The sequence below is a fragment of the Phragmites australis genome, chromosome 13 (assembly GCF_958298935.1).
Source record: "Phragmites australis chromosome 13, lpPhrAust1.1, whole genome shotgun sequence".
NCBI classification, from domain to species: domain Eukaryota; kingdom Viridiplantae; phylum Streptophyta; class Magnoliopsida; order Poales; family Poaceae; genus Phragmites; species Phragmites australis.
The window spans coordinates 9647290-9719378 of record NC_084933.1 but is presented as its reverse complement, the minus strand read 5'-3'; the positions used below and the strand labels follow the sequence as shown (position 1 = coordinate 9719378).

The following is a 72089-nucleotide window of genomic DNA, read 5'->3' as shown; positions in this document are numbered from 1 at the left end:
GTGTTATGAAAGAAGGTCATGTAGTAGCGTATGTGTCCAGGCATTTCAGGAAACATGAGAAAAATTACCTGACCCACGATTTAGAGTTAGCTGTTGTGGTTCATGCCTAAAAAATTTGGAGGCACTACCTCGTCGGCAATAGGTGTGAAATATATACAAATCATAAAAGTTTAATATATATTTTCACCCAACCAGATCTTAATCTTCGGGAACGTAGATGGCTAGAACTGATCAAGGACTACAATGTGGGAATATATTACCACCCTGGTAAACAAATGTAGTAGCAGATACCCTGAGCAGAAAGGGTTATTGCAATATGGCTATGTTGGGAGGAAGCCAACCAGAATTATGTAAGGAGTTCGAAAGGTTAAATTTGGGTTTTGTCGCTAACATGGATGCAACAACAATAGAAATGAAGTCAACATTGGAGCAAGACATCCGAAAAGGACAATGGGATGATGAAAAAAATAAAAGAGATCAAAGAACTCGTGAAAATAAATAAAGCTCTGGGATTCTCAAAAGGAAGATAGTCAAGGAACAGTGTGGTTTAGGAAAAGAATTTGTGTACCAGACCAGAAAGCTTTGAGGGATTTGATTTTGCGAGAAGCACATGATTCTGCATATTTCATTCTCCCCGGAAGGATTAAGATGTATCAGGATCTGAAAGAATACTATTGGTGGTATGGTATGAGGACAGATGTCACCGAATACATAGCCTTGTGTGACACCTACTATAGAGTAAAGGCTCATCAAAGGCTAGCAAGATTATTGCAACCCTTGAAGGTTCCCGAGTGGAAGTGGAAAGAAATTAGGATGGATTTCATTGTTGGGCTACCCCGTACTCAAGCAGGTTACGATTCCATCTGGGTAGTGGTGGATCGTCTAACAAAAGTTGCGCATTTTATCCTAGTTCAGACAGCATATTCAAGTGCAACACTTGCTGAGCTGTATATGTCAAGAATTGTGTGCCTACATAGTGTACCCAAAAAGATCGTGTTAGATCGATGTACCCAATTTACTTCTCGTTTTTGGCAGAAGCTGCATGAATCCTTGGACACTAAGCTGAACTAATGGGCAGACAGAAGGACCAACCAAATTGTAGAAGATATGTTGAGAGCCTGTACCGTGAAGTACAAGCAGAGTTGGGATAAAAGCTTATCATATGCAGAGTTTTCTTACAATAACAGTTACCAAGCTAGCCTTAAAATATCTCCATTAGAAGCTTTGTATGGAAGAAAGTGCAGAACTCCATTATACTGGAACGAGACTGGAGAAAGCCAAGTGTTTGGACCAGAAGTTCTTAGAAGAGTAGAAGAGCAGGTTCAGACCATACGAGAAAATTTGAAGATTGCACAGTCTCGACAGAAGAGTTATGCGGATAATCGACGAAGAGAATTAACCTTTGAAGTTGGCAATATGGTGTATTTGAAAGTCTCGCCTGTTAGAGGTCTCAACAGGTTCGAGGTTAAAGAAAAGTTAGCACCCAGGTATATTGGACCATTCAAGATAATTGCTAGTAGTGGAGAGGTACCATATCAGTTGGAGCTACCATCTGCAGTGGCCGATGTTCATGATGTTTTCCATATATCTCAATTAAAGAAATGTTTAAGAGTGCCAGAGGAACAATTGTCTCTAGAAGAAGTGGACCCAAATGAAGATCTGACATATGCGGAATATCTTATTAGAATTTTGGACACTACAGAGCGAACAACAAGAAGAAAGGTTAATAGGATGTGCAAAGTTCACTGGAGTCACCACTCAGAAGATGATGCCAGCTGGGAGCAAGAAGATGATCTGACGATAGAGTTTCCCCACCTCTTCTCCGATCTCCCCGGATCTCGAGGGCGAGATTCATCCTAAGAGGGTAAGTTTGTAACACCCTAACTTTCAATTTTTCTCAATAGTTTAAAATTTTGCTAGAATTAAATAGGGGTAGTAGATTTTTGTTCAATTAGAAAGAAAATTAGTTTCTAAATTTAATTTGCCATAGGTTATAATCATGCTTGATGCATTCATGCTGTTGTAGTTTGCAATAGGTTTTTTATGTGTGGACAATGTTAGCAAAAATTCACTAGAAGACGCTCGTTTAAAATCTCTTTGCAAAAATAGTTCAAAAGTAGATAGAAAAGCAATTTCCTAATTGTAAAACACTCCCAAGCCATTTTTCCTCTCAAAGCCCAGCCCAAACCTCTCCTCTCTCCCTCCCCCTCTCTCCCAGGGCCGCTCTCCCTCCCTCTCCCAGATTTGGGCCGTGGCCCGGCCATCTCCTAGTGCGCTCGTTGGGCCGAGCTCACACGGTAGAGCCGGCCGCTCCCTGTGTGTGATCCCGCCATCTCTCTCTGTCATGCGAGCCCGGCTCAAGCCGAGCCACAGCCGCGCTGAGCTACCCAGACGCCGACTCGCCTTCTTCCACCTCCTCCCGGCTCCGATCCCCTCCGCCAACCGCCGTTCAAATCCACGCCTCCCCGCGCCCGTTCTCCTCCCTAAAACGGTTGAATCCGAGGCACTAAGTGCCATCAAAGAACACTCGCCTTTATTCCCTCTCTAGCGTCGAATCGATGCGAAAACCGTCAGCTTTTAAGGCCATGGCCACCGCCCCTTCACCTCTGAATTCCGGCCGCTCCGCTCACCCTCTCCCCTATTTAAGCCGCCCTATACCTCCACAACGAGGTTCCGCAACTCCACCATCTCACGCCCCTTTTCCCCACTCGAATTGCCGTCGCCGCCCGTGTCTTATTCGGCTCCAATGAGATGCGCCACTGCTGTGGTTCTTCGCGCATTCGCGCTATCTCAGACCAAGCTAAACCCCGCCATTCGGCACTGCAGGTTTCCTTAGAGTCGTTTCCGTGGGTCTTCATCGTTGTTCATCCACCGGAGCACCTCTCCCGGCACCGCACCGACCGCCGATGTCGCCCTCATCGTCGCCCAGCCTCCACAACCCCGCTCCGGCCTCGTATTCGCTCGGGGTGAGTTCACCGGCTCTCCCTCTCCGTTTTTCATCCCTCATCAAAGCTTCCCAGCCACCAAAGCATCTTTCCGGACACTCCAGCCTCCCTCTGCCGTGCTCAACCCCGCCGGTGGACGAACAACGATGAAGACCCGCCGAAGGGCTTTCCTTTCGGTTCACAGCTATGTGGACCCGGTCCACATGATTTTCAATAAGAAAAATAATTCAATTTTGTTTTATGATGTCAGCTTGTGTAATAATCAAGATTTTTAGTATAAAATAATCAGTTTATTCTATGTTAATAAGTAAAATTTGCAGAAACACCCCTAGAACTTCAATTGATTATAAGTTTTTGCTCGTAGCTCCGATTCAGGCGATCTTTGCACTAAATTCTTGTAGCGACGTGTAGAATCTTTTTATAGGGTTTCTGCTGAGTTTTAGTACTTTCTGGTGTACTGTTATTATATTTGATTGTGTGCTCAGGTAGACAATTCAGTCCAAGAGCAGTTTGGGAATTTCTAGGACGAAGAGTTTGAAGGAACTGTACATCACCTTGAAGAAGGCAAGTGTCTTGACCATGTTGTGAGCCCAGTATTAATATAATGGTAGTCTTTACTGAACATGCATGCTGTTTTTGTGATGAAATGGGCAGAATAGCAAACACTAGTTTTTTATGCAGGTTTTACTCTTGTAGATGTTTTATCCTCGAGGAATATCATGTTTACGCTTAGCCATGCTTCTTAGCCATACTTTTAGATGAACATGTAGTATATAGGTGATGAATCATGAGCTATGAACTTAAAAGTTGAGATAGAAAATATGTTATGATAATTGATGTTGTTAAGGGAGTTAGCAACAAGGAATCTAGGGGTTTGGGCAAGAAGGGTATGTTGGAATGCGCATGTTGGTGTGTTCCAGGCGTGGTTGCCTTGGATGGGTATGTTTGGTGATTTACCCTTGTGGGATTGTTACCGGTCTTGCCCAGAACGTATTAAGGACCGGTTCATGGAGTGACCACCCATGACAACAGTACAACCACGATACCAATATGGTACAGCCTGGTTTAGTAATTAGATGTTCTCCTAGTGGTGGTACTTCTCGATTCTGTCTGGCACAAGAGGGGGCTTCTGGGGTGCAGGGTTACTCCACTTATGTACGGCGGTGAAACCTCAGTGGGAGAGTACATACTGGGAGACTCTTTGGAAAGGCCTCATAGTGATCTCTTGGCGCACACCCTGAAAGTGTGTAAGGTGCCGATGGGTACCAGCAAAAGAGATGATCACGACTCGTGGGTAAAAGTGTACAACCTCTGCAGAGTGTCAAACTGAATATTCAACCGTGCTCACAGTTACAAGCAGCATGGACCCTCACATGATTAGTTGGTGGATGTTTTCCATGGTTGAGAAATGGTTGAATTCTCAGAGGTTAAAGAAGATCTTTTGTTCATCTTCCCCTTTTTAAAAAAAAATAAAACTGCTTTTTCCATAGTTTAAGGCTAAAATTGTCTTTATGCAAATAAAACCCAAGAGGATAGGAAATCTTTGTTTAAGCCGCCATGTCATACTTCCCTCCACTTGCTGAGTATTGGAAATACTCACGCTTGCTTTACAGATGGTGAAGCTTTTGAAGAATTTCCTGAAGATGGTGCTGAGTTCTAGGCTTGTGGAGCTTCCGGTCGATTGCCTGTGGTGTGGACTTGTGCTATGTTCTGTTCCGTTGTTGTGTAATTTTCTTTAGACCCGTATGGTCCTTTTGTAATAAATAATGTTGTAATAATGAGCATTGTGTCTGTTATCCACTAATGATGTTGCTATATATGTGTGTAAACTGATCTGGCATACATAAGGTTTTAATCTTAAAACCGGGTGTGACAAATGATGAGCGTGAATGAAGTGCAACAATGCCTACCACAATATGCATAAGATGAAATGCCTTAAAACTATGCTTTATAATGCATGAAAACATTTTCTCTAGATGGCACTAATCGTAAAATGAATTGTCCAAGTGGTTTCACAATTTTAGAACATGATATCAATTAATTGTGATTTCATTAAGCTGAAAACATTTATTTAACTAATTAATTCTCACAAATCAGTTAATGAGTTCCAACATTTTCAACATGTAGTTCAAAATCATACAAAGCTAACACAACTGGTTTCATAATTTTTGGAGCTTGTATGAATTAATTATGAATTTTACAAGCTATCAGCACAAAAGGAAAAGTCTGATAAACAGTAACTGCGGAGTCTCCGTGAATTTATGCGGACACTCCACATTTTTACAGAGTCTCCGGACTTCTGCAGGGAGCAGTACTTCATGGGGAAAAATTGCCAATTTGATTTGCGAGCTTCTCCAAAAGGGAGACATGATTGAGAGAGTTGAGAGAGTCTAGAACTTACTCACCAACCTAGCAACTCTATTCGTAACTTAAATCCCGTCTAAATTCTCTAAATTAGCTCCAAAGCTCAAGAACTCTAAAATTCACTCTAACTCGAAATCGACCAACCAAATCACGCATTCACGCTAGGGAAAGCCTAAGAGACTTACCTACGGTGCTTGTGGTGGTTGGTGACCATCGGGTGATGAAGGAAACAAAGGAATCCGCTCGGGAGATGAAGAAATCCAGTGTTCCTCGTGCTTCAACCAAAACACCAAGAATTGTCAAAACTGACTCGAATCCTTTGGCACTGAGCAAACAATTTGGAGGGATATGTAGCTTAGGAGCTAGTGATCGTGTGGATACCATATGTGTACCTTGGCTTTCCTTCTAGAGGGAGAAATCTGAGAGAGGAGTGAGAGAGCTTGAGAGGGGAGAGAGGAGCTGCTGCCCTGCAGCCTTGCTGCCATGAGGGAGAGGGAGCACAGGTGAGGGGGCAGGTGGGAGAGTGAGGGAGAGATAGAGGAGTGGTTGACCCACATGTGGGCTCCACATGTTACAGAAAGGAGTCCATTTTAACTGCAAATTATATTCCTTTCTCTCTCGAATTTCTTTCTCTCATCTGAGTGACTTTAAACGAATTGCACTAGTGTTCCAAAATAAATTGCCTCAAAACTAATCATGGCGCTAATGACCCAAAATTAGACTTAATAACATGATTACGGTTTCGAGACGTGATAAACCTCCCCCTTAAAAGAATCTCGTCCCAAGATTCGGTACGAGTCGGGGAAGAGTACAGTGACTCTAGCAACCTCGTGATTTGCGTAGTAATGAAAAGATTCGGGGAATATCAATAGGCCACCCTGTGAGGAATAATACTAAAGTACACTCACAGGTTGGAGAAGAACTCAGGATAGTCAGCACGAAGCTGATCTTCACGCTCTCACATGGATTCATCCTCGGAGTGATTACTCCATTGAACCTTGAGGAAGTTAATAGACTTGCACCGCGTTGTTTGGCTTAGATGCTCACGATAAGATAGATCATGTTGCAGTTCTTGAATCGCCACCTCAATGACTTCGATCAGGACTCGAAGACATCTCTTCAATTATGAGACATGGAAAACGTTGTGCATGGTGGCAAGGTATGGAGGTAGCTCTAGTTGGTAAGCCACCTTACCACATCGACCAATAATCTGAAAAGGGCCATCATAATGGGGTGCTAACTTTCCCTTCATCTGAAAATGCTACGTTCCTCTGAGAGGAGAGACCTTAAGATAGACAAAATCTCCAATTTTGAACTCCAGCTCACACCAACGACAGTCAGCATAGCTCTTCTGACGAGAGTGGCCTGTTAGTAGATGCTGGCGAATGGTTAAGAAATGTTCTTCTGCCTCTTTGACCAAATTCAGGCCTAGAAAAGCTCTTTTGCCGGACTCAGACCAATTCAACTGCGTTCGGCATCTTCGGCCGTAGAGAGCTTCGAACGGCGACATTTCAATGTTTGCTTGATAACTATTGTTGTAGGAGAATTCCGCAAATGGCAAGCAAACTTCCCACTTCTTGCCATATGTGAGAACACAAGCCCGTAACATATCTTATAGTATTTGATTTACTCTCTCAGTTTGACCGTCAGTTTGGGGGTGATATACGGTGCTGTGGAAGAGCTCAGTTCCCATAGCTTCATGAAGGCTCGTCCGGGAATGAGAAGTGAACCGAGTGCCTCGATCATAGATGATCTTCTTCGAAATCTCATAGAGGCAAACAATCCTAGTGAGGTACAACTCTGCATATTGCTTGACCGAATACGTGGAAATGAGCAGACTTTGTTAATTGGTCCACAATGACCCAAATCGAGTCATAACCTTGAGAAGTCCTCAACAATGTGGTAATGAAATCCATGCCGATCTCCTCCCACTTCTAGGAGAGAATGGGTAAGGACTGGAGCGTACCTGCTGGCTTGAGATGTTTGGCCTTGACTCTCCGGCAAACATCACACTCAGCAACATATCGAGCGATTTCACACTTCATGCGAGTTCACCAGAATCTGGGCTTGAGGTCCTGGTACATTTTAGTACCCCCAGGATGGATGGATAGCAACGAATCATGAGCTTCATCAAGAATCTTCTTCCTCAAAGAGTTAACTTTTAGGACCACTTGCCAGCTTCCAAACCACAGAACACCTTGCTCATCTTCAGAGAAACATGTAGCCTTGCCTACTTTCATCTTATGTCAGATTCAGGCCATGCCCCTATTATCCTTCTGAGCTGCCTTGATTTCATCTAGGAGGGTAGATTTAATCTCCAAATCTGCAAGAACCCCTCCGGAACAATCTCAAGTCCAAGCCTTCTGAAATCATTCACAAAGCATGGTATTTCTGGATGAAACCCTAAGGCAATTGCACTGAACCTTCCGACTCAAGGCATCGGTGCAACATTCGCCTTGCCAGGATGATAATACACTTCCAACTCATAGTCCTTGATCAATTCAAGCCATCTCCTTTGCCTCATGTTGAGGTCGTCTTGGGTGAAAATGTACTTGAGGCTCTTGTGGTCAGTATAGATGTTGCACACATTTTCGAGGAGATAGTGGCGCCAAATCTTCAGGGTGTGTACTACAGCTGCAAGTTCTAGATCACGTGTGGGATAATTTTCCTCATGTGGCTTCAATTGGCATGAAGCATAGGCGACCACACGTCCTTCTTGCATGAGAACACAACTGAGCCCGATATGAGAGGCATCACAATAGACATCAAAGTTCTTATGAACATCGGTTGTGCTAGAACTGGCGCTATGGTGAGACGAGAGTTCAAAGTCTGGAAAGCAATTTCACACTCCTCTGACCACTCAAACTTGAAATTCTTCTTTAACAATTCGGTCATGGGTTTGGTGGCCTTAGAGAAGTTCTCAATAAACTGGCAGTAATAACCCGCGAGTCCAAGAAAACTTTAGATGTGGGTAACACTCTTGGGCTGAGCCCAATTGAGAACTTCTTGCACTTTGCTTGGGTCAACTGCAATGCCGTTTCACGATAAGACATGACCCAGAAAAGTGACTTCCTTGAGCCAGAACTCGCATTTGCTGAACTTGGCAAAGAGATGGTGATCTTGAAGTCGGCCAAGAATAACACGGAGATGCTCATAATGTTCTTCTTCAGTCTTGGAGTAGATTAGAATATCGTCAATGAAAACCATGACAAACTGGTCGAGTTCCTCCATGAAGACCATGTTCATCAGATACATGAAGAATGTCGGTGTATTAGTCAAGCCGAAAGACATGACGGTGAGCTCATAAAGCCTGTAACAGGTCGAGAAAGCCGTTTTTGAAATATCCTTCAGTCGGATCTTGATTTGGTGGTAACCTAACCTCAAGTCAATCTTAGAGAAAACTCGGGCACTGGTCAATTGATCGAACAAAATATCAATCTGAGGGAGTGGATACTTGTTCTTAATCGTGATAGCATTGAACAGACGATAATCGACACACATCTACAAGGTGCCGTCCTTCTTCACAAAGAGTGCCGAGCATCCCCAAGGTGAGGAGCTCAGACGATGAAACCCTTAACAAGTAGTGTACCGACAAGCACGTTGTTGTCCTCTCGGGCACCCTCGGTGTACTTGGGGATGTGTGAAGCCTAAGAGGACTGTGGAGCGGGTTGAGCGGGTGACGGCTTTTGCAGTCACCACAGCTCCTAGCTTCAGGTAAGGGCAATCATGGGCGAAGTGCTCGACGCGCCCATAATTGTAACACGGGCCGTCGGGGCCACCCGTCACACTCACTTGAGAACCAGCGGGTCTTGGAGGCTGTCCTTGAGGAGTGGAGAAGGACAAGAGTCTCACTATCCACATCGGCCGTGGAGCAATCAAGGCCAATATGTGGGATGGAGGAGGTTGACTCTCCATTCGTGTGCGTTGAGAGCTCCTGCCCATGGAGGGCGACAGGACCTCTTGCGCTTCTTCTACTCTTGGTGTTTCTTCAACTTGAACTTGACCTTGAGGGAGGTGCTTACTAACTTATTGAAGTCGGCGAACTCATGCGCTGACAGCCGGTCTTGCATCTTGGAGTTTAGGCTGTTCATAAAGAGGTATTGCTTCATCTCATCGGTGTTGACCTCATCCTGAGCGTACTGTGCATTGTGGTTGAACATCTGCACATACTCCATCACCGGTTTGCCTCCTTACTTGAGGTCCATAAACTCCCGCCTCTTGATCTCCATAAGGCCCTTAGGAATGTGGAAGTCATGGAATGCCTGGCAGAACTCCGCCCAAGACACCCGGTGATTGGCGGGGTGCATGGCCAAGAAGTTGGACCACCACGCACCCGTCGCACCCTGAAGTTGATGGGCGGCGAAGAGCGCCTTCTCATGGTCCTCGCACTGAAGGAGGGTGAGTTTCTGCTCGATCGTCCTCAGCTAGTGACCGGCATCGAGAGGATCCTCAACCCACGTGAAGGTGGGTGGCTGAGTCCGTAGAAAATCCGAGAAGTCATCTCGACGTCTAACACCACCTCCACCTTGAGGATCCGTGTTACGCACGAGAGCTTCAAGAAGCGCCATTTGAGCCTGACGGTTCTGCTCAATTTGCATGAGCACATCCGCCATACTCGACCGTGGAGGCGGTGGAGGATTGTTCTCATTAGAACCCTTGGGAAGGTCTCGGGGGGTTCTCATCCTATTGTGGTTATAAGATGAAAGAAATGAAAGGTCAAATCCCGACATCGCATACTAGCATTAGCCAGATATCAATTGCAAGTGATGCACACTAAGACATCACACATCGACGAAAAGTCCATGTTCAAATGTGCAGAGAGTCCGCAAAAATCTCCAGAGTGTCCACAAAAATGTGGAGTATCCATAAAAATCTTCTGATTGTCTGCAAAAAAGCAGAGTATCCACAAAAATCTTTGGATTGTCCGCAAAAATGCGGGGTATCCGCAAAAAATCTTCGGATTGTCCACAAAAATGCCGAGTGTCCGCATACTTTTGCAGAGAATCCACAGTTGGGCAAAAATTTAGATTGGATCTTAACAAGGGAAAATGCATGCTCAAAAATATGGTGTGAAATGAACAACGGAATATGGAAGCATGCTCGATCCTTATCTTCACGTTTCTTTCCCGAATGCATCTCTCCTCAAACAATCATCACAAACACATACATCACCTTTCGCACAAAGAGAATAAGTATCCGCGTGAATGGTGCTTGTGAAACTCGCCGCAGAAACAACGTTTCATACGTGGTTGCCCACGTATTCATTTCCTGTACCATCGCCTTAAGGGGCACCCCATGTAATTGCCACATCGGTAGATGACCATAACTACCATCATATAATGAATGTTCATACGTTATTGCTAACGTATTCGCTTTCTGTACCATTGCTATACAGAACACATCGGGCCCCTACCTCACACCGGTTGAGCCCCCGATACTTGCCACTATTGAGATGCGTTGATGCAACATAATTAACAAATGCATCACAATGAGAAAACAACACAATGCATAAGCGCATCACTGAAGCATATATTAACAAGTTCATACATATTAATCATGAGAAGGCATAAAACAAAATGTAGTGTGTTTGACACACTTGCTAACCTACGTCCTAAGCATTTTTAGGCTACCTCATAAAACCAAGCTCTAGTGTCACGCTGTAAGGAACCATCGAGATAATATTCTAATTAATCATCAGGAGGATCATTATTCATAATCAAAACATTGATGATTAACCAGAATATCATCCTGATAGTCCCAGCACGTGTTTTGTGCCCAAGATTGGAACGCATGCCTCTCCAACATATACATCACAACAAAGCTTAAGAAAGAGCAAATAATTAACATTATATTACAAGTTTTTAAGCATTCAACAAGTTATTACAATTTACATCAAAAGAGAGTTAGGAGGAGACGAAGACCAGCTCAACTCCTAACCAACAAAAGAAACTAAGCAGCAGAAAACTAAAACTATACAACAAATGGAGGATGAAGCCATATACCCTTAGGCTCCATCAAAAAAACACACCAACATAGTAGGATGCACTACTCATGCCCGCCACCACACATTATATTACAAGTTTTTAAGCATTCAACAAGTTATTACAATTTACATCAAAAGAGAGTTAGGAGGAGACTAAGACCAGCTCAACTCCTAACCAACAAAAGAAACTAAGCAGCAGAAAACTAAAACTATACAACAAATGGAGGATGAAGCCATATACCCTTAGGCTCCATCAAAAAAACACACCAACATAGTAGGATGCACTACTCATGCCCGCCACCACCCTCGACAGGCATGAAGTAGCCAAAAACTAACTCCTCCTCACCGGTAGCACCTGAAATAGCAGCGTGAATACGAAGGTACTCGCAAGATTTAATCCATAAATGGGCAGTTATAAATAGCCCGACTCCAAGGATTATGCATTTGGATATTAGCAAGAAAAGGACATATGGTTAAGTAAACTTCATATGCAAAAGCAAATTTGACATAAACATGTGTGAGCATCTATACTAGATCAAAGTAACAAACTAGCCCATAAACATAAACTGAACATAACGTAAATAGAATCGTAGTAGTACATCTATAACGAACTATCTCAACATCTCAACCATATCAATCCACATTCGTAATTCTACAACTGCTACAAATGTACAAAAGTATGCTCATGACCAAGAACGCGGCATTTTGAAATGTTTTTACACCATGCAAGGGGTACTCCTTTACCTACACGACTTTGAGAACCATACGGCTTGCATGACGACACAGATCCATATAAGGGATACTCATGTCAACCTTTTTCAATAAGCCCTGACCATTTGAACATGCGCCGATAGGTGCAGGGGTCACCTAGAACTACTCTCAGAGCAAACTGGATACCCCAACTGGCCTCATACCCAACACCAGCGACTCGTATAACAAAAAACCATAGCTACAAAGGTAATCGACTTACCGTTCTCATATGCGACATGTAGTAAGCACGGAAAGTGCTAAAGCCAACTGCAACAACGATCGGTGCTTAAATGATGCAAACGGTCTACAGTGTTCGGGTTCCTCTCCCAACCTACCCAGGGGAACTCCACATCCGGGCAGGAGAAACAATCTTAACACCGTCCACATCACATCTCATCTGCACCACTCATCCAACCAACACCATCAACCCATCATTGTGATCATTGTGCAAGTAATTAAAGGCTATGCTCGTGAATGATGAAACATTTCATTGCTCGACTTCTATCGAGGACCTAAGCATTTGCTAAGCACCACGAGTAACATTTTAAGTTAGACAACACCATATTAAACCCAGGCTACAAAGATACGGATCAACAACTAATCAAGACTGGAGAATTAGTGCATCAACATAGGTTCTACCCATCATAAATCCGACATCAACTCGAACTCATGCATAATATGCATAAAGCGTAATTTATCACATTAGAATATATGAACCACAGTACCGGGAGAACTATGCTGAGATCTTGTCGTACTGCTCAAGTGACCGCCTAATGCTACCCACGCAACACTCGTAGAATTTTGGTAGATCAGCGTCACCTTCCACCATAGCCGGGTCACACGCTGGTTCTTCATTCACTAAACAAGAATGCGTGAAATGATGAGCGTGAATGAAGTGCAACGATGCATGCCACAATATGCATAAGATGAAATGTCATAAAGCTATGCTTTATAATACATGAAAACATTTTCCCTAGATGGAACTAATCATAATATGAATTGTCCAAGTGGTTTCACAATATTAGGACATGACATCAATTAACTGTGATTTCATTAAGCTAGAACTCACTTATTTAACTAATTAATTCTCATAAATAATTTAATGAGTTCCAACATTTTTAACATGTAGTTCGTACTCATACAAAGATAACGCAACTAGTTTCATAATTATTGGAGTTCATATGAATTAATTATGAATTTTACAAGCTATCAGCATAGAAGGAAAAGTCTGATGAACAGTAACTGTGGAGTCTCCGTGAATTTCTGCAGACACTTCGCAGTGCGGAGGCTCCATGAAATTTTGCGGAGTCTCTGAACTCCTACAGGGAGCAGTTCTTCACAGGGAAAAATTGCCGATTTGGTTTGTGAGCTTCTTCAAACCAAAGGGAGACATGATTGAGATAGGTTAGAGAGTCTAGAACTTACTCACCAACCTGGCAACTTGATTACTAACTCAAATCTCATCTAAATTCTCTAAATTAGCTCGAAAGCTCAAGAACCCTAGAACTTCACTCTAACTCGAAATCGATCAACCAAATCATGCATTCACGCTAGGGAAAGCCTAAGAGACTTAAACACGGTGCTTGTGGTGGTGGTGACCGTTAGGTGATGAAGGAAACAGAGGAATCTGCCCGGGAGATGGAGAAATCCGTGTTCCTCGTGCTTCAACCAAAACACCAAGAATTATCAAAACCGGCTCAAATCCTTCGGGAATGAACAAATAATTTGGAGGGATGTGTAGCTTAGGAGCTAGTGATCGTGTGGATACCACATGCGTACCTTAGCTTCGCTTCTAGAGGGAGAAATGTGAGAGAGGAGTGAGAGAGCTTGAGAGGGGAGAGAGAAGCTGCTGCCCTACTGCCTTGTTGTCGTGAGGGAGAAGGAGCATGGGTGAGGGGGTAGGTGGGAGAGTGAGGGAGAGATAGAGGAGTAGTTGGCCCACATGTGGGTCCCACATGATAGAGAAAGGAGTCCATTTTAACTGCGAATTATATTCTTTTCTCTCTCGAATTTCTTTCTCTCATTTGAGTGACTTCAAACGAATTGCACTAACGTTCCAAAATAAATTGCCACAAAACTAATATGGTGCTAATAATGTAAATTAGACTTAATAACGTGATGACAGCTTCGGGACATGACAATGGCTAGCTCGAGGTAAAGGTATAAAATGTAGGGCATTTTGTTTCGCCGATTAATGATGATTAGAGAAGAGAAATGACCTGAATTGATAGAATAAATGCCGTACTATTAAGAGGGGTCTTACCATATGTTGATAACTCAATCTTGCATGTGCATACTCTTTTTGGTAGGATGCTATAGTTGGCAAATGTGGTTTGCAAGTGGACATAGTGAATGCATTAACCCTTGTCGCATGGAACCTTTAGGTTGTAAATTTGTTTCATAAAAATTTAAGGTTCATGTAGTTTTCATTGTGGTGGATCTCTGGACTATGTTTTAGGTTTGATCCAATGTGTTTGAGATCAAGCAATTAGTTAGAATGTGTAGCCCTCTAAATAAGTTTTCCGTAGAGTCCAAGATCATCTAAATCAGACATTGGGTTAGAAAATTATCACCGTTTCTCTGAGTGTCAGTTGTGCTGGTCATGGAATGGCAGTCTGACCGCCAAAAACTTTGGTGTGACCGAAGGGTGAAGGTCTGACCATCAAGGTGGGTGGTTAGACTCCTGGAACTTGCAGAGAACTTTCATCTCCCTAGAACATGTGATGGTCGGACCGCCAAGGTGGTCGGTCTGACTGCCAGATGTTCCCGGAGAACAGTGTTTCGGACCTCTGTTCGAGACTCACGGTCTGACCGCCAGGAGGGTTGGTTTGACCGCTAGTGACCTGAAAAGTCAGTAACCGTAAGTTTTAGAGTTGTTTGTCCAATGGCGGTCTGATCGTCAGTTGTACTGTGGTCTGACCGCCAAATGCGCAAAGAAGTCAGACTTTGGGGAACGGCTACATTTCAGGTTCTGACCTATAAATACCCTGTGTCCAGTATCTTGGGTAAGAGTTGTTGCCCCATTGAGCATACTTGAGCTAAGAAAAGTCCTCCTCACATATTTGTGCATGTGTTGCACAAAGAGAGGGTTATGAAGCAAGAATCAAGTGTATTTGCATTAGTGATTGAGCTTTAGGCACTTGAGTTCGTCTTGGCTTGTGACTCTTGGAGGTTGCAACCTCCTAGGCTTGGAGGTGGTTGCGCCATTGAGTCTTTCAAAGAAGCTTGTAAAGGAGCCACGATTGTGATTGTGAGAGGCTTTGTGCACGTATTGCCGGAGAGGTAAAGTACAACTCTAGTGGAATTGATATAGTGAGTGTTCATTGGATTAATGGGCTCAAGATCAAGTTGCTCATAGAGTGTCTCTTCTCGTGGTGAGAATTGCATATTTGATAGAGGAGCGGTTAAAGGCTTGAACCCACCTCAACATGGATTAAGGGTGATCGCAAATCACCAATACCACGGGATAAACTTCGTGTCATCTCTCATGCTATTTACTTCTATGTTGTGATATTTACTTTCATGCAATTTACCTTGTGCAATTTATATTTCTAGAATCATAATTGCTTACATGTCATCCTAGGTTTCAAACCTTGACATAGACATAGAATTAGTCACTTTCATATGTGTTGTAACCAATCATTTTAATTCCGCATCTTTATCGGTTAAATTGATAAATAGTTTTTAGAACTGCCTATGCCCTCTAGTCGGCCTCCTCGATCCTACAAGTGGTATCAAAGTTTGTTCTCTCTTTTTAGTAGACTTAACCGTCCCAAGAGAAGATGATGAGTCTAAAAATATAGTGGATCGTAGATGTGGGTTTTTCTTATGCTTTGGATGATGTTTAGGGAAAATAAACCAGCCTGAGGATAATTGTTGAAGATTACTATACAGGTCCCTCCAGGGCCTTGATCTCCGGACCCTCAACTAAAAGCTCAACCTCCAAAGGCATCGTGCTACTTTGTGCCACTTTTTTGTACCTGCGAAGCCTTCCCATGACTCAGAATAATGCCTGGCCCCTCCGAGGCCTTCGGCCTCTGAACTCTCAGCAGCAGGCCTGACCCCCGAATGTTATGGACCCCTTCGGGCCACCCCACCGGCTCCTGAGGGCTTTCCGAAGCCTCGGCCTCCCGAAGGCTCAGCCTTCCAGAGTCCTGCCTCCCGAAGCCTTCACCTCCCGGAGCCATGCCTCTCGAGGCCCCCGTCTCCAGCTGCTCGGCCGGCTTCCCGAAGGCTACAAGGTGAGTCATTATGCCTCATGAAAGATCTGTCAAAAGGGGAGCACCAGTCATACTTTGCCTGTAAGGAAGTGACCGGCATTAAACGCCTAGGCTGGTGGAAGCAGCTTTGACACCCCGGCGTAATGGAGGCTATCCTGAAACCCCTGATAGTGCGGCGTCGGGCCACAGTTGGCGACCGGCTCACCCCCTTCAGGGGCAGGCATCACGATAATTACTACGGTGGATATTTATCTCCCAGGTAGAGTAGAAAGTAGTTATCCGGGATAACGCCTAGTAATTCGATTAGATCCCAGATATTTGTACATTGTGATAACTTGTTCCTTCCTCTTAAACTTTGTCACCAAGCTTGAGTCTCCTCCTTAGAAGAAACTCTCACCGTACTTGCTGGGGCAAGACAAACTCTTGCTCCAACAGCACGCCGTTCATGGGGACTCGAACATAGAAGTGCTAAGAGAGGTAGGAATCCACCAGGAAAACCACCAAAGTGCTAGCCAAAACTGCCATACCCACCGTTGCAAGCATGCAACCATATGCATGGCTGTCTCATCCATGCACCCCGTATGCATGCTCCAGCCCCGCTGCCGTGTGGGAAGGCGTTCCTCCGACCTTGGCCAATCCAGAACCTTGGGTCGGTACAAGAACTCCAGATAGCGCGGAGGCCTCCAGCCTCTGCATAAAAAGACCTCACCGCCTCAGGAGAGTACACGGCCGAAGCCACAGCCAAGCATGCGGCTTTCCAGTGGTTCTAGGTGGTCCAACCTAGGGTTCTCGCCTGGGCTTAGTCCCAAAGTATCCCCTTCGACAACACCTGGGATACCCCGGACGAGCCAACATCTTTGGAAAGTCTATTCACCCAAAGTCCTCCTTAGGCCCCTCAGGCGAAAGAGGGTTCCAAGGAGACGCAGGGCTCCGATGTGCGTAGATCCCGCTAGCGCCTCCAACGCTGCCCACGCAACGCCAACTGCGCATGGGGAACCCTAAGCCCACCTCGTCCAGGGAGGCATAGTCAGAGCCACTTCACCGGACAGCCTCGACGGTCCCCCAAAGGGAAAGGAGACCCTAGGGAAACTACAGGCTCCGTGACACACCACTTTCGGTAGCGACCCCAACGACAACTCTAAGCTCCGGTGCCCCGGGAGGCACACGGGTGCATCTTGCGCGGACCAGGGCACGGCCACAACACCAACGACTGCCGCACCCTCATGACCTTCCAGGAGGAATACCTCGGAAGGCAAGCAGGATACCTGGCCACAAAAGGAGTCGGCGAAGGACGACGCAGGGTTCGGAGGCCTAGGGTAAACTCCCGGGCAAATCCCCGGCCCCTCAACCCTGCACCGTCACTACCAACCCTACTACTAACGGTACTATATCCAGCAACGAGAATTGAGTCGGGGACATGCCGTCGCCAGGCTCCGGAAGGATAACCTTAGAAGTCGGGCAACGGCTAAGGGCCGAGGCGGTCAAGGACCGCATCTCCCGACTAGCCTTTGACTACGCCTCCAACATGCCGTCGCCAGGCTCCGAACGGATTACCACCAGAGCAACGGCTAAGGGCTGAGGAGGTCAAGCACCACCTCTTTCGGCCTAGCCACAGGCTTCGAGGCCTCCAAGCCTCACAATAGAGGTTTACAAAGGTAAGTCCACTGTTAACTATCAGTAGTTTACCTAGTGATCTATCTTTCATATAGCAAGGTTAGAGTATATTAGAGGCCTCCAACCTTACTGCTAGAAGTCTTTTGCAATAGATAACCACTATGTAGAAGAAGTAGAACTTAATTTACATCCTCATTTAGCATGAATAGTTATATAACCTAGCTATGTTTTATACTATAATCAGCTTCTTATTGCCAACAGTAGACTGCAAAACTTAGCTAGTATAACCATGCAAAATCCCTATACTCCTGCAGACGCATTGTGCCTAGGTCGCCTGGGCGGTGGGTCTGCCTAGGTTTCCTAAAGGCATTGTGCGGCCTCGGAAGTGTAGTTACCACGTATCAAGGGATTGCCTTGATAGACCATATTGCGGCACCGCCCGTGGGACATCTTCAGGTGGCGTGACAAGCCCACGTATCGCGGACGTAGCATGCCTAGGTCACCTGGAAGGCAAGACTGCCTAGATTTCCTGGAAGGCATTGCGTAGTCTCCGTAGATAGTGAGGCCCATACACCGCGGGCGTCGCTTATGCCTAGGTCACTTGGATGGCAGATTATGCTCAGGGTGCCCTGGAAGGCATTGCATAGCCTCGGGTGTCGAAGCCACGCCCTGAGGAATGTCCTCGGTGGAGGAGATGCGGTGCTCTAAGGAATGCTGTCGCAAGGAATCCTCGTTGCACGACATGCCTACACACCGTGGGTGTAGCATGCCTAGGTTACCTGGAAGGCAAGACTGCCTAGGTTTCCTGGAATGTATTGTGTAGCCTCGATTGTGTGTAGATGCCGGTTATCAAGGGACTTCCTTGGTAATGTAGTTGCGGTGCTCCCGAGGGATTTCTTCGGAAGCGTGACAGGGCCACGCACTAGTAAGCATTGCTTGCCTAAACCCAAGGTCACCTGAAAAGGTTTCCCAGAGGGTAGACTTTGCCCTGGTAGGTAGTGGAGCCCACACACCGCGGGCGTAGCATGCCTAGGTCACGTGGAAGGCAAGTCTGCCTAGATTTCCTGGAAGGTATTGTGTAGCCTCGATAGTGTGTGGTCACCGCATATCAAGGGATGGCCTTGATGTGAGGATGCGGTGCTATGAGGAATGCTATCGCAAGGAATCCTCGTTGCACGACATGCTTATATACCGCGGGCGTAGCATGCCTATGCCTAGGTCACCGCTGAGACATCAAGCCTAGGTTTCCTGGAAGGTATTGCATAGTTTGGTTGTATAAATGCCACACGCTAGGGCACAACCTTGGTGGACAGTGCTGCAGTGCATCCCGGGCATTTTTCCTTGGGAGAACAACAAGCCTACACACCGCGGGAGTAGCATGCCTAGGTCACTTGGAAGGCAAGACTACCTAGGTTTCTTGGAAGGTGTTGCATAGCTCTGATAGTGTGTAGGGCCTTCGGCATTAATACATGCCAAGGAACCTTACAAAACCTCTAGCAAAAATGGAGAGTATTACAAAACCTCCGGCAAAAACGGACAGTCTTACAAAACCTCCAAACAAAACGGAGAGTCTTACAAAACCTCCGGCAAAAACGGACAGTCTTACAAAACCTCCAGACAAAACAGAGAGTCTTACAAAACCTCCGGCAAAAACGGAGAACCTTACAAAACCTTCGACAAAAACGAAGAACCTTACAAAATCTCCAGCAAAAACGGAGAACTTTACCAAACCTCCGCACAACGGAGAGTTTTACCAAACCTCCGCCAAAACGGAGAGACTTCTAAAAACCTCTGCACAACGAAGAGTTTTACAAAACCTCTGGCAAAAACAGAGAGCTTTACCAAACCTCCGCACAACAGAGAAGTTTACCAAACCTCCGCCAAAATGGAGAGACTTCCAAAAACCCCCGCATAAGGGAGAGTTTTACAAAATCTCCGGCAAAAACAGAGAGTTTTACCAAACCTCCACACAACAGAGAAGTTTACCAAACCTCCGCCAAAACGGAGAGACTTCCAAAAACCCCTGCAAATGGGGATGTTTTTCGAAAGCTTCGCTGGGCGAAAGGTTATGAAAGGACCTGACGGGAATAGTACCTCGGCATCTTGAAGGCAAATGCCTCAATGCTGGAGGGATACGAAACCCGCTAGCCTCCAAAAGGCACAGCAAACAGATCAAAGGGGTATAAAAATCCCCCTCCCTACAGGGAAAGGTATGACCCGCGTGACTCAAACACGTATGGTAAAAGGTAAAATCATTACCCTATCATCTCCTTTAAAGACACATTTCATACGTCATTTTGTGAAAATTATACTGACATCTAATTGCTCACTCATAGGGCTGTGGAAAATCCAGCCGGGTGACCCCAGCTTTATACTCGGCCCAAGCAGCCACGTAAGCTCGAAAGATGAAGCGGAACCGACACGGCGGTGTCCCCCATTGAATGCCTGAGGGGATTGTGGCCATACCCCGGTCATTCTACCAACACGTGGCAACGTTCCACGACGAACGCCTCGTTTTCTCACACGGACGTCCTGTCACATTAATAACACAGACTCCTTTTGGCACGTGACAAGGTCGTGAGCACAAGACCCTAAACGACCCCCCGCATTGTCTAGTCAAAACGCGGTAGTGGCACATCTCATCTTGCCAGGCTAACGCATGGGGTCCCCCGATCCAACACGTAATCTCTACTCTGGCAACCTCAAAAGGCAAGAAGAACCATTACCGAAGAAATTCAGACAGCCTGTATCGGCCTCAGCATGGACCCCAGAGTGCACCACCTCCATCGATGCCCCTTTGGCCTGGGGCCCCGACACCGCACATGCCAGCTCCAACAGGCTCCGAAGCATATCACCACTGCCATTACACCATCAGCCTTGGGCCTCGCCATCGATGCCCACGGTTCTTGACAAAAAACTTCTTAAGGACAGGGAATGGACATCGAGCATCCTTGATATTATACCAGGCTGGAGTTGGTTTTTCTCTACATCCTCTCACCCCTCCGGAACATCGGGGCCCAAGAAAAAGGGGGTATTGTTGGGGGGAAATAAACCAGCCTAAGGATAATAGTTAAAAATTACTATCCAGGTCCCTCCAGAGCCTTGATCTCTGGACCCTCAACTAAAGGCTCGACCTCCGAAGGCATCGGGCTCCTTCGTGCCACCTCTTCGTACCTGCGAAGCCTTCTCACGACTCAAAACCACACCTGGCTGCTCCGAGACCTTCATCCTCTGAACTCTCAGCAGCAGGCTTGACCCTCGGAGGTTGTGGACCCCTTCGGGCCACCCCACCGGTGCCCAGGTGGCTTTCCGAAGGCTCGGCCTCCTGAAGGCTCAGCCTTCTGGAGTCCTACCTCCCGAAGCCTTCACCTCCCGGAGCCATGCCTCCCAAGGCCCCCGTCTTCAGCTGCTCGGGCCAGCTTCTCGGAGGCTACATGGTGAGTCATCAGGCCTCGGAAACGATCTACTAGAAGGGGAGCACCAGTCATACTTTGCCTGCAAGGAAGTGACCGGTATTAAACGCCTAGGCTGGTGGACGTAGCTCTGACACCCCGGCGTAATGGAGGCTATCCTGACACCCCTGACAGTGTGGCGCTGGGCCACAGTTGGCGACCAGCTCACCCCCTTCAGGGGGCAGGCACCACGATAGTTACTACGATGGATATTTTCTCTCAGGTAGAGTAGAAAGTAGTTATACGGGATAAGACCTAGTAATTCGGTCAGATCCCAGATAATTATACATTATGATAACTTGTACGCTAAGCTATGCATGGCCCTATAAATAGGATCCATGGTCGCCTGGGCTAGAGGAGGCTAGACAGCAGAAAGACACAGAGGTGATAAAACACCAAGTCACACTATGATGCTCCCCCAGATTGATCCATTTTTCCTACCATCAATATATTTGTGGTGTTCCTTCCTCTTAAACTTCGTCTCCAAGCTTAAGTCTCCTCCTTAGAAGAAACTCTCACCGTACTTGTTGGGGCAAGACGAACTCTTGCTCCAACAGATGACCATGCTCCAACAGATGACCATGCTCCAACAAAAAGGCGAAAGAAATGCCTACATCTTGATGTCATAGCAACTAATGCTTTATTTAGTGCTTTGTGTGTAGATGCATTCTATGAGATATGCGATATAAAGAGTGCTCATGACATGTGGATCAAATTGCAAGAAAAAATATGATAAATCCACCGTAACAAATGATGATTGCATTGATGAGTTGGTGATTATGGATGATTCTTCTATCGCAAGCTCTAACAATGAAGATGATTGTTCTTCTTCATGTGCCTATGTTGATGAGCTTTCAACTCCATCTACATCATTATATTGTTTTATGATGATGATAATGATCATGGATATTATTATGATGATCTTGTAGAGATGTTAGAAGGCATAGACAAATATGTTGGCAAAGAGAAATCTAAAATAAGAAATTTAAAGAAGGAAAATGCTTCTTTGAAAGAATTATGTGATGAGCTCAAGGGGTCTCATGAGGATCTCAAGGAATCTCATGAGAAGCTAAAAATATCTCATGAGATTCTTAGCGAAACTCATGACAAGCTTAAAGAAGCTTATGATTCTCTTGTTCTCAATGTATCCAAAAATGTTAATGTGGACATAGGCATTACATACGATTTAATTGATGATATGCCATGTGTATATAGTTCATTCATTGCATCTAAAATTGATATGTCCACTTCTTGCGATGAATTACTAGATATACCTTGTAGCTCAAATTTGGATGCTAGTTCTTCATCTATGCATGTTGATACTAACTTTGTAGAGAAGAACAAAGAGCTAAAAGATGAGATCAAGAAATTAAAGAAGAAACTAGAAGTATGCTATAACTCGAAGATCACTCTTGATGATATCATGAATTATCAAAGAAGCATAGATGATAAGAGTGGACTTGGTTTCCATGCAAGGAAGAAGGAGAACAACCAAACAAGGCATAATAGAAGGCATCAAAAGAAATACCAAGATACAAAAAAGATGAGCAAGAAAGAAGAGAAAAGTCTTGCTCACATTTTGTGCTTCAATTGCAAGGAAATGAGACGCTTTGCCTCAAGTTGTCCTAGCAAGCTTGATGAGAAATCTGGGCTCTTCTATCTTCGACTTTTTTTTTGGCTTTATTCTTTATTTATTTCATTTCAATTTTTCCCTCTTCCTCTATCCCTATTCTCTAGGTACAGCGTTTGCATCAATAGAGAACTTTTTCCTCTGTATGAATCGATATTATTCCAATTTCTTCCTGAAACTTCCCAAGAAAAATCCCGAATTGGATCCAAAATTGACGGTTTGCCATGAAGCAAGACAATGTGACTAGAAGTAAAAATATGACTTATTATAATTGCAGAGAGAAAGGGCATATTGATAAGAATTGTTTAAATGGTAATACTTGTAAGCATATTGTTTTCAATGATCATTATTCGCTTAGGAAGAGAAATGGTACCATAATTGCTAAGGTTGTTAGTTCACATAAACTTCATGCAAAGGCTATTTGGGTGTCTAAATCTCTTGTGACTAACATTCAAGGACCCAACATAGTTTGGGTACCACAAAGTGATTGAATTATTTAATAGGTACTTGAAGAGGCATTTGAGGCTTGAATTTTTTGTGAAGAAGTAATTTCATACCTTATACCAAAATGAGTCAAGTTTGAGGATGAACTTTCTACATTATCTACCAATGTCATCTCAGTAATAAGTATTTACATTGAAGTATCTAGTCTCTAGCCTTGAATAGGTTACATTGTTTAGTTGTGGATAATATTACTGTTTGTTGCTTTCTTATGCATCATGCTATGTTTTAACTTTTGAAGCATATTTGTTTTGGTTCAAAACACTCAAATATTTTGCTAGTTGAATCCCTTAATTCCATTCAATATCTGTTACTCAATTATATGATCTTGATCTTTTATGCACATAGTGAGTAGGATTCATGAGTGTCAATATCTTCCATTAGACACCTTCAACAACATTTGCAATGGAATTTCCTTATCTAATTGTGTTGTCAACTCTTGCATATCATCGAGTATCAAATTGTCTATTTATTGTGATGATATGATTAATTGTTCTAGTGATATATCTATTTCCGTTAGAACTCATGAGACTAACCTTTTGAAGGAAATAGAAACATATGAAAGACAAAGCTTAGGTGGAGAAACCATAAATGAATTCAAGAAAAAGACTCCACCTAGTAGAAGATCAGACAAATAATAAAATAAGAAACCTCAAGTCAGGTCAAGAATATATATGACAAGGGGAAAATCAAATGGTCATCAAGGCGAGAAGGAAGGTATTGGAGATTTGGTTACTTGTTTGAAGATTTGTTATATTCACAAAAGTGACAAGTCATGTGGAGAAAAACAATTATCATCTATTTAATGTCGCTCCATGGGTTGTTCTATCACAATATCTTTAAAGAGATAAGTGTTCTTAAAATTCATATTTTCATCTTTGTGATAGATACATAGTTCAATATGATTTTTGATATGATCGCGCTTACAGAAATACACGCGAACACTTTTTGTGGCCCGATCATCACGGTGGAAGTAAATAATTGAGATAACTGTCACCACGTGACCTGACGAAGAGGCAGTGCACCACGAGATTTTGCACACACGACGAACTACCGAGACAATCGCCCTTCCACGTACCGACGAACCAGCCCACACAATCACGCCGTTTAGACATGAAGGCACGAACGGGATGAACCGCAGTTCGGCGTTCTGCAATCCCCTCAGGAATCGAAAGAACAAAGGTTGTAAGCCCCTCAAGACTCACTAGAATTCATATTATCACAAATATATGTTCTGATTACAAAATGGCAAAAAAGTCCCCCTGCCTTCCTCTACATAGCTATATATAATGCTTACAAGAAACTGAAATCTGTGCGTGCACACATGCATGCATGCAGATGGTGGGCATAAAGTCTATTATGAGCTTTATGGCTATTTATTTCTTTTTAACAGCAGGTAACAGCCACTCAATTCTGCATGCAATGATTGCCTCTAGTGTCTTCTCTGCTTTATTAAGAGCTGTTCAATGATTTAATTGCTTGTAGCTCTTTATTTCTGATACAGTGCCTTCATATGCTAAATGTCTTTGGGTAAACCGTCATTTCTGAGAATCATAAAAGAAGAATATGAAAGTAGCATATTTCCTGAGATATCAGAATTAGATGAATAAAGGTTAGCATTCACCTGGGCTTGCATTTCCTTCTCTAGTTTCTTAGACCTGCTTCTAGTGATTGGTCCCACAATGTCATTAGCACTTGTATCAGATTTGGATATTGGATCCTTACTGGACATGTCCTCATTAGCCTCCCCCTCTTGAAAAGGAGTCGTCCTCGACTCAGCTCCTCCAAAAAATGGAAGTAAGTCTTTGACATTGAACGTTGCACTGACATCAGTGTAATCTGATGGTAACTCGATCTTGTAAGCATTGTCATTTATCCGTTCAAGTACTTTGAAAGGCCCATCTCCTCTTGGGGATAACTTATTCTTGCGTTTTTGAGGAAATCGCTCCTTACGAAGATGTAACCACACAAGATCACCTGGTTGAAATGTAACCTTTTTCCTGCCCTTGTTGGCCTGTTTTGCATACTGAAGTGACTTCTTCTCAATATTCATCCTCGTCTCGACATGTAAGCTCTTGATTATTTCTGAGCGCTTGGCAGCATCCAAATTCACCCTCTCCTGCAATGGTAGGGGCAAAAGATCTATTGGAGTATGGGGTTTAAAACCATAAACAATTTAAAAAGGACAGAAATTAGTGGTGGAGTGTACCGCCTTGTTATAAGCAAACTCAACATGAGGAAGGCACTCCTCCCACAACTTTAAATTCTTCTTCAAGATAGCACGTAGCAGTGTTGATAAAGTACGATTGACAACCTCAGTTTGACCATCTGTTTGTGGGTGGCATGTAGTCAAAAATAGTAACTTGGTTCCCAGTTTACACCACAATGTCTTCCAGAAATAGCTCAAAAATTTTGTATCACGATCAGAAACAATTGTCTTCGGTACTCCATGTAAACGGACGACCTCCCTGAAAAATAAATCAGCTACATGTGAAGCATCATCAGTCTTATGACATGGAATAAAATGGGCCATCTTTGAAAACCGATCAACTACAACAAAGATAGAATCCCTCCCCCTCTGAGTCCGAGGTAATCCAAGAACAAAATCCATAGAAATGTCTTCCCACGATACGCTAGGAATAGGTAACGGAATGTATAAACCATGAGGATTAAGGCGAGACTTAGCTTTCAAGCATGCTGTGCATCTCTCGATATGGCGCTGGACATCACGCCTCATGTGAGGCCAAAAGAAATGGTCTGAGAGTATCTCTAGGGTCTTCTTAACTCCAAAATGGCCAGCTAAACCACCGGCGTGTGCCTCCTGTAAAAGAACACTACGCACAGAACAAGCTGGAATACATAACTTTTTAGCGCGGAACAAAAATCCATCATGTATATAAAACTTTTCTGAACCTCTCCCTTCAACACACTTAGAAAACACATCTTTAAAATCAGAATAATCAGAATAAAGTGTTTTAACAGATTCAAGACCAAGCACTTTATTTTCGAGTTGAGTAATCAAAGCACATCTTCTTGATAAAGCATCAGCAACAATATTATCCTTACCTTTCTTATGTTTTACAACATAGGGAAATGTTTCAATGAATTCGATCCATTTAGCATGACGACGATTTAACTTTCCTTGACTTTTAAGATATTTCAATGCCTCATGATCCGAATGGATAACAAACTCTTTAGGCCATAGGTAATGTTGCCAATTTTCCAAGACACGAACTAAGGCATAGAGTTCTTTATCATAAACAGAGTAATTCAGATGTGGACCACTTAGCTTTTCAGAAAAATATGCAACAGGTCTTCCCTCTTGGAGTAACACACCTCCAATACCAATTCCACTAGCATCACACTCAATTTCAAAAGTCTTACCAAAATCTGGTAGTTGTAGTAGTGGTGCTTCACAAAGTCGTCTTTTTAACTCTTGGAAAGCTTCTTGTTCTGCTCCCCACTTGAATGGAATATCTTTCTTTGTCAAATTGTTCAAATGTAGCGATTGTACTGAAATCTCTCACAAATCGGCGGTAAAAACCAGCAATGCCATGAAAACTTCGAACTTGGCTCACATTTGCAGGTGTAGGCCAATCTTTTATTGCCTTGATTTTCCCTTCATCCACTTGTATTCCCTGTGATGTGACAAAAAAACCAAGGAAAACAACACGATCTGTGCAAAAGGAGCACTTTGCAATATTACCATACAACTCTTCAGCTCGCAAAACTGCTAATACTTGACAAATATGATCAATATGTGAGTCCAAAGATTTACTGTAAATCAGGATATCATCAAAATATACAACCACAAACTTGCCAATAAAAGATCTCAAGACATGGTTCATTAAACGCATAAATGTAGAAGGTGCATTAGTCAAACCAAATGGCATGACTAACCACTCATACAACCCAAACTTTGTCTTGAAAGCGGTTTTCCATTCATCACCAGGTTTCATACGGATTTGATGATAACCACTACGTAAGTCAATTTTGGAGAAAATGACAGATCCACACAACTCGTCTAGCATATCATCAAGCCTAGGAATGGGATGACGATATCTCACAGTAATAGCATTAATGGCACGGCAATCAATACAAATTCTCCAAGATCCATCTTTCTTAGGTACCAAAAGCACAGGAACAGCACATGGAGAAAGTGACTCTCGCACGTACCCTTTATCCAGAAGTTCTTTTACCCGCTTTTCAATTTCCTTTGTTTCTTTAGGATTTGTACGATATGGTGGTCGATTCGGAAGAATTGCACCAGGAACCAAATCAATTTGATGCTCGATGCCGCGAATAGGAGGAAGACCAGGTGGCACCTCATCAGGGAATACATCTTCATAATCCTGTAATAAATCAAGAACAGCACTAGGCAATATAGATGTTAAGTCATTAGTTTCAGCATGTTCCTTGTAGAAGAGTACAAAGAATGGTGTTGTGGCATTTCTCACATCTCTCAAATCACTCTTCCTCACTAACAAACACTCATTTTTTTGTTGAACTCGTGTGGTGTTGTCAGTAGGCTTTTTGGAGTAGGATGGCTTAGGATCCGCTCTCTTACCACTGTGGTTCTCACTTAATTGTCTTTTCTCACTCTCCTCTCTCTTTTTCTGAGCAACATCAGAAGCATGGATTTCCTCCGGCGATAATGGAACCAGAACAACTTTTTTCTCTTTATGCACAAATGTATGCTTATTAGAGCGACCAAAATGTATAGAGTCCACATCAAATTGCCAGGGACGCCCCAACAGTATGTGGCATGCTTGCATAGGAACAACATCACAATCCACCTCATCATGATAATCACCAATGGAGAATGATAACCTCACCATGGAGGACACTTTGACAGTTCCTGAATTATTGAGCCATTGCATATGATACGGATGTGGATGACGGCGTGTCTGCAAACCAAGCTTCTCAACAAGTAGTGCACTTACAATATTATTGCAACTGCCACCATCAATGATAAATCGACATACCTGCCCTTTCACTTTGCATCGTGATTGGAACAAGTTATGCCTTTGTCCTTTCTCAGCTGCGACCAACTGTGTAGAAAGAACACGACGAACCACCAAAGAATGATTTGATATATCCATGTCATGGAACAAACTTGAAGAAGTAGATTGGAGAGATGGAGTAGATGAAAAAGACAATAGTGGCAACTCCTCGCCTACTTCAGGGACACAAATAACCTTGTCTACTATTGAATGAGTGCTCAGCAATACAAGAGCAAAAATATCAGCTTCCAGATCACTCAAATCAGCAAGAAGAGCATCAAAATCAGCATGAGTAATATCTTGGGCAATATCTGGAGTGGTAATTGATGGACCACTCAGCTCACCAACAAACTGAAATGATGGGCGTGCCAAACAATTCAGGTTCAACTCACAGTCACCGTCCTCAGCCTCATACTCATAAGTCTCCATATTCTCATCTTCTGAAAGTATGTCATCTTGTGCGTCGTCTGTATCACTTTGTGAATCATATGAACCATCAGCAAGAACGATAATAGTATGACGATTAGGACATTCAGCTTGTTTATGGCCATGTCCACCACACTTAAAACACTCAATGTTACTTGTCTTCTTCTTGCTATCGGAATGAGAAGAAGTAGAACGATTGAAAGGTGCTTCTTTGTTCTTTGCCTCAAATGGCTTTGCTGTTGACGATGCTTGACGTGAAGGTGTAACAGGTGCACGAAATGCATATGATCATGATCCAATACCTTGCTGCTGTGGACGACGCCAGGGAGCTGAAGTATTACCAACTGCAACAGTAGCTCGACGTTGAGAAGATTCGGAAATAATCTGTCGTTCTGCCCACTTAGCAAAATGAACTAACTCAGTCATATCAGTGTAACTTGTCATGTCCACCTTGTTTGCAATCTGTTTGTTCAGCCCAACTAAGAAACGAGCCATCTTGGACTCTTCATCTTCATTGATCATTGTACGAAGTAGGCACATTTCCATTTCTTAAAAATACTCATCAACAGTGCGATCTCCTTGGACTAAACGCTTCAGACGCAAATGCAATTCACGAGTGTAATATGCAGGAACAAAACGTCTCCTCATCTCTCGCTTCATTTCTTTCCAAGTGATATAATCATGTCCTACACGGTGGAATTCAGCACGGACTTGGTTCCACCAAGTGACAACATAGCCTTTAAACTCAATTGCAGCAAGCTTTGCTTTCTTTTCTACAGAATATTCATATAAATCAAATATTTGATCCACTTTGGTTTCCCACTCAAAATAAGCATCAGCATCCTCTTTTCCTGTGAATGAAGGGATGGACACTTTAACCTTTCCCAAACCATCATCATCACGACGTCGTTCAGGAGCACCACGCAGTCTGGCACGACGACCATCTTGACCAGCAAAAGGGCGATCCTCGTAATCGTGATGACGACCAATATGTTCACCATGTTGATGGTCATCATAGTCTATGAAGTCTGGATCTTCATAACCAGCATGTGCAATAGGAACTCTGCGGGCACGACCAACAAATTATGGTCGACCAAGAACCGCTGGAATATTGTTGAGGCCATCCAATCGGCCCCGACCAGTGGCCTATCCAGGATAAGGGGCAGATGCAGGTGCACGAGCTGCAGCCTCTGCTTGAATACGTGCAGCCTCATTCTCCAAAGTTGTACGGTCATCATCGCCATCCACTAGATGAGCCGCAGGTGGCACCTGAGGTGGTGTAACCTGCAGACCTTGCATCAGCTGTAGAAGGTGTGCCATTTGTGCTCGCATCTGCTGGAACTCCTCAAGAGAAACACCAGCACCCACATTTGAAGTGGAAGCATGTGTATCGTCATTGCCTGCCATGTTAGTAGTAGGAAAAAAATATGTGTTTGTATGTGGAATCACTCCCTCACCCCTTACTTACCAATGTTCTTTGTCACCCTAAAGGTTGAGAACCGTGGCGGTAATCATCAGTGGAAGAATGATTGTACCAGAGACAACGGTGCACAATTCTCGGGTTGCTTTGGGTGGGGTTGGGTGGAAAAACAAATTTGACAGGGCTGCAATCTGCAAATTAGTGATGCACAATCGAATAATAATCCAAGTGAATCGCAAGCCTATGTTGCTGATCAAAGATATATGGATAGGAATGCAACCAACAGAGTGAAAGCACAAGTACTTGAAAGATCAGCACCAACTGAATGCTAGCCCAAACTATGTTCTCTCTCTTTCTTTTCAACGACTCTATTTTTTTTTTTCAATCTTTTCAGGTGTCTCTTTTTTTCTGAATATATTTCTTTCTTTCTTTTTTTTGTTCTGCATATACACTCTCAACGGAACAAACTCATATCACCAGAATAGGCTGGTCTAGGAACATGCACGAAAAGATATATGTGAAAGTTCAGGCTATTTTTTGTGGGCTGATTGATACACATGAAACAAATTGTAGTTCAAGAAGTAAAACTAGTATGTGGGAAATTGAATATAGTATTGTAGCAGCAAAGGCAGAAATATTCAATCAGCAACTAGACAATGACCCAATGGATTAAAACTCAAAAATACAAACTAAAACCAGATGCAAAAAGAGGCTAGGTAATATTTTTTTTTAGAACATTCTTGGACTATAGGACAGAAAATAAATTAATCTAAACTAACAGGGTAGAACAATCCAACCGTGGTAACGGAGGCTCTGATACCAAGATGATATGATCGCGCTTACAGAAATACACGTGAACACTTTTTGTGGCCCGATCTTCATAGTGGAAGTAAGTAATTGAGATAACTGTCACCACGTGACCTGACGAAGAGGCAGTGCACCACGAGATTTTGCACACGTGACGAACTACCGAGACAATCGCCCTTCCACGTACCGACGAACCAGCCCACGCAATCACGCCGTTTAGACGTGAAGGCACGAACGGGATGAACCGCAGTTCAGCGTTCTGCAATCCCCTCAGGAATCGAAAGAACAAAGGTTGTAAGCCCCTCAAGACTCACTAGAATTCATATTATCACAAATATATGTTTTGATTACAGAATGGCAAAAAAGTCCCCCTGCCTTCCTCTACATAGCTATATATAATGCTTACAAGAAACTGAAATCCGTGTGTGCACACATGCATGCATGCAGATGGTGGGCATAAAGTCTATTATGAGCTTTATGGCTATTTATTTCTTTTTAACAGCAGGTAACAGCCACTCAATTCTGCATGCAATGATTGCCTCTAGTGTCTTCTCTGCTTTATTAAGAGCTGTTCAATGATTTAATTGCTTGTAGCTCTTTATTTCTGATACAGTGCCTTCATATGCTAAATGTCTTTGGGTAAACCGTCATTTCTGAGAATCATAAAAGAAGAATACGAAAGTAGCATATTTCCTGAGATATCAGAATTAGATGAATAAAGGTTAGCATTCACCTGGGCTTGCATTTCCTTCTCTAGTTTCTTAGACCTGCTTCTAGTGATTGGTCCCACAATGTCATTAGCACTTGTATCAGATTTGGATATTGGATCCTTACTGGACATGTCCTCATTAATTTTTGAACTTTTCACATAACGGAACTTTTGATTGAAAAATTACAATATTTAATGGTCCAAGAAACCATTGAAAGTTTTTAGCCCTTTGCATGTGTAAGTTTTGTATCTATGCATGAATAAGAGTATACTTTTTGCTTATCTAGCATCACATCATGATTTAGATGCTCATATTTCTATATGCTATTCATTCTCATGATCATGGTAAGTTGATGCAAAATTTTGAATTGAGGCACTCTATCTATGTTTATGTTTCATTTGAGTTGCTAATGGACTTTCTAATTATTCCCATTAGAATTGTTTTAAAATCCAAATATTTTTCAAGTTCTCTCTAAAGATTTCTAGAATTTCTGCTTTTAGTGGTCTGACCGCCATGGTACCGATCCGATCGCCAGAATTATATAGAAGGTTTCTGAGTCTTCCAGCAGTCTGGCTGCGCCTTTCCCCAATTTGACCGCCGGAGCTTATTTGATATTATTTATTAAAATCTATTTGGCTCTTTCAAGAAATTAATAGATTATCATATCATAGGGGAGTATTACACTTTGTGCATATTACTTACTCATGAATTGTGAATAGTTGAGGAATACCATTTAGAATTGGTATTATTGCTTATCTAGTATCTATGTGGTATGTCAAGCTCATTTAAGACTTAATGTCTCAAAATATCCATTAATTGATCCACATTTGTTTTTAATTGAAACTTAAGATCTTCATTATTGTTTGTACTTCCCTTTCAATCTCAAGATTTTAATTGGAATTATTTTCTTATTCGGATCAAATCAACTATGACTATGCTCAAGGGATTCCCGTCGCGGGTGAAAATCCCGTCATGAAGGGATTTTTGTTCCCTTTAGTGATTCAACGGTTTCCCTTCACGGTTCCCGTCACGAAGGGATTCTCAGAGTCATTCCCTTCAAGACAGGATTCTCGCTCCTTTCCCTTCGCGATTCACCTCGAAGGGAAGTTGTTGGAGATGAGAGAAAATAAAGGAAATGGGAACGGGGAAGGGAATCAGGAAGAAAACGGAATGAAGGGAATATGGTTGGAGATGGTCTAATAGCCTTATGAAAATGTATTTATGCTAGTTGATCTTGTGAAGAATGTGACTTGAAGTATGGTGCTTAATTCTAAACTTTCATTGCATGCTTTGTTGAAAAAAAGTTGATCTATGTTATCTTGCAATTACCGTTTTGAGATATCTCGATATACCATTGTATTTACTTACAATTAATAATTATAAAAGTGGTAATATTTGTTCATCATCTTCCTTTCAACCTTGTACTTCTAATTATTGGTTTCTTTTGTGAAACTTATTTATATAAGCTAAGGTTTTGCTATCTCATCGCATGTATCATTTTTCAATATACTAGGGTGAGATAAGCTTTTGAGCATGAATGTAATTCTTTCATTGTTATTATATCCTCAACCCTATTTCTTAGTTCATTTATTGAACTTTTTGAATGATCATTTGTTGATGTTGTGCCTTAGATGTATTTTGGACAAGTTTTCATAATTTATATGTCATTTTATCCAAATTATATCTTTATTAGATCTTAGAACTGATGAGCATACTTGTTTAAATTTAATATCTATAACATGTTGCTTTTTTTATCCAACATATAGAGTAAACCTATCTTAAAAGCTCTTAATGGCTAAAAGTTGCATATTGACTTCAATTGGTATCTAGTTCATATTTATATGCACCGTTTATAATAGAGTTTACTGTGTTGAGGTTTTTGCTAACCTTTACGGACATAATGAGTTTGGAGACTAAATTGTACTTGAATGAATTTTAGGTATTAATGGAGATAAATGGATGCTTGACTTATTCATTGACAAGGTCTTTTTAAAAAAAAAGATCATTTCAATTGAAAATCATAAAAAGATATTCTTCTTTCAATTGGTATTCGTAAAGATCTTCTCTTTCAACTTCAACTTCAATTGGAATCATAAAGAAGGATTGTGTCAAAGTGAAGCTAAGTAATGCAAAAATCTACTACATCAATCTAATTCTTTTAGGTAACTTATTCTTAATTCATGCATTGAACATTGAAGATTCAACCTTGTGTAGGTTGCACCATAGCATAAAAGTAACTTGCGAAAAAAAATTATTGCAAGTGCCTAAAAACTTCTTTACTGCAAAGCATATTTTTATGGGAAGCCTATATCATGTTTATGATTCATTCAATCCCGAATATGCTAAAGAATTCGTATCGAATGCTTTAGTTACTGTTATATGCAATATTAATGAAGATTGCAAAATCTATTCTTTTATTTGAGGTTTATAGGTTTTGGTTATCAAATGCTTGAGATTCTTTCATCTTAGTCCAATTTTAATGGCCTTATTGAACATATAAGCTTATAAGATGTTGGCACTTTGTGATAAACAAAATACTTGTTATAATATCAACAATTTTGCTATATTCAATTTGAACATAATCCATTGTACTTGTGTTTTGGATATTGACTACGGACTCATGATTGACTTACTTTCAATTGAATTTGTTTCAATTAGCATCTCTTTATACCTGATCCATTGTATAGTGTGATCTCCTTAAATTATTCGTAATCGGATAAGTGCATTTGATTTCACTCAATCTATGAGAAATGCACACTTTTTCGGGAAGCTCGTACTATAAGTGGTGGTGCATTAGCTTTTGATGATTCCTTTGTGGGATATAGCTAATGAGCTTTGGGAGAATTTCTTTTTGAGCAAGTTCTCTCTATTTGGCAAGTTCTCCAAAATTCTTACATTATGGTATTGATACTAATCAGGGGAGAATTTGTAGATATTATATTTGCAAGTGGGGCTTTGCTAATGGGGAGTTTTGGAAGTTATATCTTTAAGGAAGAAAAGCATGAATGTGTTGCATGGTTAAGTTGCATGTATATTTATTTGTGATATGCATAAGCATGCCTTTATGGTTGTTATATATAAAGAAAACTCCATCAAAATTTGAGATAGGCAATATATGCAATGATATTTCATATTCATTCACACATGCATAGATTATGGGGAGTTTGCTATATAAATATGTTTAGTTCTACTAACATCAAAAGCTTTGTAGTGTTGGATGCTACTAAAGTGGGTTTTGGTAATCTCAAATAACTTAGTGTTATTTGATGCTACCAAAATATGATCTTAATATACATTATATCTTCGGATTAAATGTATACTAAGATCTTTCAAATATAACTATCTAGTGAGATTGTCATCAATTACCAAAATAGGGGAGATTGAAGGTGCATCTAGCCCCTAAATATGGTTTTGGTAATTAATGACAATACTTATGAACTAAAAATTGTATTGAGAATTATTAGTTGGTTATTTCCATAGGTGATTCATAGAGGATTGAGCATGGACCTATTGAGGATTGTCATGTGATTAAGAGAAATGCATCAAGATGAATGAGCTTTAGATAATGCTTAGGTATGTTGTGATAATACCTATGGACTGATAATTATGTTGAGAATTATTTGTACGATATTTCATAGGAGATGTATAAGTGATAAAGTATGGATTCATTGAGTAATGCCATGAGATCAAAAGATATGCATCGAGGTCATTGAGCTCTAAGTGATGCTCATGTGAAGAAGAAGAAGCTTGAGATGAAGAGATCTCAGAGTTTGAGAATGGTCTTACAAATATTGACAATAAGCATGGAGATCAAAGTTACTTGTAGAGATCACGTAACTGAAGGTATAAAATTACCAATTGACTTTTGTGGGGTAAGTTGACAATGTGCTATTTGCTTGGGAGTAAGTTGAGGTTAGGTTTCATATGAAGGCAAATATTGAATTGAGATATTCAATGTGCCGAGTTGGAAGAGCAAGATCAAGACAAACTTAGTGAACAACTTGTGTGCTTGATGCTTGTGGTTCATACCTTAGTGGTAAACCGGATGAAGATGATGTGAAAAGACAAATCTTCCATACTTGGTTTATGAAAGTAATCAAGTGAACTTCATAGAGCTTGATCAAGAGAGGATCGAGATGGGAAGCGAGAATGAACATCATAATCAAGCTCAAGTGAAGGGTTGATGACAAGCCTAGAAGAAGCATCAGGACTCGGATGTTGTGTTCATCAAGTTTGGCGGGATGGCTAGCTCAAGGCAAAAGTATAAAATGTAGGGTATTTTTTTTTTGCCAGTCAATGATGATTAGAGAAGAGAAATGACCAGATTGATAGGATAAATGTTGTACTATTGAGAGAGGTCTTGATGATTGCTTGAGTTTTACCATGTGTTGATAACTCAATCTTGCATGTGCATACTCTCTTTGGTAGGATGCTATAGTTTACAAATGTGGTTTGCAAGTTGACATAGTGAATGCATTAACCTTTAGTCTCATGGAACCTTTAGGTTGCAAATTTATTTTGCAAAAGTTTAAGGTTCATGTAGTTTTCATTATGGTGGATCTTTAGACTATATTTTAGGTTTGATCCAATGTGTTTGAGATAAAAAAAAATCAGTTAGGACGTGTAGCCCTTTGAATAAGCTTTTCGTAGAATCTAAGATCATCTAAATCGGACATCGGGTTAGAAAGTTATCACCATTTCTCTGAGTGTCAGTTGTTCTGGTCAGGGAATGGTAATCTGACCGCCAAAAACTCCGGTGTGACCGCCAAGGTAACGGTCTGACCGCCAAGGTGAGTGGTCAGACTCCTGGAACTTGTAGAGAACTTTCATCTCTCTGGAACGGGTGACGGTCTGATCGCCAGATGTTACCAGTTTGACCGCCAGAGAACAAAGTGTTTTGGACCTCTGTTTATGGCTCGCGATCTGACCGCCAAGAGAGCCGGTCTGACTGCTAGAGGCCTGAAAAGTCAGTAACCACTAGTTTTAGAGCCGTTTGTCCGGTGGCGGTCTAACCACCAGTTGTATTATGGTCTAACTGCCAGATGCGTAGAGAAAATTTTTGATTGTGACCTATAAATACCCTGTGTCCAGCGGCTTGGGTAAGAGTTGCTGCCCCCATTGAGCATACTTAAGATAAGAAAAGTCATCCCCACACATTTGTGCATGTGTTGCACATAGAGAGGGTTGTGAGGCAAGAATCAAGTACATTTGCATTAGTGATTGAGCTTTAGGCACTTGGTGAGAGTCGAGTTCATCTTAACTTGTCACTCTTGGAGGTTGTCACCTCCTAGACAGATTAGAGTTGGTTGCGCTATTAAGCCCTTTAAAGAAGCTTGTGAAGGAGCCACGATGGCGATTGTGAGAGGCTTTGTGTACGCCTTGCCAGAGAGGTAAAGTGCAACTCTAGTGGAATAGAGGTAGTGAGTGGTTCATTGGGTTAATCGGCTCAAGATCAAGTTGCTCGTGGAGAGCTTTTTCTCGTAGTGAGAATTGCATATTTGATAGAGGAGTGGTTAAAGGTTTGAACCCACCTCAACATAGATTAGGGGTGATCGACAAATCACTGATACCACGGGATAAACTTTAGGTGTCATCTCTGGTGCTATTTACTTCTATGTTGTGATATTTACTTTCAAGCAATTTACTTTGTGCAATTTATTTTCTTAGAATCATAATTGCTTACATGTCACCCTAGGTTGCAAATCTTGAATATAGACATAAAATTGGTCACTTTGTTGAGATATAGAGTTTGGAGGTTTTATATATGTTATAACCGATCATTTTAATTTCGCATCTTTATCTGTTAAATTGATAGATAGTTTTTAGAACTGCCTATTCACCCCCTCTAATCAGCCTCCTCGATCCTACAGAGGGCATGTTTAGTACATGCTTGTCCCTCGGCTAAGGTGACTTTCCCTAGAAGAAGCCGGACTTCGTCCTGCATCTTGGCGACCATCACGATTGTTTCAAAGTACAAAAAACTTAAGAAAATAGCAGAAAATTGAAGGTTAATGGGAGTTGGGCCAAGAAACATACCCAGTTTTCCTCTAAAATCAAACTGGGGGCGACAAAATCCCTCTGACCTTTTCTATCCCAAGGATGGAATGGTTCACCCTTCGCTCAGTGGCCATACCCCTATTGGAAGGAACTCTTTGACGAGGTCGTGAGTGCTCAGGTGCTTCACACACCTCATAAAGGCTTCGAACGCTGCCCGCTAGTAGGTCTTCAACTGCACATCTGGGGCGTGATTACCTTTGTAATCTTGGCATTTTGACACAAGATAATCCCTCTTATCTACCTTGTGGTAGAACCACTTCCAATCATTCAGCCATTTGTTTTTGTAGGCCACGACAGGTGTAGCCAACCCTACTCGATAAGAAAAGTTCACGCAGCCGTAGTGGGCTTTGTTGTCTTCCGGCATCGGAGTCTCTTGGTCCTTGGGGCGTCTGACCTTTGAAATATCACTTCCGGACCTTCTTTCTTCAGACCGACTAAGACTCCTTCATCGACCATTGATCGCCTGATCCAGTAGGCCTTCAGCTTACCAGTTTTGCTTCTAGGAGCCATCATATCAACCTGCCTTGGCTTTGGTCCAAAGTGCGAAGGGTGGTGACCAGCTTCATGCAAAGCGTAGAGAGATGAGCGTGCAAGCTTGAATGCAGAGGTTCAGTAAAAGCAAATGAACCGTGGGGTAGTCTATATATAGCGGTAAAAACGCCAACTCAAAAGCAATTGAGAAGGCGTGCTGGAAATAGAACTATCATATTAATGGCAGTTAAGACAAAATGAATAGTAACTAACATCTTGAAATTCGAATCGTCTCGCCAAAATAAAACCGTCACTTATAGAAAATCTCTAACCCTTCGGGTGATCAGAGGGGGATGATTAGCAAAAGGCAACTCATATAGCAAGAGGCCTTCGACGGGCCGAAGGGGATGTCGTTCGGTGATACCATCTAATTCATGGGTTTATCCCATCAGGAAGGAACCTTGCCTGTGGGGGTTTGCTGTTAGGGAATGGTCTCACAGACCCCTTCAGGCATCGCGTCAAAGACCCCCATGTCCACCACAAACTAACAAAGCTTATGGTTGTCGTGGATTTATCGTGTTGCAGGAACCCTTCGGCTGATTGAAGGTCCCCTTTAGACATTTGGCATCGCAGGAGCACTTCCAATAGCCTGGTTGGGCGAAGCCTTCATCGGGCCTTTGGAGGTTGGCCGAAGGCCTCCGCTCGACGTTGCGAGGTAGTCAACCGAAGCGAGGTGCTACCAAGCAAAGACCTTCAGAAGTCCAAGTGAAGGGTAACCCAAGTCCATCCTGAAGATGAAGGAAAGGGTAGAGGCATGGTCGAAGGGGGGACCATTGTCAGTGGCCGAAGACAATGAAGGGCGAGGTTTGTAAATAATCTGGATATACTTAGGACAGTACTGTATTACCCTCGAATATGCTAAGAATATAGCAGTCAGATGGGTAATCTCGTAAACTATAACAGGGGATGGTAGGGTGCAACCTATAAATATGGAGTAACTGTAACTAACAAGACCCCACATTAATACAGTAAATGCTTCCTCATTTTGTGTGTTTCCCTCTAGCCTTCGGGTCACTCTAAGGTTCGAAGGTCTATCACTCTATTAGTAACGCTAGTTCCCAACACTGCTAAGATCTAGCCAAATGTTGGTTGATTCTGTTGTGGATCTTTGATGGGTGTTGGTGTTCTACCCTACTAGACCTGCTTTGGGGGTTCACGACTTTAGAGATTTGAAGGCGCGAGTTGTTGTGAAGCTTCAATTGGCATGAATTGGCTTTGATTGGCTTGGCTTGGCTCTTCCTTGGACATGCCCCTCTACCCTCTTGTTATAGTTGAGGAAACTCGAGCACAACCTACTCAGACTCCTTCGGGCGTAATTTTCTGAATTGGTAGACTTCCAAATATCTAGGATTCCAACAAAATAGGAGATAGCTTCCACATCTGATATGATTACCTTCCTTATATTTTATATCTATACTCTGACTCTGTGGCAGCTACAACTAGCCTCAGATCGAGCAGGATATGTACGATTTTCATATACCCCTTATAGATATATGATGTTTATAGAATATATAATAATAATTATATATCCTCATCACTTGCTTCTTGCTTGTTGTGGTCTCCACTGCCTTGCATGACTCTAACAGCTTCATTGGTTGTCCTTGTAGCTTATCACCATTTTGCTTCACCCAACCCAACAACTTGAGAGATTTGATTTTCCAACATGTAGTGGAGTAGCATTAGTTGAGGGACTAGAATTGTTATCACTGTTATTGTCATAGCTCAGGTTTGAATGTCCTCTCCAGTTGTATCCATCTTTCTTGTGGAAGTTGTTGATGAAGCTCAACTCCTCATATTGTAATTCGGGGCAACAATCTTGAACATGAACATACTCACCACACTCCTTACAAGTGGAGCAAGTCTCATCAGTTTGTATTATCTCCGTCTTGGCGACTAGTGCTCCCAACTAGTTCAACTTTTTAGTGAGTGACTCAATCTTTCTGGACAAAATGTCCATGCCATCTACCTCTAGTATGATCTTGGCTTTCCCTGCAAATGTTGGAGTGGAATATTCTAACACACCCATCCTTGGTTCTCTAGAATGGTGTTCAGGAGTGCTTTAATAGCATTGACTCCTTTACTTAAGAATGATTCTCTAGCTGATGCATCGAGATGCTCCCTTGACGCCAAGCTTCAGCAATAGTCTTGCCATTGTGCTAGGTGAAGCTTTTAATCTAGTTCTGCAGTTGGTTCATCTTGCCTGGCAGGAAGAACTTAGTGAGGAAAGTTGTAACCACACTATTCCAAGTGGCTATTATATTGTTTCTGTTGGCAGGCTATGGAACCACTGCAATGCCTTTCTCGCGAGAGCAAATAGAAAGAGGCACATCTTCACGTCATCGTCCATGCCCTTCACTGTGAATGTGTTGCAGATATGAAGAAACTGCTCAAGGTGAATGTTTACATGTTCTTTCCCATGTAATATGAATGTCCGACGATCTTGATGAAGGAAGGCTTGATATCATCATTCTCTCTGCCCTTAGCATCCTTGTACTGAGCGAAATTAATCTTTGAGGGGTTTGGTGCTCTGTGGCTATTAATCGGTCGATAGGCTTATTGTCGTGAGCCCATTATGTTTGACAGGGGTTGCTCCGGCTTCTTTCCCTTGCCGTTATCCTCCAGTGGTTGGGTTGTTATGGGTTTTCCCCTTGCGGTTATCCTCTAGTGGTTTCTCTTTAGTGTCTAGTGACTTCATATTATCGTCTAATGAGGTTATGGCAGAAGTGGTCATAACGGCTTTCTGTCGAGCTTTAGCTACCCTCATTAGTGACTCCAGATTAAATAGGAAACTCTCTGGCAAATTTGCTTTTTCTCCCGCCTTACTTGTCCATATTAATGGACAAACAACATATGTACAATATATGTAATATAATTGAAATAAATTAATATAACAAGAATAAAATAAAACATTTTATAATTCGTTTTCGCTGATCCTAGGCAACGGTGCCAGAAAGATCTTGTTGATGCTAGTTACGCCAATAAAAATATCGCAAGCGCATGGGTCAATTGTAGCATTTTCACCCAAAGTATTTTAAAGTTATCGTATCCATAGAGATCAGTAAGTAAACTAGTCAGGAGTTTACTTTAAACTAATAAACTAATTCTATTTATGAAATTAATTACATAGAAGGCTAAGGTGTTGATGGTTATAATGTTATAAAGCACAAAATTAAAGAACAGGTAAATCTCAAAGACTAAGTTAGATATACAATAAGAACTATCTCGGTAGCAAATAGTCATAGTTCGTAGCATATAGACATTAATATATAATATATCATCAACTTCTTTAAACTTGTTAATTCTCTTTAATTATCACATACTAGGCCTTCATGGTTGGCTTCCTAGATTGTTACGTAGGATTTTAGAAAGGGTATATACACGCTCAGCTATTCGTTGAATATGAGCTCGAGAATGATCATTGTGTGACTAATTTACTTAGCTTAGCTCATATCATAACTACCATGCTAATTTGACTAATAAATCTAATCAGTACAATTATTTCTACTAGCTATTCATCTAATCGCAAGCTAGATAAAAGATAAAGAACACACAAAATAACCACAGCTAGTCATCTAATTGCAAGCTAGATAAAAGATAAAGAACACACAAAATAAACATGGGTATGCTGTGTTCTTTGGGAGAGACGGAGAGTGATATCCTAACAACTAGCAATGTTGTTACGTAACAGAAGCATCGTCTCCCATCTCGGTAAGACTAACCCAAAAATGGTCAATTGGGCCTTTGGGCTGGTCCAACATGGGCTCGGTTCGGCACGGCCCGAACGGTCTAACTACTATAACGGGCTGTGCCGTACCGGCCCGCGTGCCTCCCCTTACTCATGGCATAGCCTGTCAGTCACCGTGCTGTGCCGGGCCGGCCCGTCGACACAGCCAGCCAAAAAAATAAAAAATAGCTACAAAATTAAAAGATATATAGAAAATAGATAAAAAATATAGAAAATAGATAAAGAAAATAACTACAAAATTATATATATATATAGAAAATAGAAAATAACCGGCCCATGCGTGCCGTGCCGGATCGTGCCGGGCCGTGCCAGGCTCGTGCCGACCCGACTTAGCCGGGCCAGCTGGGCCGTGCCGTGCCGACACTCCGTGCCACACGCTCTACACAGGCACGACCCGTGGTCTCGTGCCGTGCTGGCCTGGCCCATCTCAACCCGGACCGTGTCGTGCCTGAGCCGTGTCTACAGTGTCGTACCTCGGATCAGCCCAATAAATACGACTCATTTAGACATCTTTAGACTAACATGTCTCCACCCTTCTCCAGGGTATTGCTAGTTGACACCTAGCACCTTCAGTCCTTCACACATAGGACGTTGGAACGATAACTATCGATGCAAGGTGCTTGTCCCAGGGCATTGAAGTATCTCAACTATATTCTCTTTATTTTGTTTTTTTCTTAATTCTCCTTTCTATTCTTCTTTTTATTTTATCTCATCTCCAGCAGTTTCGCTTTAAAGAGATTCATAAAGAGAAAATAGAGAAAATTCCGTCCTACAGGGAATAACTTTAAAAATCTTTTCGTGACGGGAATCATGAAGGGAAACTGTTAGAACGCTAAAAATAAATTATAAAAAAATTCTCGTCCGCAAAGGAAATCCCTTACATATGCTCTTATGGGGTTTCATGCCATAGTATTGACCATGAATGAATCGAATTGTCATGTGAATTTGAGTCCCTGGTCGTACATAGGAGGCGACAACATTCTTGGTGGTCAGGTGACAAGTTGTTTCCTATCCTCCTTGGTTTAGGTATTTTATTTTTATTTTAGATTGAAAACAAATATTTAAATTATTTTATTTTATCCTATAAATTTTAAATTCTACATAGATCTTGAAGCTGAAGCTTTCTAAAAATCTAAATACAACTTTTGACTAGCTTTGGCAATTTGCACGTGGGCTAGGACTAAGGATGAAAATGGACGAAAACAACCGAAAAAATCCTCAACCTATTTCTATTTTTATATTTTCTCTCGAAAACGGAATTGAAAACAGAAAAGCTTGAATCGGGTAACAACTTGGGAATATCAATATAAAAAATGAACAAATTTGAACAGAAACATGCCAATATCAGTTAGAACTGATAATTCAAACTAGGAACACCAACCCATAGAACCATAACTTCAAGCATCAACATGACGTATAATTAATTTACACCAATAAAAATAATTCATACAATACATAGATAGACCATGTAATAACATAAATCTTAACCGAAAAATAACAACTATGTTATAACTCGAGTACTCAACGCAACATACAACACAAAAATACTAGGGTAGAAGATGGCGTAGGAGCTTAGATGACATCAGTAGGTCGGCAGTTGACTGAGACTGAACCACTAGGGTCTAAGTTAAATTTGGAATAGGAGTGATATTTAAGCTGATCGGCTAGGCATAATCCGCCTGTGGGCTACAGCGTGATTTGTGTAGTTTGGTGTTAATTGGTAAAACATGACTTCCGAAGGAAAATTCTCGATTAAAAATAGAATACGACAATACGGTTAGAAAAAGGGTAAACCATTTTCGTTCCGTTTTAATATAAGTCCAAAAATCTGAAAATGATAAAAACATCCCTGCTCATTTTCATCTCTACCTGCACGGGCTCGCAACTGTCATCCAAATCTGCAGAAATGAGGCCGAACTCCAATTCCAAATCTGCGGAATTGAGCCCAAATTTCAATTACAAATCCTTGAGCCAACCAAAGCACGAGTCCGACCGATTCCGAGCTCATCTCAATTCTTCGATTCCCAACCCAATTCCAACATCCAAACGGCGGGGTGACCATCTGGTTCCGCCTAACCATCTACGCGTCCACGCCCGCGCCTCTTCCCCATTCCGCCCAAAGAACAGGGAAGAGCTCAATTCCGCATCGATCCGAGATTAGGGTTTCCCCCGCTCGCCACCGATGAAGGGCGGCCGCCTGCACCGTCCGGAGCCGAAGGCCCACCTCGTAGCAGCGGCCGCGCCCGCCCCTGCGCCCGCCGATGACTGGGTGGATGGCTCATGGACGGTGGACTGCTCCTGCGGCGTCACGTTCGACGACGGCGAGGAGATGGTCAGCTGCGACGAGTGCAACGTGTGGGTGCACACGCGGTGCGCGCGCTACGTCCGCGGCGTGCACTCCTCCTTCTCCTGCCACAACTGCAGGTCCAAGCGCGCCCCCTCCTCCTCCGACGAGGCCGAGGTCGCTGAGCTCCTCGCCGAGTTGCCCACCCACCGCCCGCCCCCTCTCTACAGTCGCTGGTCCGAGGTCCCGCTCCCTGCCCGCGTCCACGTCCATGGGCTCCCCGGCGGGGGCGACGCCGCCCTGTTCCGCGGCGCCCCAGCCTTCTCCGCCGCGCTGTGGCGCTGCACCGGGTACGTACCCAAGAGGTTCGGCTTCCGCTACTGCGAGTTCCCCTCCTGGGCCGACGACAAGGACGGCGGCGCCGATGCTCTGTTCGCGCTGGCCAGAGAGAAGCGCAGGGAGACGGCCGACGCCGTGCAGATAGGTGTCGAACTGGAGAAGGAAAAGTATTACGTCCGGAGCCTCAGCTGTCGTGGCAAGAAGGCTGACGGCTGTCAGCACGCAGTGCCTCCGCTGACCGAGGCTAAGAAGCGAGGTGAATAGTTTGGGCACAATTTTTTGTTTAATTGCTGCACAATGAACGTTCTTATTTTTAGATACAAGTTGTCGGTTTGTTGCATATGTGCTGCAGAACCTGATACTTGGGAGGAGGGGTGTCAGCAGAGAGAGGGTCATGCCATGCCAGATGCCGCTCATGAGGATCAGTACGCTGAAACAAATATGGCCAGTTCTGATTTACAAGCTGTTAAAACCAAGAAGAAAATGGAGGAATCCTTGAAATGGAGTGGGGAGAAGAAGAGCCCCCAGGAAATTCCTGGGATGCTGAACAAGGACTTGCAAAATGATTCCTTGAAGTTGGAGGCCTCTTTAGTCAGAACTACATCATCTGTGGTGGAACAAGAAGTGCACTCAGGATTCGTCGGTCTAGAGGTTAGTATCTCATGTATGCATTATGCATATTAAATATTATTGAATATATCGCCTATTCATTCATGATTGGTGGATTTATTCATTTTAGTGCAATAGCACGGTCATGCTATTTCTACCTTATGATGTGCTGGTGTGTGCATGTTCGTTTTGTCAGCAGTCCTCGTGCTTCTAAAGCCTAGAAATTGGAGATATTGATACTTAGGTCCAAGATTATGCCAAACATTCTCAGTTTTTGGGCTCAATATTAATTTTTGGTTAGTGAATCAATGATGAAATTTCCCTGTTGAGTCTAGAAATGATTTGGAATATAGGAACCATTGAAGTTATGCAATGCTTTGCTTTGACTTCACTAAATACACTTTTACAATGCTGTATTTCATCTTGAATTTTGATACAGGCTGAAAAAATTGCCATTTAGTTACCTAGGTTGATTCTAAATTTTTTTGAAAGAGCAAAAGTTGTATTTTATAAATAAACTCTTGGAACAGAACCTTGGGCAAAGATTGAAACAAAGATTATACCCCACATGTATCGGGTATGTTCTGAAGCTTGGCTAGAGTAGTGCGATCAGCTCAGCTTAGCTAAATGCTATAGATATTGATAGAATTCTACGTCGCTATTAGGCAAAGATTCAGGACAATCTAAATGTTCCCGAGTATATTCACCAGGAAGGCGGGTAGAGGGTTGTGTCAGCCTACAGTGGACTCACAGATCCGCTAACGCATCATGAGGGTATGTTCTGAAGCTTGGATAGAGTAGTGCGATCAGCTCAACTCAGCTTAGCTAAATGCTATAGATATTGATTGAATTCTACAGCCCTATCAGGCAAAGATTCAGGACAATCTAAATGTTCCCGAGTATATTCACCAGAAAGACTGGTAGAGGGTTGCGTCAGCCTACGATGGACTCGTAGATCCGCTGACGCATCCTCCAACCAGTGTTACCTGGACACCTGTGTCCAATTTTTTTTTGCCGAATTGGACACCCCAAATACAAGTCGGATTCCGAGTTGTATTTTGCGTGTTCAAATTTTTTTTTGCCGAATCGAACACCCGAATTTGAGTCGAATTTCGGCACCCATGTCCGTGTCCAGTTAACACTGCCTCCAGCAACGAACTCCTCCCCAGCGCGGATCTGCTGCCGCCGCCGCCACTCCTTCCAAGGTCTAGCGCTCGCCACACAAAACTTGTCGACAGGACGCCTTAATGGCATCACGGGGACACCATATGCTCACGCGCTGTTGCGTTTGCGTGGGGATTCCTGCCACACCGATATAGCGACAATATGGCAACGCCCTAACAACTATGCCCTCAAGTGCTCCAAAACATGAGCAACTTGCCAAGCACCTCTACAGAACAGCACCTGCCACTCCGTCGACACTTTCTAAGGACTGATCGGTGGATTATAGGGACAACAGACAAGTATTGTAAAATTGAGCCTAGCCTTCCTAGAGATTTAGGGTCCCTGTAATTTAAATTTCTAGGATTCGATTAACATTCTAGCCGTAGATCTTTTTCCCTCGATCTGCAATGTAATTTGTCCCAAAGAGCCTTGGAATATGCCTAGTACTGTGTACTGCCATGTTCTGGGTTCCTCTAATGTCTGCGCCCCTCGCAATGGATTGTTACTATATCAATAAATAATAAGCTATCATGCCTAGGTGTTAATATGACTTAGTTGTCCCTCATTTAGTTTCAGCAAACAAGTTTTTACTTAATCTGAAATTCTGCCTTTTCCTTTCATCGAGTGAGTGTTGCAGTGGCAGCTCTTTTGTGGCATGTGACATGGAAAGGAACAAAATATCTAGTTTATCAGAAACATTTTAGTAACTCTTGGCATGCCATGCCATGTTAGAGGCTTAGAGCTGCAATTGGGCTTCTAAGTTCCAAAATAAATGCAGCAAAAATGTTCAACTCTTTTATTTTTTAGGTAACAATGAAGGGATTGTTATGAGTGTTCTTCTCGAGAGAATATAAGACTTGCCATGTGCCTGAAATAATATGACATTTGCAATTAGGACTTGCCAGTTATCGGCATATATTGACAGGATAATATTCTGCTGTGAAGCAGAGGCACTACAAGTAATGCGTCAAAGCTTGTGGGAATATAGGATTGTGATGAAAATTGGAATATGGATGAGATTTGAGTGCACTACTGCACTACAGTTGAATGTAATGGACTAAAGATTTCAGAACTAAATGAAATCGGAACAGAGATGAAGTGATTCGTCATAGGGCTTTCTTCTTTTCCTGTTATTTTTTTTGTTGATGTATTTTCGTTTCATGTAAATTGATCCGTAGTCGTGACAATGTAATATTCTTGTTAATTACTGATTGATTCATGATACTGTATCAGCTGTTAGTTTAGTTCCAGTGCTAAAATATGTGTTGGTATGAGAAAACACAGCACTTAGCTGTTTGACTGTCATTATAAACCTTTTTCATTTTATAGAGCCTTTGGAGTAAGCAAATGGGTTATAACATTTTGATTGATTTCTGCCATATACAGAACTTTAATTTAATTTATATATTTGTGTCATCTGAAGCAGTTTTGTTTTTGGGTTCATATGATTTCGATATGACTACAGATTTATAGTTTCACAACTAACTTCATAAAGTAGTATACTTTTTAATCTATAATTTTTTAGTCTGCCTATGGATTATCCTTTCGAAGCAATTCTTTGAGTTTCTGATAGTTGAAGTCTCATTCATTTTCTTATTTACTTTATTAAGTTAACTTAATTTACTACATTATTCGTAACATCTGGTTACCACACGTGGATATACAGGTTACCATGTACAAGCAACAAGGAGGGAATCATAATGTGGGCTTAAAATCTGGCGCTATGAATTCAGGTAACTCAAGGTTCCTGGATACTTGATGCACAAAGGATGATGGATATGTAAATGCCTTGGAAAGCCAACGTTGCTACTTATGCTTGGAACATTATACAGTTGTCAATGGTTGATGACTAACTATCTAACGGATATATGACAATTCATGCAGCTCCCAGTAAGCACGGCATGGAGGGCCTTCAGAAGCAATCAAATCAAACTTCAAATCTGCAGGATATTGCTGGCGTACCAGATTTACAGTTTGTTCAGTCAAAATCATGTTTTATTAAAACGGAGCCTAGTTCTCAGGAAAATGAGGTATCTGATGCTATCCAATTAGTACCTGATGACCATAAAAGCAATAAGCAAGGTCTGGGGTTTGCTGCAGGTTATTCAATCGTTGAAAGAGATTCATATGATTCAATATGTTGTGAACATCCAAAATCTGAGACAGAAAATCCGATGCACACAAGTGCGGAGAATCCAAACTCACTTTCTGATGATGCAAAAGTTTGCACATCTTTTTCTGGTTCTATATCTATACCTTGTGAGTTATCACACTCATTGGTATCCATAGAACTGTCATTGGCAGGGAACACTGATCATTTAACGACAAAGGAACTTGTCTCACCTACTGAAAGGAAATATGATTCGGTAAAATTTTCTGAAGAGAATTCCAAGGAAGTAACAAGGTGCGCTGAGAAAGTCCAACTGAAAGGCTCACTGCCTTCTACACCAAAATCATGTCAAGCAAGTAGAATATACCTGTCTACAGTCAAACCTAGATTACCAGTATCAAAAGAGCAGTCACAGAAGACAGCCACCACCGGAGGCACCTCAGCAAGACCATTCCATGGAGAAGTGGCGCCATTGCAATCTCGTAACAAGGCAGTGCCTTCCAGTTCTTCCCAGAAAAAGGACAAGATCCATCAGCGCACTATTCATGTCACACAGGAGGGTTCCAATAATTCAACATCGACCGAGCTGCAAGCATCTGATTCGACTGCTTCATTGAGTGATGAACAGGTATGATGATAATTTTTTCCAATTGCTAAAATTTATGTTAATGAATAAGTTTACCTTTCCTCACTTTTTTTTTACTTATTTTCTGTAGCTTGCATTATTGTTGCATCAACAATTAAACAGCTCCCCCAGAGTACCAAGGGTGCCACGGTGCCATCAAGCAGCTAGTACACAGATGCTGCACCCAACTGGAGCTACTGTTTTTTCAAAGCGGTCTTCAGCACATGGAGGAAGGGATCATGCGACGGTAAGGTTATTAGCACCTGGAAGACATGGGTATCTTTTTATTTGAGTTCATCATTCCTTGTAGCCTACCCCAACTTGCTTGGGACAAAGGCTTTGTTGTTGTTGTTGTTGTTCATCATTCCTTGGTCTCTGTAATGTGTTCTAAAGCTTCCCTGTGAGTGCAGGTTTTAAAGAAGAGAAACAGAGAGGATCCGTTGAAAGATAGTGAAGACACCAAGAGGACAGAAAAGGCGTCTTTTGTTGAACGAAGACATAAAGAATCTAGTGCAGAACATGCTCCTTCTGTGAAGGACTCATGCAGATTATCTGAAAATATAGCATCAGAACAGAGACATCGTGGCGTTTGTTCATCTGGAGCTAAAACTGGTTTAGAAAAGGATGATTCGATGGATAGCAATGTTTCACACAATTTACCTGGTATGTAGTTCAGTTCATCTGGTTTTGTGCACTGTAAAAGTCTGTAAGCGCCATATATACTATGTGCAGGATTGATTGATGACATCATAAGTAAGAACAGAGATATAACATATGTGGAACTATGTGATGCTATTCATCGGGTATGTTTTATTTAAATGAGCACTTGTCTGTATATTCTGTGTTCTTGTACTTCATGTTGATTGTATATTACATTTCAGCATTTTAGGGATTTAAGGAAACCCAGTGAGGAAGATTATGTATATCCTAGCTATTTACACGCCATCAATGATTCTCTTAAGAGGAGGAGGGAGTGGGCTTACCTTGTTGACCAGGCTCCAAAGGTCAGATTGTGACTTCCATATTTTCGTATAATTTAAAACAATTGCACTTTCTTGTATGAATAATGTTTGGATATCACAAGCTGCTTTGTCCTTATAGAGCATAGATGGTTGATTTCCTTTGTGTTCTAGCATGTGGGGTTGAGCCATTTGCATATTTTGTGCCAGTTGCTAATACATCTCACATTTTCGAATTACACAAGTAACATTAACCAAATTTTGTGCCTTCTCTGACAACATGATTCTTAAACAGACAAATACAAAATGTTGTCCTATACTCCTATCTGCTAAATAAAATCATCTTTACGTTGCCATGCCTTTTAACCTGAGAAGCTTGCCTTATGGTGCTTCAGGATAGCTGAAGCCCAGAGGAGCAAGCATAAAGGCTGCTATGGGTGTCCTGGTATATCAGTAAAACTAATCGAAACTGTCTTATTTAAAAGTTATATTGTCCTAGAAATCAGTTCCTAAGAAATGTAATTTAGTTGTTTTGTGCCAAATAAAAAACTATTAATCTTTATTTGCAAACTGTACCATGCATATAATAGCATCTTTCTGCAATATTCTTGTCAATATGATCAATTTCGTATGGTTTGGTAGCTGATGGTTTATTTCAGTTTTTTGTTTGGTCATTTCAATTGGTCTTGTTTCAGACGAATTCAAATAAGCGGCGAAAAGGGGAAAATTACTCTTTGTTGGCTGATGTCCTGGAAGCAGAGAACATGAGAAACGAACTTGAAAGGGATTCAGAAGAGGGGAGTGCTGATTTGCATCAAGAAGACCTTCCTAGGGGCAAGCGAAAGGCTCGGAAACGCAGGCGACTTGAACTCAAAGGGAGGAGAGTCAAGGATACGAGGAAGAGATCTAGCATTCATTATTCCTCGGAAGATGCTGCTGCCACCTTGTCTGATTCCAGTAGTGACAGAAATGATTTACCCATGGATGACGGTAACCAAGAAAATAATTCTGTTCCGCTGGGAACTGGTGGTTACATAGATGCTAAGGCTGCGGATTCAAGTTTATAGGAAGCTGATCGATGCAGTACTGCGGGTAAATACATATGACTGAAACTGAATCATGTGGTAGATTTTCTTTCTTGTCATCGAATTTGATGGATTTCTTTTGCATTCATCTATAAATCTTGAAACAGAAAGGAGAAGTAGGTACTGCGCCTGCACCATAACCTGAACTTGAAGGAAGTTAGGAACAGGGAATGAATCGTCCCAGTTCATGCCCAGCAAATTTTTTCTTACAATAGTGTATCTTGGTTGTTAAATTTCTGGCTTTTGCCCGCACGTCAGAATTAAATGCCTAAGATCCTAATGCTAACAGTGATGACGCATGCTTGTTGTGCTTAGTCAATGTATCAGTCTAGAGGCATTTTATATCAGTAGGCAATTTTTTTCGTCAAGTCTGAAAATGTGAGATTGCGCTAGTTCTCTTCTGCTTTTGACCACAGGGATGTCAAATTACTTTGTAGCCTGCCACATCGGGAACCTAGAATTGTTTGGCATCGCGCCTTGCTTTTTCTCCGTGTGTTGCCCAGCAAGGTGACCTCGTGATAGATGAACAAGAGAATAATAAGAGACATACAGTACGAGTTAAGGTGTAGAAAAATATGAAAAAATGGTTATATAGCACCGAAGAATCCGACTTTAGAGAAATAGCGTCTGAAGGTTCTGGTACATTTTAATAGCACGGAAATTCTACAACTTCATCTTTCTTAGTATTTTGTCACCTTCAATTAGTCTTTTCCTCTTTTTTCGCTAAATCCCAAATGTGAGATTAAACTGCTCTAGGTCGTAACTCGAGTACTGTTTGCTCGAGTCTCGACGATACAGGGAGAGTTTGGAACTAGGGAGTGACGAGCCGGCAACTCGTGCTACGGAGTCCCAGCGACCTTCGTTGCAGCGAGTCGACGGCAGAACCGCGAGCACACCGCAAGGAGTCCTCATCGAGGAGTTGCACCTGCAGGTGATCGTCCGCCCCTCGCCTTTGTACCGGCCATCTCGCGGACTTGTACTATATATAAAAAAGAGGCTTTAAACCTGTCTGGTATAGGTATATACTAGTACTAGGGTTTTACGGTATAGGTTTGTACTAGGGCTATAACAATTTTAGGTTTTTGTTTGGCACATGTGGAAAACAAAACCAAGGGAGAATCAAACCATGAAGGGATTGGGTTGATCCTCTGCCACCACCCAATCCACTCTAATCCGTTCCGTGGTCGTTGGTTCCCTTGCAAAATGAGTCGTTTGTGAGCTTGGATGTGAACCCGTATCTTCAATACAAAGTAGAGGAAAAAAACTGCAAAAACTATCAGAATGCAATACAAGTAAAAGAACAAAGAAGATCAGCAGAAAAATCAATTAGATTTTTACAAGTTCTTCTGTTGGCACTTCGATCGAGCGGGTAGCATGTTGAGGAACGGGTAGGCTACGGTAACCTAAAATAATTTTTTTTACCGTATTCACCAAGGAAATCAACTGATGGCACATTATAAATAACAATCTCAGCAATATCTTAGTGTGGGTCTATTCAATATCATGTTCTCTAACATAAATATTTATATTATTGGTCTGGTATCTCTATACCTATGATTCATAAAACATGATCATCAATCAATACGTGTACTGGTCTTATGAATCATCACAATGATATGCGTTTGAGAACATGATGTTAGATAGATCCACCTTGAGACGCTGCTATCATCACAATGATATGCTACCCAGTTACGGAATAGCGTTTGAGAACATGATTGTTACCGCGCGACGCGCAGGCAGCGAATGAAGAGTTGGAGTAGACCGATCTAACCTCGTGTGTGTCAAACTCCTCGAGCAGCTTCTCGATCAGATCCGCGACTAGTCTCGCACAAGTGGTCACGCTCCTCGACCTACTCCAAGTAGGTGGTCGTTCTTCTCGACCAACTCCGAGCAGGTGGTCGTGCTCCTCGACCAACTTCAAGCAGGTCGCGTTCAACTTCACTGAGAAGATCAGCGCCACAATAGCAGCAGCACTGGTTAGCGAGTTAGGGGTCGAGGGGGAAACCACCCCTCGCTGGTTTCAGGACAGTGCCCTGAAAACCTCTTAGAAATTCATAGATCATATCTATAAAATTGCTATGAAAATCTCATTGGATTGATATCAAATCGATTCCAAGTCATTCACAATGCCTCAATTTTTATTGGATCAACCATATTGATCATTGCGTGAAGTTTTCTAGAAACGACAACAACACGTACAACCTCGATCTGCTGTTCTCCTGACCACTAAGCAGTGCGCGCTGTCAGCCCCTATGGTGATTCCAGCCGGTAGGGGCAAGTGGCACGCGTGGCCAGGTAGGAGATCGAGCTAATCTTTTAAGTCGTATGGTTCTATCAACTCGCACCTCATGCGATCTCAATATACACCAAACCGTGCAGTGACGATCCATCACATGAACCGATCACTAAAATAATAGATCCAAACTATTACTACCACATATCACATATATGTGATCGATCCAGATAAAAAACTATACAAGATGGCTTTGATACCATTGTTGAGGAACGGGCAGGCTACGCTAGCCTAAAACAATTTTTTTTGTATTTACTCAAGAAACCATGCTAGTAGGAGATCATAGATTGTTACCACTCGACGCACAATACAACGAAAGAAGAGTTGGAGTAGATCAATCCAATGTCGTGCGCGTCAAACTCCTCGAGAAACTTCTCGATCAGATCCGTGACTAGCCCCGCGCAGGTGGTCACACTCCTCGACCTACTCCGAGAAGGTGGTCGTGCTTCTCGACCAACTCCGAGTAGGTGGTCGTCTGAGCAGGTAGTTGTGCTTCTCGACCAACTCCGAGTAGGTCGCGTTCAACTTCACCGAGAAGATTAGCACCACAATAGCAGTAGCACCTCTACGCTATCCATACGTACGGGGTAGAAACGCCGAGCGCCAATGTGCTAGCACTGCACGCGCGATTAGGGTTTTGGGAGATCATGTGGAAGCCTGCAGCCAGAGTTTCGGAGTGGCTTAACCTCACACATGCCCTACCCACGTCTCTCCTTATATATAGCTCGCTAATGGGCTCCCACGTTGAAAGCCTTTTAGGACTCTAACTTCTCATAGATTACAATCCAATCAAAACCCATATACGAATCCAATTCACATGTTTTATTCCAACCCATTAAGTGTGTGACCTGTTAGGTTCCTGTACAAATGGCTACGACTCGAAAACCCTTTCTAAATTGAAATCAATAACGGTCCCTAGCAAGACATTTTGACTCTCGAGTATACACAAAAGATCATATCGGTCGAACCTTGATCTACACATGAACTAATCCCTTCGTCTCACGATACTAGTCAAGCCCAAGGTGAGATACGTGTTACCCTTGTGATAGCTTGACTATTCATTCGATCAAGTAGTGGATTCATCATGATTAACTCTTTAATCATATTGGCATGACCATGCACTTTCTCAAACCAACTACCTCGAGGGGACTAGAGATATCTCTCTTGTTATCAAGGAAGGGCAAATTCCATCTTGATCGCTCATACCCACAACATGTTTTATGATAAACCCAAAAACTACCTTTATGACTACCCAGTTACGGAATAGCGTTTGACAGCCTCAAAGCATGCTACTACACATTATGGGAATCAATAATGATCTCAGGTCTAAGGATCCTACAGGTATACCATTTGAAATAACAACCGATGGCACATCATAAATAACCATTCCAATATTATCTCAAGGTGAGTCTATCCAACATCAGGTTCTCTAACATAAATATTCACATTATCTCTATACCTATGATCCGTGAAATGTGATCATCAATCAATATATGTGCTGGTCTTATGAATCATCACAATGATATGCGGCCAGAGATCGACTAAGAATAACATCATGATATAAACAAAGAGTTTTATGAATAAGTCACATACTTGCTAATTAATGTAAACGATAGTCATTCTTGGAATAACACATTATTCGGTAGTACATAAACACAGATGTGTGTTACAATCATCTCTATGATTGCCTCTAGAGCATATCACTTTCATAGCATGCTCTTTATATTGCTGCTTGCCAGCTTCCAACGTTGTCTGCTCTCTGTCGCATATGCCCGCAACTCGCCGCACCACTTGAGCCATGGTTTGGCGTGCTCGCCCTCGAGGCCACGACGAGCCACACCCTTTGGCTGCCAGGGGAGTGACTACTATTATAGTGGGATGTTTTCATGAACCGACAATAATATCTGGCACTATATTAATTATTAAGCCTCCCATCTTCTTACCTAGTTCTCCTTGGTGTTTGGAGGCGAATTTTTTTTGCCACCGGCCTTCAAAGGTGATTTGGTTAGGTGGTTTCAAAATTTGGAAGAATCTGCATGCTCAGGTGCTCCGAGGTTAAAAACTTATTGTTCTTTGATTTGTAGCTAATTTACCTTTTAATTTGCTCTAGGTTTTGAAAGTAGTTTTTTTTTTATTTTCACGGTGACACATATTTATGTAGCTAGAGCTCCAATTGACCCCTAATTTTATAAATAGATTGCTATTACATCTAACTAGTAGTCATATGAATATCGCTTCGATCAAATCGAGCTCTAATTTAAGATTTAGATCTAGTCCTATAGTAGTTTATGGTGGATGAGCTCACATATATGAGAATTTCTTTAGATGCTCATAGATAAAATCGAGCTCTAATTTAAGGTTTAGATCTAGTTCAATAGTAGTTTATGGTGGATGAGCTCACATATATGGGAATTTCAATGGATCATTCATATGCGTAATATAGCTAGTGCCGGGGCCAGCCTTGGAGGGGGCAAGTAGGGCAGTCTCCCCGGCCTCCCAAAACCCAGGGAGCCTCTTCCATATAGATATACATGTATACTATTGTAACCCAACAAAGCACATTAGTCTAAATTCCAATCGATTGGCGGCCGCAATTACATGATTGTGCATGGGCTTTGGCCTTTGGCTAGCCTAAAAGAAGTAGCTTTGTTGCTTTGGTTCCTTCACAGTAGGTTAGCAGCAACCCAAATTAGCCACTACATGAAAAGGGACACGGGTGACAGGTGATAACCCTCATGGGTGTTGGGTTTCACATCTGTCACCCTGAACGTATCACTAATGTGGTCATAGGTGACAGGTCACAACTTGACTAGTCACCAATGAATATCATAGATGACAAGTCATCTCCCGTACCTAGAGCCTCGCACGCGACTCCCTTATCACCTTAGCTATCACATGCTTGTGATAGAAACCAGATATGTTATCCTTTTAACCTTCATTGCCAAAGGTCATAGGTGACCCGCCACCGATGACGTTTTTCCGAAATGATGACCCAGAGTGCTTTTGTAAAAAGAGCATAACTTTTACATACGGACTCTAATTTCAACATTTTTTGACTCTACAGATATCTACATAAAAACTTACATCCGTTTCTCCCTCACTTTGTCAGGATCAGAGAATTTTTTAGGCCAAAAATGACTTAGAAGAATGAGTTCTCACCTTTAGAAGTTTCTGCATCGTTTTCGGAACGCACGTATTGCCACCCCTTACATAAAACTTGATTAAAATTGCACAATAATTTATATTCTACTTTTGCTGAGGGAAGAAAAATAAGAGAAAAATAAACATTTGTAGCATCATATACATATATATGTATATTATATATATACATCCCTGATGAATAGAGAAAAATAACATAGAATATAGATATATATGAGTATATGTTTGTACTACTATACATATATATACACACACACACATGGCATAAACCTAAGTATATGAATACTTAGGGGTATATATATACACACAATGCATGAAATGATAGCTCTATGTATTGATCAAGTTATCGGTGACGGGTCACAACTTGACTCGCCACTAATGACTGGCTACGATGACCAGTTAATAATGAGTTAGTTATTGGTGATGGGTTAAGTTGTGACCCATCACCGATGACTGGCTAGGTTGACCTGTCACTTATGAGTTATAATTGGTGATGGGTCACAATACGACACGTCACCTATGACTGACCTAGGATGACCTGTCACTTTTATCATCACTGACGGGTCATATTATGACATGTCGCTCATTTCATGTCTCCTTTGTCTGTTTTTCACGTAGTGAGCAATCCTCTCATGCACAGAGAAGTCAACGAGATCGCTTCCTCTCGTGTAGTCCTGCCTACTTTGTTCAATGGCGATCGAATTCAGTAATGAACACAACGACGTCAGTGACTCAGTGTAAATCATAAGAGCTTTAATCGGAAACAATTTTTTAACGGACCAAATATTATCCTTACAATTTATGTATTAATTATTTTTTTATGCTTCAATTCAATGAGGCCTTATTTTTAGTTTCGCCTCAGGCCACCAAAATCTCAGGACCGGCCTTGAGCTAGTGATGAGGATATATATAATTATTCCATATATTCTGTATATCTAAAGGGGTATATGAGGATTGTCTGTATCTTACTCGAACGAGATTGATCGTAGCCACCATGGAGTAAAGTATGGAGATAAAATACAAGGAAACTGATGGTTCCAAATTAGAAAACTATCTCTATTCGATAAGGAATCCTGGATATTTGGGAGTACCACAATCCGAGTAGATTACGCCTGGAGGAGTACGGGTAGGATACAGCTGGAGGAGTCTAGGTAGAATATGTCCGAGTAGCCCTGACTATATAAGGCGAGGAGAGGGGCACATCCAAGACATCTCATCTCACATCGAACCAATTGAAGCACAAGCAATTAGCGCCTTTAGATCTCTGAAGTCGCGAAACCCATCAAGACTAATCGAGTAGAAGACCAACACCTATCGAAGATCCATGGTAGAAGCAACCCCCTAGTCAATTAGGTCTTGAGCCCTAGACATTGCCAAATTCGCCTACTTCTTAGGGTTAGACATCCTATATTTCATCATTGTACTATGTGATCTATGATTAACCAAGGAAAGATAGGACATAAGGCTATTACTCAACTCGGGGGCCTGAAGCTATATAAACTTTGTGTCTCTATGCATGATATATTTCTACAGCTACGTAGGTATCGCTATTTTCCATATCACAAAATAATATACGACCGAGTGTCAAATCCTCAACACCTGGTGTTGTCTATGGGGATATGAGCAATGCAATTGACATAAGAAGATATCGTTCTACCATGCATGATAGATTCGGATTCTAGATACCTCCGTGATTTTGGCCTTGACATTTACACCAGCCTGGAAGACTTACCAGGGATTAGCCAATCTTGAAAGGTAATCTATGGCTAGTCAACTTTTAAGTCAGTCGATCAAGGTGGTCTCCCAATAGATCGCATCGAAAGGTCGGGTCATTTGATCTCACCGTATGTCCCTGCTACCAGTAATATGGGTTACCAAGGAACCAAGGGCTCTGAGAACTATTTGAATTGGCCAACTGTTGCACAATGACCGAGGAGGCTATCTCGTGGAACCAGTTGATCAACCGGGGAGAAAAGCACCCTGAGCATGGTAAAGAAGTTGAAGGCTCCATGTCGGCCAAAAAGCGCAAGTATGGCAAGAAGTTGGACAAGGCTGGAAAGAAGAAGAAGACTGGGGAACATAATATCATGACCACCTCCAAGAAGACCTCCGACAATGGAAAGAAGTCAAGATCAGAAGGGAGGAAGAAGAAGTGGTGCACGTTTCATGAGTCAAACACTCATGACACCGAGTTCTGCTGAATTTTGCTCACGCATGTGGAGGAGAAAAAGCAAAAGGGGCAGCGCTCAAACAAGCCTTCTGGCTCCAAATAGACAGAGTGATGAAGATGAACCCCTGTTCCAAAGTGGATCCCATGAAGTCAACCACATATTTGGACGGTCGGCCAGTTACGAGTACAAACGACAGGACAAGAGCGCAGAATGGGAAATTCTTTTCATCTCTACCGTGTTGCCCAAGGCCCTCCAATGGTCGGACATTGCCATCTCCTTTGACGTGGCCGATTGTCCTAGAGCCGTCAACAACCCAAGCTGCTATCCAATAGTGGTCGAGCCCACCATCAACAACTACAAGGTCAATTGTGCTTTAACTGATGGAGAGAGTTCCCTTAATATTTTGTTTTCTGGTGCTCTCGATAACATGTAGATACCAAGATCCATGGTCGCATCCATGAAGTATGTGTTCCACGGTGTGATTCCATGCACTTCATCCAAACCACTTGGGCAAGTCCCTCTCCTAGTAACATTCGGGACCATCGAGAATTTCTGAACAAAAAAAATCCAGTTCGACATGGCTAGCTTTGACCCATCATACAATGCAATACTAGGCCGGCTAGCCCTTGTAATCTTCATGGAGGTAGTGCATTACGCCTACCAATCTATGAAAATGCCAGGTCTAAAAGTAGTCATCCACATCTGAGGTGATAGGCACATGGCGCTTAAATGCGACCACAAAAGCCTCAGGTTGGTAGGGTAGCTATCCCTTCACGAGTACAGTTCCGTGCAGGAAGATTCCAAACCGTCTAAGTCTAAAGACAAAGAGGACAAGACCACTCACAAAGGTTCAACGTGACACGCCTAGATCGCATGGCGGGCCCAAGCTTGAACTCGGGTGTCACACCCGGTTTTATAAAGGGATAAAACTAGATGTTAACCACATGTATGCCAGGATCAAATTTCATACATGTAGCGACTTCATCAGTGTATCACACACAGTGCCATTATTACAACATTTAACTTAAACAAGATAGAAAAATATCAAAATCTTTAACTAAAATCCACTGGCAAAACACAGCGAAGCTCCCATATTCCACAGACAATTGATCGGGGGTCCATCAGCCTAGCATTCTTCATCTTCATCGATGTAGTAGTCTGCTTCCCTTTCATTGTCTGAGCAACGTTTGATGTACATTTGGATGGAAATAGCAAGTGTGAGTACATGTCGTACTCTGCAAGTGTGGAAAGTAAATGACATACAAGCTTAAATAAAGGATCAGGCTGTAACAGGTTAAATTTGCATAAATGCCAACTATGTTATCGTAGAGTTATAAAAGCATCCTATTTTTCTATGTGATTCAACACTAAAATATCTCCACATGTTTCCCAACTACATGAAAACTACTTCAGGTTTCCAAACCATCCGACTTGATACTCACCATAGGTAACAAAGAACCATCCAACCAAACCAACTAATCCAAACCAACTAATCATGTGAGGATCCAAGTCTCTCATGATCGTGATCACGACAGATATATCAGATATTATACTCTACAGAGGTTGTCTAGCTTTCCCTACGAGTCATGTTTACCTTGTTGCCGTGTCCGTGAAACACTTAACAAACGCTCATGGTTTGTCGCCTGGAAAATCACTACAAGGCCGTTACAAAGTTTCATCCAGTATGTGCATTCCCGCTAGGTTTCACCGCCGTCAAAGTAATTTTCATGCTACCCAGAAGCCCCATTTTACACCTTGTAGCTCCAGCAAATTTTCACTTTTCCCTTCCACTACACATCCCACACCACTAATCAAATAGTTCTGGCCTTAGCTGTCCTCACACATCCACTCTTACGGTTTGGCATTCACAATATTGGAATCCACTAATTAATAGGCCCAGCCTGTCCCATACCAGGTCTCATGGTTGGTACAATACTTCTTGGGTTGTCGCTCCACAAACCGATTCTTACTTAGGTCACTTGAGCAATTGCCAAACCAACAACAAACTGTAACCACCATCACTAGCACCTCTTTGCTCAATATCTAAGGTTCCATGTTGCTATACTATTACCAAAATTTCCTAACTCATAGTTGCATAGATCATTATCCATGTTCAACATAACCACTACTGATAACTAGGCGACAAGGAATATATGGAACATGGTACTATAAGTAAATAGGATTCAAAATTAACAGCATGCATGCTTGAAATAAAGAACGCATTTGAAAAGCTAGGATCATAATGTTCAAGGACACTTGCCTCTTCCAACTTGCTGCTCAGACTCTTCAAAGACTTGGTCCTGGAGATTCTCGATCTGCTCCTCGTCTGCTCTTGAAACAAATAGGAAAACACATAACAAAACTAACTAAGAATAGTACACCAAATAATAGCTAACATTTATAAAAAAAGTACTAAAAGATAGTACACGTTGCTACGAACACGAGAGCGTGAAAATCGCCTAAATCGGAGCTAAAACGAGAAAGTTATGCTTAAAACAAGTTTTGGATTAAATCTAAAAAAGAAAAGGAATTGTTTTGAATAAAATAGAAAGGTTAGGGGCCTTTTTGTAGAATAGAGGGACCTATTGTAAATACAGGAAAGATTAGGGTCTAAGATGTAAAAAATAGGGGCTTTTAGGCTATTTCATAAAAGTTTAGGGGCTTATTTACGTAAAGGGCTAGTGATGTGGCATGACACATGGCGTATAGTGCTGACTAGGATTATTGAAGCCATGTGTCATCATGCGATTGGGTCAGCGAAGGGGTATTGTAGATCTAATCTAGACTGTGCCTTTTAGATCGTACGGTGGATGAGATAGGAGATGCAATCGGCGCCAGTGACAGAGAGAAGATGGCAGCGGAAGGGGCACAACGGCGGTGGATGTCTTGACACGGCAGTGTTTCGCTGGATTTTTGCCGGAGCGGCGCTAGTGGGCTATGGTCGATGGCGCGTAGCAAAAAATGGCACGGAGGCTAAGGTGATCCCGTTTGAAGGGGAAAGGGGTCCATACCAAGGCTCACACGAGTGCGTCCACGAGACTCAGTGGCGGTGCAACTCGATGAGAGGCGGAGAAGCTCTTTCGGTGACCTATGGGTGACAAGGAGGGGTCGACGAAGTTGCTTCTGAGCTTGCGAAGCCGGAGAGCCGGTCGATGAGGGTAGAGCGACTCCGGAGCAGCGACAGCGCGAGCTCGGCGAGATCAGCAATGGAGATGGGCGGCGACGGGCTAGGGTTTGACAAAATAGATCAAAAGGAGGGTGGGCGTGGGCCTATAAAGGTGGGGAAAATGCGAGGGAATCGAATAGGCTCGGGGGTTGTTGGGATACGAACTCAAGAGAGCTGTGACATTTGTATTCAAAAGGGGCGATGTGGAGTCTAGCTCGGGAGCGAGGAGGAAGATAGTGCGGGACCCGCGTGTCAGAGGGAGAAGGGAGGCGGGCAGGAGCAACTAGGCCAGCGCGCGGCCCAGGCAGGAGGGGATATCAGGAGATGGAGAGAGGAGAGTTGGCTCGGCCTGGGAGAAGAAGAGTTGGCCAGCAGGAAAAGGAAGAAAAGAAGAGAAAATAAAAGGAAATCCGGCCTAGAAAAGAAAATAGTTTTTGTTTTATGAGACATTTTCAAATTTTTTTCCAAAATTCAAATGGCGCGCCTCGAGGTTTTCAACAATTTTTATTCGCGCAATAGAACCCTAATGGTTATTCTAGCATGAATGCATTTCAACCAAGATATAACCTATGGCCAAATTAAATTTATTTTAGAAAATAGGTTTTACCACAATTAAATTCTAAGAAAATTTTAGGGAATTATAAAAACCAGGGTGTTACATCATGATAGCTGCCCTGCTCTAGTACAAGCAACTAGCATTTAGATCACCAGGAATAAATGTATATTTAGTTTCTTTATGATAAATTAATAAAGCTAGAATGTTTTATTCTATGACCAATTATGTTCTTCCTCTTGAATGTTCAGTGGCCCAAATCCCGTCTCTGGTAGATATTTGCTAGGTTGATGAAACCACGACATCCTAAGCACTCTCGAATATGGTCGAACATAAGTTTGATTTCTTTTTTCTCTCTAATTCTCAACTATTTGAGTGAAATGTTCTTCAATAAGATAGTTGGGGGCTAGGGAAGCAAAGTGTCATCTTTTTTTCTTCTCCTTAGCTAAGAACTTCTTGATTGCCCAATTGATATGTTCGCATATCAGTCGAAGAGTCAGGGGCTAGGGAAATTATTATACTCTTAAAATAGTCCTCTTAAAAATTGGACTTTGCAATGCTGCTTGGTCATTATTTCCTCCAAGTAGTTGTTCAAAAGGGGCCTTATGACAAAAGTACAAGAGACTCGATGACAGCTAGTACACACGTGAGTACCCACAGGCCAATGAGCTTGTAACACTAAGAGATACAACACTGCAGGTTCTGAGCTATTCGTGGTGGAAGTCATCAAGGGCGTTTCTTAGGTAGCTACTTGGAGGTACCCACCCAACCAAAAGGTACTAAGTCATTACGAGACAATAAATCTAAGAAAGTTCTCATGACAGAATTAATAAAAACTAGTTATGAAGGCCCGGACCTACTCAATGGTAAGTACCAAAAAGAGTACATAGTTTATTTCATAACAAGTTAAAAAAAGTTTAGGGATTTGTAGGAGGATCTTGCAGGGCTAAAGTGGCAGCAATAGCGGTGGTTACCTAGAGGCTCTCTTTCTCAAAGGCGACGTTCTCCAAAGTGTCGCATGCATAGCCTCGTCTGAGCACACTGAAGTCAATCTATGGGAAGTGGCTCTTGAGACACCCCATCGTCATCGCTAGGCTCTCACAAACCACCTCCCTGTGCTCCTCTAAACTCAGATGCCGTGCTACTCACAGCAATACACTAAACGTTTCCCCCAAGAGGACGAGCTACTGAAGATAGACCGAGGGAGACACGTCTTCAAGAGAAGAGATTGACTTGCCAACCTTCTGAAGGATGTGTTTGAAAATCAAGAATGCCTTCCTTGCCAAAGGGACGACAACTTCCAGTTGGTTCCACAGGATCTTTGAGTCTGCTTCGGCCGATTCTTCCGACTCCTTTAACCGCTCCATCTTGACCTTAAGTCTTGAGTAACACAAAGGGGCTTTGCCTAAGACCTCATTCAGGTATGAAACTGTATATAAAACATAATTAAGCTTACTCGATATCTCCTCCTGCGATGTAGCAGCTTCCGCCCGATGCTTAGAAGAGATCTGCTCGATTTCTTATGTGGACTCCGAGCGAAGGCACACCAGCTGGTGCTTGTGCCAGTGCTCAAAACTGGAGACAATATCCACGAGTTAGAATAAACGAGCATTAACACACATGAGGATTAATGAAGCAAGGATCCTTGCTCAAGGCTTACCTCGGTGTCAATAACTGCGACTCTTTATGTCTTGGACGACCTGGGGGCTGCGACTACGCCTCCCATGGATAGGTTCGTGTAGGATCTAGGACACCGACTAGGGGGGTGAATAGGCGGCTTTAAAACTAATTGGTTAGCGATCAAATAAAACTTGTGGAATTTAAACTAGAGATCACTAGAGCAGTATAAAGCAACTAGAACTATGCCAAGGTTTGCAAATTCTAGGGTGACATGCAACGATATGAATATAAATAGCACGAGAGATGACACCTGAATTTTATCCTATGGTATCGGTGATTTGCTGATCACTCCTAATCCACGTTGAGGTCAGTTCAAACTTCTAACTGCTTCTCTATCAAGTATGCAATTCTCACCATGAGAAAATGCTCACACCGAGTAATTTGATCTTAAGCAGGAATAGAATAATGTACTACTCAATATCTCAAATCCACTAAAATAGCACTTAACTGCTCCGGTGAGATGTGCTCAAAACCTCTCACAATCACCATCGTGGCTCCTTTACAAACTTATTTGAAGGCTCAACGATACAATCACCTCCAAGCCATCTAGAAGATGGCAACCTTCAAGAGTAACAACTCAACAATGCTTGCTTGAAGGATCACTAGTGCCACAAAGCTCAACAGCTACAATGCAATGCACTAGATGCTCTCACACTCTCAAATATGTAATCACTAAGCGAAGAGTTGGGGAGGAGAAAGTCAAGTGCTCAAGAGTTCAGAAATAAAGTGCTATCATGCCCCTTTGAACCAGCAAGGAGTCTATTTATAGCCCACAACTCAAAACTCTGCGCATCTGACAGTTAGACTGCAGTTCATCTAACGATCATACCACCGTCAATCTAACAGCTACAAAAGGTGCAATGATGACTCTGACTTTTGTGAATAAATGACCTGGCGGTCAGACTACCACTGATCTTGGTTAGACCAATAGACTTGAATAGAGTATCAAAACTCTATGTTCTTTAGCGGTCAGACTGACAATTTCTACCGGTAAGACCGCCAGCAAGAGCAGAGAGTCCAACTCTCTATTCCTTAGCGGTTAGACCGAGACACCCCTTTGTCAGATCGTGACTAAGGTCCTTGGGAAACTTCTAAAATGTTTAATACAGCGGTCAAACCTACCACATCTGGCAGTCAGATCGCCACGACACAAAACACTCCAAAGGGCAGTTTTTTGGTTCTTGTAACACGAGAGTTCCAGGTGCTGACTCCATCACTTATCCCATGGACCACATCACAATACGGACACTGTGTGAACTAAACATTGGTGCTAAGAATATTACCATCAAGGTGGCTTCCAGCATGGCTTATCTCCGCAGTGCCCATGAACTTTTGCACGGACGTCTGATACCGGAGGGCTACGTCATGGTCGAAGTAGACGAGACAGTTGACCATTGGTGGGTGGTCTAACCGTCACCATGCCTACGGTCAGACCACCAAAGGCCAAAACTCTCTGCTGGCTCCCGGTCAGACCGCCAGCCTGTTAAGGCTAGGTATACTTAGGTTACCTTGTCCAGGGTTTCAAACTTTGAAACCCTAATTACTTAGCAGTCCTTTGCAAATGTTTTCGAAACATGACACTCTATTATATTTTCAAGCATGCATCATTTGCACATTTTTTCCATCGTTCATTTGTTTATGTAATGCATTTTGATTCGTCTAGAGGGCGTTGCGCCGATGGTCCAAGTGAGTGAAGGCGATGCCAACCTCCTGGAGTTTCGCGAGTGTTGTGCAAGAAGTATCAGGCAAACCCCAGAGCAGCAAGGCAAGCATCTAAGCATATTGCACCCTTTGATTTGAATTGTGGAGTCTAAAATTTCTAAACTATGCTTTACGTAAGTTTTCATGTTCAATGAGTCTATGTCGGGCTTATATGGATAGAACCTATGCGATGCATTGTTCTACCTTGGTTATTTGATGATCCATATCCTTGTAGCCTTGATAACATTATTGATGTCTAACTTGAAAGTTATTCAAAATACTTAGCAATGCATAAGTCCTCGGTAGAAACCGAGTGATGGTGCAACCATAGTTCGCGAGCTTAGAGCTTACTTATTGTTCACAAATATTGATCATGATGTCGATGGTGGGATGAGATGTGAACTTTGCACCGTCTTCAGGAAATTCTTCATAAGCTTCACCTTCTAAAAAACAAGCGTGAGTAGTTCCAATACTCAGCAAGTGGGGAAAAGTAGACATGGAGGCATGAACCAAGATTTTCTATTCTCTAGGGTTTATTTGCATAAAACCCAATTTTAGCCTAAAGCTACGGAAAAGCAGTTTTTCAAAAGGAAAGATGTGCAACATATCTCCTTTAACCTCCATCCGACTAATTCTTAACCAAGGAAAAACGTCCATCCGACTAATCATGTGAGGGTCAATGCCGCTCATAACCTTGAGAATGGTTGAATATTTAGTTTGACACTGCAGAGTTTGTACACTTTGCACACGAGTTGTGATCATCTCTTTTGCCAATACCCGTTGGTACCTTACACACTTTTGGGGTGTGCGCCAAGAGATCACTACGAGGCTTTCCAAAAAGTCTCCCAGTATGTACTCACCCACTAAGGTTTCACTGCCGTACACCCCCTCTTGTGCCAGGTAGATCGGGAAGTACCCCTTCCTTCTCTATACATCCAACTAGCTCACATACCACTGGGAGAACAACTAGTTACTTAGCCAAGCCGTACCATATAGGTCTCGTGATTGTATTGTTGTCATGGGTGGTCACTCTATGAACTAGTCCTTAACATGGTCTGGGCAAGATCGCCAACTGTCCCACAAGGGTAATCACCAAACATATCAATCCAAGATAATACATGCCTGGAACACATTAACAGGCACACACCAACATACCCTTCTTACCCAAAACTTAGATTCCTTGTTGCTAATTCCCTTAACAACATCAATTATCATAACAAACTTTCTATCTCAACTCTTAGTTTCATAGCTCATGATTCATCACCTACATACTACATGTTCATCTAAAAGCATGGCTAAGAAAAAACATGACATTACTTGAGGACTAAACATCTACAAGTGTGAAACCTATTTATAAAGCTAGTGTTTGCTATACTATCCATTTCACCATAAAAACAGCATGCATATTTTGTAAAATCTGACTTTATATTAAAACTGGGCTCTCAACATGGTCAAGACACTTGCCTTCATCAAGGTGATGTACAATACCTTTAAAGGCTTCTTCCTAAAAATTCCTGAACTGCACTTGGACTTAATCGTCTACAAGAGCACACAATCAAACATAAGGACAGTACACCAGATAGCACTAAACTAGATAAAAACCCTATAAAAAGATTCTACACATCACTACGAGAATTTGAGCTTAAAGATCACCTAAATTGGAGCTACGGACAAAAAGTTATAAAACATTTGAAGTTATAGGGGTGTTTCAGCAAATTTTACTTATTAACAGAGAATAAAACAATTTTTTATACTAAAAAACTAGATTATTGCACAACAATGACGATATAAAACAAAATGGAATTATTTTGCTACAGGAAAACTGATGGACTAGGTACACTGGACGGTGAACCGAGAGAAGTCTGGAGAGGCGTCGTGGGTCCACCATGGATTGGCGGTCTGGAGGGCTCGGGCCAGCGGCGGACGGCTGGAAGGTGGACGGAGTTGGTCGGAAAGGGGTTTCGATGGCTAGAACGCTTCGGCGAGTGGCGGAAAACAGCCGGGAGGGGCTAGCAAGCTCACCCTAAGCAACAAGTAGGTTGGAGAGGCGTCGTGGTGGCCGGGCGACGGCGAGGACGGCGGCAGCGATCCGTGAGATGGTGGGAGGGGTGCTTCGGGTACCAAACGGTGATGACGAGCCACAGAATCGACTCCAGGGACACCTGTGGAGACGAAGGGGCGATTAAGGAGGCCGGAGACAGCAGAGTGGCACAAAATGGTGGTGGCGGTGGAGCTCCTCACCGAAACCAAAGAAGATGTGGTGGTGATGGCGATTTGAGCGGGGAGAAAGGCGTGAGGGAGTGCAAAATGTGTGGAACCTCTCTGAGAAGAAGAGCAGCTTAAATACATGAGAGGACGAGCGGAGTGGCCAAAAATCGAAGGGGAAGGGGCGGCGGCCATGGTTTTGGTGGCCGGTGGTTTTTTCACGAATTATAGCAATGAAAGGAGGTTAAATGAGGGGGAAATGGAGGGAGGCGTCGTGATGGGGCATAAGTGCTCAGATCCGTGCATTTCAGGAAGAGGAGAGGGCGTGGGGAAGATGAAACGGCCCGTGGTCAGCGGAAGCTCGGGTGCGGTCCAAAGGAAGAAGAAAGGAGACGGGCGAGCGGCTCAGCTAGCGGCTCAGCTAGCGGCTTGAGTCGGGCCTGTTAGTCGACGAGGTAGGGGGCGGCTCGGCTGGCGGCTTGAGCCGGGCCTGCTGCCTGGCGAGGGATGGGGAGGCTCAGGAGTGGTAGTCTGACTTGAGCGCGGGAGGAGGTCGGCTCGAGAGGTGGGCTCGGTCTGAATTGAGAAGAAGTGAGGGGGCGAACGGGCTTCGGCCCAAGGAGAGAGAGGGAGAGGGGAAAGGTTGTTTGGGTCGAGATTTTGAAGGGGTTTTGGCCCGAGTTGATGATTCTTTTGTTTCTCTTTTTATTTCTTTCAAATTTTATTTCTAATTTGAATCTAAACTGTATTCAAATGAGTTTTTAAAAACATTTTTCACCCAAAAAATTCAGAGAAGGAGAAAAAGGGGCCTACTGCAACTACAGATCCAGCATGAATGCAACTGATCAAAATATAACCTAAGTTCTTTATTTTTGACTTATGAAAATATCGTTTTAACCCTATGCTAATGGTGATGCTATCACTAATTTGTGGCAAAATTTTAACAATTCACAAAACTAGAAATTAGGGTGTTACAGCTAGGAGTTGATTAGTTTTAGTATCCTCCTAGATCCCTTTCATTTTAAGTTGCTAACCTTGTAAATGGTTAAGAACTTGTAATATGATTTAATTATTGGCTCTTTATTATGCTTGGTTGTGATTGCTTATGTTGGAATGGCATGTGTCCTAATCTTGGGCACAAAACACGTGCTGAGACTAATGAGGTGATATTCTGGTTAATCGTTGAAGTCGTGATTATGTAAATGATTGACTTGGTGATTAACTAGAATATTATTTGGATGGTCCCCCCACACTGGTATACTCCCGCATCCCTTTCCAAGGATAACCCTAAGTCCCTTTACCATCTCATATACCTATCTCTCGATGCGCTGCTTATGAGGAGATCGAGTCTCAACTTTCCCATTAAAAGCTCTTCTGTTGCTGTGGTACGGGTGATCTTTGCAAATAAATTTATGATGACCTAGGTGCACCATTTTTAACAGTTCTTCAATCACAAGCTCTCTGTTTTATTCGAGCAATGCACGTATGCACAATAGCCTTTGACAGTCTAGTCCAATAGGTTACCAAGGGATGACCAATCTTGGATTGTTACAAACAACGTTTTGCGTATGGTGAATTTCTCTCAATTATATTCATCCCATACCCGCACACCATCGTTCCACCGTGTTGCAAGATCTTCCATTAATGACTTCAGGTTGACATCGATATCATTGCCAAGTTTCCTCGGCCCTTGTATCAGCACTGGCATTATATTGTACTTTTGCTTCATACACAACAAAAGAGGAAGGTTGTTGATACATAGAGTCACAGGCCAAGTGCTATAACTACTACTCATGTAGCTGAATGGATTCATCCTATCTGTACTAGACTCAAATCTTATATTCCTCACATCTTCTGCAAAAGGCTTCTTGTATTTCCTATCGATGTTTCTCTACTATGTAGAATCAGTGGGGTGTCTCAGCATTCCATCATCCTTGCGCTCCTCGGCGTGCCATCGTATCAATTCGGCATGCCTTTTGTTCACGAATAAAACGCTTCAAATGAGGGACTATAGAAAAAAATACTACATCACCTTGATGGGAGGCCTTTTCTTCTTTCCTTCACCATCGATATCACCATCGTCATACTTGTACCGCGCTACACCACAAACCAAATACGCTTCCAAGTCTTCATGCTCTTTATGATACAACATGTAATCATTTGGACATGTTTGTATTTCTTCAAGAACAGTAACATCTCTATGAAGCTTGTATCAGATCACTCGTTGCTTTCCTTCAATTGTAGCAGTGATAGCATGATATGCAACTTTATGTGCTCCTTCTCGCAACCCAGGAATAACGGTGTTTTAGAGTCCTCTACCATATGCTGAAACTTCTGAAACTCTCTTTCATTGGTGAAGTTCCCCTTCGCATCGTGGAACATCTACTCCAGATCATCGTCATCGTTGTCAGCCAACATTTGCTCCAGATCATCATGAACCAACGTATCTCCGATAAGTGGCATCTGTGTATTCATCATACGGCATATCGGTGCACAAGTCTTCGTCTTCTCTGCCAATGTGTTGCCCTTCCTGTATGATCTTAGCTTCATCATGCTCAGTCCAATGGGTATAGCTAGGCATAAGGCCCCTTGGCATCAAGTGGGAATGTATCTGCTAGGTGGTGGAAAACTACTTCTTGTTCTCACAATTAACGCATGGACAATGCATATATTAAGACTGTGTTTTTGACTTGTGCTTTGTGGCTGCTATCAGGAAATACTCCACCATTCTTATACTCTACGCTCACACAGCTCGCATCGTACATCTATCTTTTATCCATCTACAATAATATAATTATTTTAAATCCATATTTAAAATATCTACAAGATTTTGCAATCACCAACAAATAAATTACCTCGCCATCTCCTACCAGTAACTAGCCCGGGTTGGAGGAGCCTCCTTTTGTATGCTTTCACATCCGCTTCTGATGAGTATTTGTTAGTGCCATCCTTAGAAATTTTTTATTATTACTCAACCCTTATGTAGATCTAATTCATTAAATTTTCAAAATAGATACGCTCATACCTAAAGTTTCTATATTGGAGCTTGATAATTAATTAAAATATAAAAAATATAATTGGTGCTTGCTATATACCTTAATATCATAGCTAAATTTTCTAATTCATTAAAAATCAAAAATAAATATACTCATGCCTAAAGTTTCTGTATTGGAGCTTGCTAGTTAATTAAAATATAAAAAATATAATTGGACCTTGCTATATACCTTCATTTTATGTCTATTTTTTCTAATTCATTAAAAATCAAAAATAGATATGCTCATGACTAAAGTTTCTATATTGGAGATTGCTAATTAATTAAAATATAAAAAATATAATTGGAGCTTGCTATATACTTTAATTTTGTGGCTAATTTTTCTAATTCATTAACAATAAAAAAATAAATATGCTCATACATATAGCTAATGTAAATCAATAATAAAGACACTTTCCACCATAAGCTACTAATTGAAGCCTCCATATCATAAATCCTCGCATCTACGTTGTCTTCAAACATCATGGCCATAGGTTCATCTGCATCATTTCAAAATCTAGAGCTATTTAGCAAATAAAATTCAACTAGAGATGGATTGAAGATTAAGTTGCATACCTTGGAACACCTAGGACATGAGGATTCTTAAATTTTTTGAAACCCCCAAGAACTAGGTGTGCAAAAATAGCCACCACCAAGAAGAAAACAGAGCTCTCTCTGTTGTGCTCCGGATTGGGGAAGGAGAAGGTCACTTTTATATAGCCGAGACATCATTGCTGGCTCAAATCACCAGCCGGAATTGATGCCCTTATATCACTACCGATCAGTGGTTTCAGCTT

At 42.3% G+C, this 72089-nt stretch overlaps 2 protein-coding genes and 1 pseudogene across 5 annotated transcripts; 1 reads left to right on the top strand and 2 right to left on the bottom strand.

Annotated features, from left to right (window-relative positions):
* Positions 1-24939: 24939 nt before the first annotated feature.
* Positions 24940-26088, bottom strand: LOC133889084 (uncharacterized). Its single transcript, XM_062329541.1, has one exon. It carries the CDS (start codon positions 25510-25512, stop codon positions 24976-24978), a length of 537 nt encoding a protein of 178 aa, XP_062185525.1. The 5' UTR covers positions 25513-26088; the 3' UTR covers positions 24940-24975.
* A 170-nt stretch (positions 26089-26258) lies between these two features.
* On the bottom strand, positions 26259-30295 carry LOC133889402 (uncharacterized; annotated as a pseudogene).
* Positions 30296-44232: 13937 nt separating this feature from the next.
* On the top strand, positions 44233-51734 carry LOC133888180 (uncharacterized). 4 transcript variants are annotated; one of them, XM_062328333.1, is made up of 10 exons: positions 44237-45037; positions 45134-45432; positions 48221-48287; positions 48439-49292; positions 49381-49536; positions 49700-49952; positions 50022-50092; positions 50171-50293; positions 50944-51340; positions 51441-51734. In XM_062328333.1, the coding sequence occupies exons 1-9, from the start codon at positions 44341-44343 to the stop codon at positions 51313-51315; spliced, it is 2892 nt and encodes a 963-aa protein (XP_062184317.1). In that variant the 5' UTR covers positions 44237-44340; the 3' UTR covers positions 51316-51340; positions 51441-51734. The 4 variants fall into 4 exon arrangements, 1 of the variants encoding a protein (XP_062184317.1); XR_009903721.1 differs by lacking the exon at positions 51441-51734 and having other exon boundaries at positions 44233-45037; positions 50179-50293; positions 50944-51086; XR_009903722.1 differs by lacking the exons at positions 50944-51340; positions 51441-51734 and having other exon boundaries at positions 44233-45037; positions 49993-50092; positions 50171-50250.
* Positions 51735-72089: the final 20355 nt, after the last annotated feature.

Bases quoted from the DNA above. Each gene is read 5' to 3' on its own strand.
- LOC133889084 (XM_062329541.1), bottom strand. From the start codon at position 25,512: ATGAATATTGAGAAGAAGTCACTTCAGTATGCAAAACAGGCCAACAAG.
- LOC133888180 (XM_062328333.1), top strand. From the start codon at position 44,341: ATGAAGGGCGGCCGCCTGCACCGTCCGGAGCCGAAGGCCCACCTCGTA. The intron at 48,288-48,438 runs GTAACTCAAGGT...CAATTCATGCAG, and splicing joins ATCTGGCGCTATGAATTCAG to CTCCCAGTAAGCACGGCATG. The intron at 50,093-50,170 runs GTATGTTTTATT...ATTACATTTCAG, and splicing joins TATGTGATGCTATTCATCGG to CATTTTAGGGATTTAAGGAA.